The 71290-nt window shown below is 53.0% G+C and overlaps 2 protein-coding genes across 2 annotated transcripts; one reads left to right on the top strand and one right to left on the bottom strand.

Moving 5' to 3' along the window:
• Positions 1-18298: 18298 nt before the first annotated feature.
• On the top strand, positions 18299-25926 carry LOC308352963 (NUT family member 2G-like; the record flags this gene model as incomplete). Its single annotated transcript, XM_080819494.1, has 9 exons — positions 18299-18304; positions 19665-19800; positions 20241-20381; positions 21012-21711; positions 22582-22710; positions 23098-23237; positions 23660-23955; positions 24681-24797; positions 25162-25926. The coding sequence occupies 9 exons, from the start codon at positions 18299-18301 to the stop codon at positions 25924-25926; spliced, it is 2430 nt and encodes an 809-aa protein (XP_080675620.1).
• Positions 25927-58887: 32961 nt separating this feature from the next.
• Positions 58888-69561, bottom strand: LOC308352962 (NUT family member 2G-like; the record flags this gene model as incomplete). The annotated part of the gene is made up of 11 exons (XM_080819493.1): positions 58888-59652; positions 60016-60132; positions 60863-61158; positions 61581-61720; positions 62108-62236; positions 63108-63807; positions 64438-64578; positions 68277-68552; positions 68644-68763; positions 68872-69347; positions 69548-69561. The coding sequence occupies 11 exons, from the start codon at positions 69559-69561 to the stop codon at positions 58888-58890; spliced, it is 3174 nt and encodes a 1057-aa protein (XP_080675619.1).
• Positions 69562-71290: the final 1729 nt, after the last annotated feature.

Below are 71290 nucleotides of genomic sequence, written 5' to 3'. Positions count from 1 at the left end.
CTGCCTTCAGCTCAGGTCATGATCCCAGCGTCCTGGGATCGAGTCCCACATCGGGCTCCTTGCTCAGCAGGGAGCCTGCTTCTCCCTCTGCCTCTGCCTGCCTCTCTGTCTGCCTGTGCTCACTCTCTATGACAAATAAATAAATAAAATCTTAAAAAAAAAAAAGAAATTATTATGACCCAGCAATTACACTACTGGGTATTTACCCCAAAGATACAGATGTAGTGAAAAGAAAGGACATATGTACCCTAATGTTCATAGCAGCAGTGTCCACAATAGCCAAACTGTGGAAAGAGCCAAGATACCCCTCAACAGATGAATGGATAAAAAAGATGTGGTCCATATACAAGTGGAATACTACTCAGCCATCAGAAAGGATGAATACCAACTTTTGCATCAACATGGATGGGACTGGAGGAGATTATACTGAGTGAAATAAGTCAAGCAGAGAATGTCAATTATCATATGGTTTCACTTACTTGTGATACATAAGGAATAACATGGTGGATATTAGGAGAAGGAAGGGAAAAATGAAGGGGGGGACTTGGAGGGGAAGACAAACCATGAGAGACTATAGACTATAGACTCCAAGAAACAAACAGGGTTTTAGAGGGGAGGAGGGCGGGAAGATGGGTTAGCCTGGTGATGGGATTATTAAGGATTATTAAGTATTAAGGAGGGCATGTATTGCGTGGAGTACTGGGTGTTATATGCAAACAATGAATCTTGGAACACTACATCAAAAACTAATTGACATACTGTATGGTGACTAACATAATAAAAAAAAGAAAAAATCATTATCAACAACTATATGGCAGGCAATAAATTAAGCAACCTGGACGAAATGGATGCATTCCTGGAAACCTATAGACTACCAAGACTGAAACAGGATGAAATTGACAATCTGAATAGACCAATAACCAATAACAAAATAGAAGCAGTGATCAAAAACCTCCCAAAAAACAAGAGTCCAGGGCCCAATGGATTCCCATGGGAATTCTACCAAACATTTATAGAAGAAATAATACCTATGCTCCTGAAGCTGTTTCAAAAATTAGAAGTGGAAGTAAAACTTCCAGACTCATTCTATGAAGCCAGCATTACCTTGATCCCAAAACCAGACAAAGACCCTAACAAAAAGGAGAATTACAGACCAGTATCCCTGATGAACATGGATGTCAAAATACTCGTCAAGATACTATCCAATAGGATCCAACGGTACACTAAGAGGATAATTCAGGGTGACAAAGTGAATTTATCCCTGGATTGCAAGAGTGGTTCAACAACTGCAAATCAATGTGATACACTACATTAATAAAAGAAAGGACAAGAACCGTATGATCCTATCAATAGATGCAGAAAAAGCATTTGACAAAATACAGCATCCTTTCTTGATAAAAACTTTTCTGTGTAGAGATAGAGGGAACACACCTCAATATCATAAAAACCATCTATGAAAAACCCACAGTGAATCTACTCAATGGGGAAAAACAGAGCTTTTCTGCTAAAGTCAGGAATATGACAGGGATGCTCATTCTCACCACTGTTGTTCAACAGTTCTAGCCTCAGCAATCACACAACAAAAAGAAATAAAAGGCATTCAGATTGGCAAAGAAGAAGTCAAACTCCTGCCTTTCACAGATGACATGATACTTTATGTAGAAAACCCAAAAGACTCCACCCCCAAATTGCTAGAACTCGTACAGCAGTTCAACAACATGGCAGGATATAAAATCAATGTACAGAAATCAGTTGCATTTCTATACACTAACAATGAGACAGAAGAAAGAGAAATTAAGGAATCAATCCCATTTACAATTGCATCAAAAACCATAAGATACCTAAGAATAAACCTAACCAAAGAGGTAAAGGATGTGTACTCTAAAAACTACAGAACACTATGAAAGAAACTGAAGAAGACACAAAGAGATGGAAAATATTCCATGTTCATGGATTGGAAGAATAAACTTTGTTAAAATGTCTATGCATCCCAGAGCAGTCTACACATTCAATGCAACCTCTATCAAAATACCATAAAAAAAATACCATCGACATTTTTTACAGATCTGGAATAAATAATCCTAAAATTTGTATGGAATCAGAAAAAAAACAGCCAGAGGAATGTTGAAAAAGAAATACAAAGCTGGTGGCATCACAATGCCTGACTTCAAGCTCTATTACAAAGCTGTGATCATCAAGACTGTAGGTCCTGGTACAAGAACAGACATATAGATCAATGGAACAGAATAGAAAACCCAGAAATATACCCTCAACTCTATGGTCAACTAATCTTTGACAAAGCAGGAAAGAATATCTAATGGGAAAAGAATAGTCTCTTCAATAAATGGTGTTGGAAAAATTGGACAGCCGCATGCAGAAGAATGAAACTGGACCATTCTCTTACACCGCACACAAAGATGAACTCAGATGGATGAAAGACCTAAATGTGAGATAGGAAACCATCAAAATCCTAGAGGAGAACATAGGAAGGAACATCTTTGACCTCAGCCACAGCAACTTCTTGCCAGACATGTCACCAAAGGCAAGGGAAACAAAGGCAAAAATGAACTATTGGGACATTATCAAGATAAAAAGCTTCTGCACAGCAAAGGAAAGTCAACAAAAATAAAAGGCAACCTATGGAATGGGAGAAGATATTTACAGATGACATATCAGATAAATGGCTGGTATCTGAGATCTATAAAGAGCTTATTAAACTCAACAATCAAAAAACACAGAGCACCTGGATGGTTCACTGGGTTAAACCTCTGCCTTCAGTTCAGATAATGATCTCAGGATCCTGGGATTGAGCCCCACATAGGGCTCTCTGGTCGGTGGGGAGCCTGCTTCCCCCGCCCCCCGCCGCCTGCCTCTCTGCCTACTTGTGATCTCAGTCTGTCAAATAAAGTTAAAAAAAAAAAAAACAAAGAAGACATACAAATAAAAGACACATGAAAAAATGTTCAACATCACTACCCATCAAGGAAATACAAATCAAAACCACATTGAGATAACATGTTATACCAGTTAGAATAGCTAAAATCAACAAAACAGGAAAAAAAAATGTTGGTGAGGATGTAGAGAATGGAGAACCCTCTTGCACTGTTAGTGGAAATGCCAGCTGGTACAGCTACTCTAGAAAACAGTATGGAGGTTCCTCAAGAAGTTAACAATAGAGCTACCCTATGACCCAGCAACTGCACTACTGGGTATTTACCCCAAAGGTACAGATGGTAGTGAAAAGAAGGGGCACATGCACCCCAATGTTCATAGCACCAATGTCCACAATAGCCAAACTGTGGAAGGAGCTGAGATGCCCTTCAACAGATGAATGGATAAAGAAGATGTGGTTCATACATACAATGGAATATTACTCAGACATCAGAAAGGATGAATACCTACCATTTACATCAACGTGGATGGAAGTGGAGGATATTACACTTAAGTGAAATAAGTCAAGCAAAGAAAGATAGTTATCATATGGTTTCAGTGATATGTGGAATATAAGAAACAGTGCAGAGGATCATAAGGGAGGGAAAACTGAATGGAAAGAAATCAGGGAGGGATACAAACCAGGATACAAACCAGGGAAACAAACTGAGGGTTGCTGAAGGGGAGGTGAGGGGGGGATGGGGTAACTGGGGGGTGGGCATTAAAGAGGGTACCTGATGAGCCCTGGTGTTATTATATGCAACTGACGAATTATTGAACACATGTGAAGCTAATGATGTATCTTATCTTCATCTACAAAATTAAATGAATAAAAAAGGCTTAAGACCTGAAACTGATAAAAACAAAGGACTAAAACTTCTTGACATCAGTCCAGGTGGTAACTTTTGGATCTGATACCAACAGCAATGACAACCAAAAGGTAAAAACAGACAAGTTGATTTGCATCAAACTAACTGCTTCTGCACAGGAAAGGAAACCATCAAAAAATGAAAAGGCAACCTACAGAATGGGAGACAATTTGAAACTACATATCTGACAAGGGGTTAAGATCCAAAATATATGAGGAATTCCTTCAACTCAACAGCAAAATAGCAAATAATTCAAAAGAAAGTCAACAAAGTATTTGAATAGATCTTTTTCCAAAGACCTATAAATGGCCAACAGATGTAAGAAAAGTTGCTCAATATTACTAATTGTCAGGCATTTGCAGATTAAAACCACAATGACATATTACCTTACACCCGCTAGAATGGTTGGGGTATTTTACACTGCTCATTCTGCTACTGGGATGTATTTTGCATCTTCATGGCCTGGCGTCCAGATGCACTGATAAAGGTTATGTGTAGTTTGCTGGGATGGGTCAACCAGTTTGACTGATACTCGGCACATACAAGTGCTTGGTCATAACTGCTTACCTCTGAACATCAACTTTATCACCTGAAATGTGAAACAATAATGTACCCACTAGGGGGGTTTTTATGGATTTGGCAAGCATGAATATAAATGCATTCCTCATAGGGAACTCAGTGGTGCAGTGAGGATGCAAATTTACTTTTCAACAGAGCCTGATGAATGCAGCTGGGCACTCAGTTTGGGTCTGTTCTTCCTTTACCGGTCCAGGACACCAAGAGTTTTGGCTGTCGACATTTGGATCATGGGGAAAAAGCTGCAGTCTAATTTAGAATATTTAGAATTTTATACCCAGTTGATTTTAACTTATATGCTATACCTGATTCATTGCATTTGAACTATGAGCCATATGAGTTTAGGTTTCCTTGTGAGCAACATTTGTGTTTGTTGCTTTGCAGGGTGCCATGTGTCCTGTGTCAGCTGGCTTCATTTGTTCTACCTCCCACTGACATGAGCTGACAGCAATCAGGCCTAGGACATGCCCTGGATAGAGGTAATGAAGACTCAATGCTCCCATCCTTAAGGGACATGCGTGCCACTAGGCAGCCGGTTCACAGATCCTGTTGACAAAGTGGACCATGCAGTTCATTCACTCATGGATGGCCTGGTATTTCATGTGTCTATGGTTACCAGTTCCTGGGGTTATGATACTGGCTAAGACACTGACCAGCTTCCCACTTTAGCCGTGAGAGAGACACTGTAGGACAATGAAGCAGGATGAGGGCCAAGAGAGTAACAGGGCAGATCTCAGTCAGGAAGGCACTCCATAAAGAGAATAGAGAAGCACTCTAACAGGAGGAAACAAAAAATGAAGAAGCCCCAAGGTGCCTTTCAAGAACAGAAAGAAGGCGGCTGCACCTGGGGCTCATGACCAAGGCCAGCGGGGCGGCAGTGAGAGGTCAGACCAGAAGGTAGCCTGGGAAGGGACATTGTGAGAAGTCTCGAGTTTGTTTTGAGAACAGTGGGTGCCAAGGAGGAGGAAATGAGAGGAAGGAGGATGGTGTGAGAACATGGGGAAAAGGAATCCCTCCTACCTGGAGAAGATGACTCTCACCCACGGTGTCAGGGGAGAGAAAGCAGGATGGGAAGCAGGGGCAGACTGGGGAAGGACAGAGAGAACTGACATGCAGGGGCCTCATGCTGATGTCACCAGAGGACACAAAGTACAGTAGAACATATGCGCAGACAGGCCAGTCAGCGGGGCCAGGCCTGAGAAAGACCCATGGCGAACTTGGCCTTTACCCTGCTGTGGGAGCCATCCAAAGAAGAAAGCAGATTCCTCCCTCAGGAACTATCCTTGGATCTACTACTTCCTGGCAGAGTCCATCCAAAGGGTCAGTCCCGCCAGCACATTCTGGAGAGAACTGGTCAAGTCTGACCTCCTAGAGGAGAAATCCTGATCTCCCAGCCACTCCACTGAGGACAGGACTCCTGGGGAAGTCAGCCCCACTCTGCATCCAGCCACTAGCAGAAGTGATATTCCCAGACCCATCCAGGTAAGCATAAGAAGACCACTGACCATGCCAGGGGAATGGCTGCTCTAGAAAAGAGACAGGATGAGTCTGACAACAGATCACAACAAACAAGGGTCAGTCCACATGGGAGAGCCTCACAGTCGCCAATATGCCCCATGTCTCCCTCCTACACCAACACACACTCCAGCTAGTCACAATGAGCCACTATCACACAGTCCCACGCAGCTCTGCATATCCCCAAACACACAAACCCTACCTACCAGATGCCTGCTAGTGCACCCAGAACCCCCATTTCCCAAATAGACATACAACTTCAACCCCAATAAAATTATAGCCATGGTCTTGAATACAAAAATGTATTCCCAACCATCCCCTAATAATCAAACACTTAAATATACACATCCTCATATCCCAAAAACTCCACTCAACCCTGTATCACTCCCCAATGAAATCACACAAACCCTCCAATAACTGAATACATTAAAACCAAACTCACATACTTAATATTAAACACAACCCCATAATCCCAAATATACCACATATAATCCCCTAGAACCATTAACGTCCACATATGTACAATGCCCCCAAAACTCAACACATAAATACCATCCAATATATACACATGGGATTTCCTACTTTCTCCTAAATACTCCTCAAAAGAATGACCTCACCACCCCAATACAAACATATACCTGTCTCCCTCTTGAAAACCTATAAATGGCATCTGTCTATACCCCCCAGTTATAGACACACAACTCACAACACCCCACTACACTGACAATCTGAAGCTCCCAAATCCCTCTACTCCCTAAATTCTTACCCTGACTAGGTAAGTATACACATAGCCCTGATAGTGCAAATACACATAAAACCAACACACAAAGCACTAACACATAACATTATGTCTTCTCAAATGCACACACACATATTCACAATAGTTTCAAAATGCACAGACACACAGACACAGACACACACACACACACAAATGCCACACCAACTGTATAGTCACGGCTGTCATTGCCCCCTAAATCACATGTACATGGTTGCTACACATCTTTAAAATTATCTTGAACCATCCATCCCCCAAACATACACCCATAGGTTCTCCCCATACTGATTTGTCCTGATTCAGGTTTTCTCCCCAACCTTCTTCCAAACACAACACACATATACACATACAACAATCCCTCCAACCCCTGTCCCCACCCAAGGTCTCCAGAAAAAAATAAGTACTCCTCAGATCCTCTTAAACCTGAATATACAGAGCCAATCCCTCAAACCTCTTAAAATACACAAGAACCCTTCAAAATTCATCCAACACACTCCCAGACCTCCTACATACAGAAATACACACATCTGCAACCTTTCATGCCCCAAATACACATGCACCCAGACACGAACATAAGCAAACCCCGGCCCTCAAATGTATGTATTAGATTCCTCACTAAACACTCTGAATTTACACACACCACAGCTCAGCCTGTGCTATGGACACTCTATACACCCACACCAACTTCCTACCAGCACTGTGAACATTCAGAGGCACTCACACAATGCCAGTGTGTACACAGCGTGTACACTAGCACACACTTGTACACAGAGCTCCAACCTCATGATGAGAGAACAGCTCTTCTGAGGGGTTGCCTGCATATTCTACAGCACGACAACCTGCTCACACCCAGTCTGGACAGTTCTGTAAAGACCTGAGCTCAGAATTCCCACCCCAAGCTCCCACTCCACTTTTCCTAGGGCACCTTTACAAGTAACCACTGAAGAGGTGAGCCCACGAAAATTTAGGGACCTCCGCCCCAACCACCTGTAAGTCCTCAGTGCTTGCTACCCTGCTCTCTCTGGCCTGCTGGCTATGACCTGAGACAGAGAACTGCCCTTCCATTGCACACACCCCATTGCTGGGATCTCTAAGCAAATCTTGTGACTCCACATCCTTTGGAGGGGCTGTACTGAAACTGTGCCTTCACTTCCCCAAAGTGGGAGTGCAGGTGCTGAGGGAGCTCCCTCCTTCAGCAAGTCATACCCTGCAGGTTCTCAATGCAGTGTACCAGGCTCGGGACCCCCAACATACCTCTGAACCATACACAAGGGCCATCCGGACCCCACTCAGACACAAGCACACACCTCCATGCTCCCTGACTTGACACACACAAACACTCACAGCCCCAACACATACATACACAATTGCCTCCACCTTGAAGACACTCACACACTCAGAATCTATGTAAAGAAATTACTATAAGCTGTACAGGCAGGAGTCTGATGACAATGGCATGTGTCCTGAGTCAACAAGAGCACCTTTGGGAGACAGCGTCAACCCCGTGCTCCCTCAGGGATGGCGGCAACTACAGAGAGTAGCCTTGCCTGGGGGCATCCTGTTTCCAGGAAGGCATTTGTCTCATGGGTTGATGAAGGCCTGGCCAATTTCTTCCAATGGCGACAGCTCTGAGAGACAGTATAGCTCCTCAGCTCCAGAAGGAGAAGCAGAGGCTGTTCCGGAGTCTGCTGAGAGACCACTGTGCCAAGTTCTTCCTGTTTCTACCCTCACAGGTGCTGTTTAGTAAATACCTTGTTCCCTAAACTGTGTCTGGTTCTGCGTTCCAATGAATCCAAACTATGACACTCTATACACCCATGACAATTATTTATCAAGCATCAAGGAACACAGTAAAGACTCCTCTTCTGGCTCTTACATTCCAGGGGAGAAAAGAGAAAATAACATATGGTTATATTATGGACTTGGATGCATGCATGTGCACAGTCAAGACTGTGACAAAGGACTCTTGATCTCTTGGGAGGAAGTGGGGGAAGGTGCAAACAGATTTACAAATCAGGACAGGTTTGTCGCTCGAAGCATGAGAAAGCTGCAGGAAGGACATAGACCACTGACCCCCAGGCTAGAATTCTCTCAGCATCCCCAACTACTAGCAGCCACCGGAGCAGAGTCTGGCCGAGGGTGGAGGAATTTACCTCCCGACGTGCTCTCTCCCCCTCGCCCAGCAGAGTCAAAGCCTGCCTCCAGCCTCATCCTGAGTCTCCTCTTCTCCCTGCTCTGTTCCTAGTGTCCCACTGACCGTGTTCTGCTTTTCCTGGCCTCTGCAGGTTGTAAGCCTCCTCCCTTGGACCCTAGCAGACATCAGAACAGGGTCCTTTGTGTGGAGAAGGAGAACAGTTTTACACTGTTGGTGGGAATGCAAACTGGTACAACCACTCTGGAAAACAGTATGGAGGTTCCTCGAGATGTTAAAAATAGAGCTACTCTATGACCCACCAATTGCACTATAGGGGATTTACCCCAAAGATACAGAGGTAGTGAAAAGAGGGGCATATGCACCCCAATGTTCATGGCACCAATGTCCACAATAGCCAAACTGTGGAAGGAGCTGAGATGTCCTTCAACAGATGAATGGGAAAAGAAGATATGTTTCATATATACAATGGAATATTACTCAGCCATTAGAAAGGATGAACACTTAACATTTACACCAACGTGGATGGAACTGGAGGGTATTATGCTAAGTGAAATAGGTCAATCAGAGAAACACAATTATCATAAGGTTTCACTCACAGTGGAACATAAGAAATAGTGCAGAGGACAATAGGGGTGGGGGGAACTGAATGAGAAGAAATCACTGAGGGAGACAAACCTTATGAGACTCCTGACTCTGGGAAACAAACTGAGGGCTGTGGAAAGGGAGGTGGGTGGAGGGATGGGGTTACTGGGTGGTGGGAACTGAAGAGGGCACGTGACACGATGAGCACCAGGTATTGTTATATACAACTGATGAATCATTGAACATTCTATCAAAAACTAATGATGTATTGTGTGTTGAATTTAAATTAAAAAAATTAAAAAAGAAAGAACAGTGTCCTTTGTAGGAACAGTTCCCTAGTGGCCACAGAGCCACCTTTTGGGTCTCAGATCCACTCTTGTGTTGCTGCAGGGCTCCTGGGCCCCCATGCCCCAGGGCGGTTGAGAGGGTTCAGGTCCTCTCTCCCCAACAACTTCTGGGAAGTAGAGCAAGTTGGAGCTTCTAATGGCCTGGCCAAAGGGGCCACTCAGTACGAAACAGAAGATTCCTTCTGTCCATGGAGATACGGAGGAACATAGGCTATGTCCCATGATACACACTCCAAAAAAAAGTTTGAGGCCCCAGGACAACCAGCTCTGACCAGCCTCAGCCATTCCAGCAATTCCCATTCATTCCATCTGAGCGGGGGGTTTTCAGCGGTGGTTCAATACCACGATATTCCTATTTCTCTCCCTTAAATCTCAGGGTCTACATCTTCCCATCTCAAAGACAAGGCATATTAAACCCAAGAATGTATACCTTGTACACATATTGCATTCTCTCTAGAATACACTTTAAAATACAAAAGCAGGCAGAGATCCATTCCACCAACAAAACACAATACAATTACCATACCATACCGGTATTTTATTGGAGACAGGTTATGAAGGAGGCAGTGAGAGCTACTAGGAATCCACCTGTACTAAGAAAGTCAGTTCAAGAAGCTGGCGATAGCACCTTCTGTTGGAGGGAGATTCAGGAGACTCACCGTAAGGAAGGCCCAGAAGTGCTGGGTGGGTCCAAGGGAGGTGGGAGGCAGGAGGCAGCTATGTGGCCAGCTGGTGGCCATGCTGATCACGTGGCTAGTGGCTTTGCAGCTCCACCTGGACAGAGGAAAGAGCATCAGGTTTTCCTTTCAGAGAAACATGAAGCTATGTGCTTCCCAGTCCCAGGAGCATCCTAAACATTTAGAAAAGAAAGGAGAGCATTTCTAAAGGGTTTAGGAACATTAGAGCCATATCCATTCAGAGCAGAACATCCCAGTCTTTCTGGGTCACAGCCCCTAGCTCTTCTTAATGGACAAAGCCTCCCCACCCCCAGCCTTGTCAGTCCGCTGACCCCTAGGGGTCCTGCCTAGCCCTGAGGACTCAGGTTTCCACTGAGATAGGCTGATTGAGAACTAGTGATTCCCAACACTCCCCATGACTCTGGGCAAGTGGTTCTGCAGGCTTTCACCTCCTGGACCCATGTGGAGGGTGTTCTTGCCTACCAGCCATGCTCCAGAAGAGAGAATGACGCCTGCAGCTACCTAGGTGATTTATAAGGGGTTGTCTGGGAAATCTGGCCTCCTCTCCAGGAATCTCCACAATGTTCTGGATGCTGCCTGTCACAGCAACAACACATTTATGAAGGTTCTGCTCTGCACAGCCATGTCTACCAGGGCCATCCATCTTGGGATGCCCTGATGCAAGGAACACAAATCCTGAAGGAGTGTCCACCTGCCTAACATATAAACACGACTGAACCTACCTGCACGAAAAACTGGAAATCACCAAATATATAGGGATCCTTTGGCCCTAAAGAATGGGCCAACCTGATTAGGAGTAACGCAGTGGTTCAGAATGACAAGGGTCAAGGCACACATACAAGGGCCCAAAGCTCTGGATGCCTCCACTCACAACTCACATGGAGTCACCCATACACACACCCAATGATGCCTGCTTCAAACATAGACACCAGTGGTGTGCTGGTAAATACTTAATAAAATGCTCTCAGAGGAAGGTGGGAAAGACTTCTGTTTGTGGTTTTTACCTGGCATAAATATTCCCAGCATGACTAATTTCAAGCTACCTACCTAAAGTCATTAAACACAGAACTAGGAAAAGAGATGCACCACTGACCATCCCAAGTTAGTATGAGCCAGTTCCAGTGCACCACATCCCCTCTCATATAAGTATGTGCACACAATCCACTGTACGCCAAGTAGGGAATCAACTCCCACCCCAGATACATACACAAAACACTATATATATCTGTACATATCTGCATATATATACAAATATACATACGTGAATACATATAGATCTCCTAACACACACACACACACACACACACACAATTTCTATCCTCATCCTGAATATAGAGACCACCTTCTACTATCTACTACCAAACACATACAGAAACAGAGTAGCACTACCCAAAGAAACACTGAATACTCCTAACTTCAAACCTTATGAACAAACTTGGTAATTCATGCAGTTGGTGCTGGATATTCACACAAACCAGTAGATATACACAAACCTACATATATATATATACACACACACACACACACACACGACACAAAGAAACATCCCTCACAATCCACACATGAAACAACTTCCAAATCCCAAACTATCTGTAGTGAGTAGCAGCCTGCTTTCACACCTGCAAATACTAATAATCATATAACATACCTCTAACACAGAGAAATACAATTCTCCAACTCTCCTGTATAAACACTGAGCCTCGTCTCCCCATCAGACACATACATACTCACTTTCCAAAATACACAAGCTTGGGGGAGACAAGATGGCGGGGAAGTAGGAGGAGGCGCCTTTTCAACCTGCACCCTAAAGTGAGCTGATTACCTACCAAAGAACTCCGATCACCCATGAAATCAGCCTGAGATCAGAATTATACACGTCTGGATCTCTACGGGGGCCAGAAGACGCCAGTGGGCAGGTAAAGTGGAGTGGGAACGTTGGACTGATATCGGAAGATAAACAAAAGGGGGAGGGAGCCACCAGAGGCGACCGACTGGAAAATAATACCCCAATACGAGAGTGCCCGGCATCTGGGGACCAGCATTAACTTGGAGTCTTGTTGAAAGCACTCAAAAGAGCAAAGACTCGAGCGGGGAAATTGTGGGAATCGGGGCGGATAGGGATAGGGGCTTAAGTCCCCAGACCCAGGGCAGCCTCCCCTGGCGCTGAGCCGGAGAGTGCGGCGGAGAAACCTGGTCTTTGTCCCGGAGCCGCCAGTGCGCCCGAGAACGGGTGGAGTCCGGCTCCCGTGAGGGGCTGGGAGCCACACCAGACGGCAGAACGCGCACCTTACTGGAGATGCGCGCGTGCCTCAACCTCCCCTGAGAGAGGTGCACGAACGCCCAGCCTGGTGTTCTGGGACCCACGCGGCGATACACCCACGCGGCGATAGAGCCGATAGAGCTGGAGGCGCCGCGCCCCAAACCATCCCCTGGGAGAGGTGCGCGCAAGCCCTGAGCTCTCAGCCCCAGCCAGCGGGAAAATCTCAGTGTGCGATCGCTGCTTGGAACCTCTCTGGCGGTCTGGAGCTGCCCAGACAGCCACAGCTGCCTTGGTTTTGCGTACAAGCAGGAGATCCTGCGTCCCCAGGGACCGTGACTCAGAACCTGCTCTGCCAGCGGCCCAGCGGCTGCAGCACCTGCAGGGGAGCAGACTGAGGCTTCTCTCTGAGAGGGAGGTTGGGGTGCAGTTTTCTTTCCTCTAAACCTCCAAAAACCATCAAAAGCTGTCAAGGCGAGAGAAAAGAAGTGAACAAACATAAAAACCTCCAGAGAACAAAAACCTGAAAAAAAACGTTTTTCTCAGAGCCCACCCCCTTGAGGGGGTCGGGAGGACTTAACTCAGGGAACATCATTGACTGAAAACCCACGTGGCAGCCCCCTCCCCCAGAAAACAAATCAGGAAAAAAAAAAAAAAAGACTACAAGAGAACAACCACCACTACTTCATAGATACAACTTTTATTTTTAATTCTTTCCCACTATTCTGGTTCATTTTTTTTTCTTTTTTTATATAGATAATTTTTTAACCTATTTACCATCACAGTGAGATGTCCAGTACATCAAATTCCATGATAAACTTCTAACCTGAATTTTTTGATACATACACATGTGTTTTTCTTTTGCTTTTCTATTTTCTTAATTTTTAAAAAAATTTTTAATTTAGTTTAGTCCAGTTTATTCCTTTTTTATTTTTATTTTCTAATATTCATATAGAGTTAAACTTCAAGGTAATCCCCTTTCTCCAAGCAATGCTACCCCTATAGGTGAACCAATTTTTAATCCCCCTTTTTCTTAGGAAAGTTGAGTCCTTTAACAAAGATATCAAGATACATCCAGGAAGAATCAAAATAACCTTCCTCGCCCACACCGAGAATCTATAACCATGCTCCCATCTTTTTCTTCTGCCAGTGTCTCTGTGTATTTATGTTTGTCCGGATAGTATATAAATCTTATACTTGGGGTTCTTCTTGACGAGGCTCCTCCTTTTTTTTGCTTATATATATATATATTTTCTCTCATCATATACTTTTATCAGTCTTTTTGTTTGTCTGTTTTTGTTTGTATACGTCATAAACCTTACCCTGGGGCCCATCTGGGCTGAACCTTCACTTTTATCTTCCCTTTTTTTCCTGTCTCTCTCTCTCCCTCTTTTTTCTTTTTCTTTTCTTTTTTCTCTCATTTGGGTGGGGAATCCTGAGTGCTCAGAAGCGTTCCAGGGTGCACCTTGACTGCACCACGGTCAATACATCCAGCTACATCTGTCCAGTCATCTCTCACCAAAATGACTAGGAGGAGGAATCCCCAACAGAAGAAAAATACAGAGGATGGGCCTTCTGCAACAGAGCTAACGGCTATCAACATAGACAATATGTCAGAAAGAGAATTCAGGCTAACAATTATCCAGGCAATAGCTAGGTTGGAGAAAGCCATGGATGACCAAACAGAATTGATTAGGGCAGAATTGAAAGCGACCAGAGAGGAGGTTCATAATGTTAGGGCAGAGCTGAAGGCCACCAGGGATGAGGTTCACAACGCTCTCAATGAGTTCCAATCTAATCTAAATTCTCTAAAAGCTAGGGTAACTGAGACAGAAGATAGAATTAGTGATCTGGAGGACAAACAAATAGAGAGAAAGGATCAGGAGGAAGCCTGGAACAAACAGCTTAGAAGCCACGAAAACAGAATCAGGGAAATAAATGATGCCATGAAACGTTCCAACGTCAGAATTATTGGAATCCCAAAATACACAAGCTTAATGGCCCCCTACTGAAAAATACAAACACACAGCCCCAGCAAATATTCCTCCAAATAACCATGGTCCCTGAATACACACACAAACTCAATACACACACATCTCTCCGCAAACCCGAAATATACCTAAAATAATCCAGTATGCTACAACTATGCAAATTTATCACCCACACCATTTCACATACACATAAAATGCCACACCACCTCTACATACATAACCTCACAGTCTCAAATTCTCATACAGAATCAACTCTTCCATCTTGCACAATAGTCATACAAAACCCACATCACACATATAAAACACCCACCAGTGCCATAAAACAATTCACAGACTTACCCTCAACACACCAATACAAACAGGACTACTGCCAATCAGAAAAAGATACAAAGAACCATTCAACATGCTCTGATACACCAATGATCCTCCTGCAATGCCCGTACATACAAGCCAAGCGCCGTCTACCTAAACGAATACACACTTTTCCAAGCATGCCCCTACCCACATGCACATAAATAATGCTTTCAAATCTGCTCTTACTCACACGGTTCCCCAAGTCATGGGGGGGGGGAGCCTCACATATCATATTCCCCTCAACACCGAATTACAAACCCCTAACCACCAACTCCTTGACTTCGTATAGACCCTGACCTCTTAACACCCTCCTAACCACACTCAGCCCACTCTCACACACACAAGCTTCTCCGCCCCTTTTTCACAAATAGCCACACATCAGAATATACCTACCAACTCGGACCTAACAAGCCCCTCCAAGCGCCACCTGTGCTCCACTCCCCTCGTGGCCCCGCACCATCACACCTGGAGCCACTACCGCTCTTTGCCCCCGACCCGCCCCCAGGCCCTCCCTCCCACCGCACCAGGCCCCAAGAACCACTACAGCCAGCAGCTGAAGGGGAACCCGCAGGCCGCCCAGGACACCAGACCCTCAGGCCCCTGGTACCTGAGACCCACAAGCGCAGACCCCAAACCCCAGACCCCGGGGACCCAAGCACAGACCCCAGACCCGCGGGCCTCTCGGGACCCAAGACTCCGGAGCGCGGACCCCAATCCATTAGACCCTCTGAATTCCAGACCCTCAAGCGCGGACTCCAAACCCTCAGACCCTCCATAACCTAGACCCCAGACCCCAGGGACCCGAGCACTGACCCCAAACCCGCGCCCGCCCCGGGACGCCAGTCACCCAAGCGCGGAGCCCAGACCCGCGGCCTCAAAGTACCGGCCGTCAATTCCCAGGAACCGACCCCACCCCTACAAGGTCAGGGTGCGAACAACCCGCCCGAGGGACCGCGCGACGCACCTGAGCACACAGCCAAAGCCACAGAAACCGACGGCCACGCCTCCAGTCCCCGCGGGCGAAACCTCAGGGGCGCACCCAAGGCGAAGCGAGAACGCCACAGACCGCGGGCCGCCGCCCCTGCACGCCAGGGAGCGCGCGCCCTTACCCTCAAGCCTACCTCACGCAAGCACGAGGCCGCCACGCACGGCCCCGCCCCCAGCCAGAGGACCGTTAGGGACCCCGCCCCCGAGCCCGCGCAGGCGCGCCTCCTCCCGCAGGCAGCCTCAACGGACGCTGGGAGCCGTTGCGCGGGAGGGTCCCGGAGACGTTCAGCCCCGCCCCTGGGGAGGTGTGCGCGTGCGCGTGCGTGGGCCTGCGCGTGCGCGTGCGTGGGCCTGCGCGTGCGTGGGCGCGCGCCGGGCAAGCCCAAACGGGCCCTGAGAGCCGTGCAGGAGAGGCCCGAAGCGATGGGTCCAGGAGCCGGGGGCTGCACGGGGACGACCGCCCTCCCGCACTCTTTGTGGCCCTCCTGCCTTCAAGCCAGCGCGTGGGAAGTGAGCGCTCACGGCCTTGACCTCGCAGACGTGCACTCCCCGGCCTCAGACGCGACCTTGCGAACGACCTGGGACAGGGGCCTCCGAAGCCCGAGGGCCCCGCGGGCGGCCACCTCCGTCCGGACTGCGCGTCTGCTGCGCTTTCGCGCCCTTCTGCGCCCTCTGCGCCCGCCTGAGCCCCTGAGCCCCCCAAGATTCCATGGAAGCACAGTTCCGGCGGAGAATTCAGACCGGGGGAACACTCGACGCGATCCTCCCTGACTCCATTCCCAGACTTTCCCGGGGCGCAGCCTGTACCCAGCAGGTTTCTTGGCGGAGCTGCTCAGTGACTGTGCGTCCACACAGCTCTCCTCGCAAGGCTCGTGTTCCGCCTTGGATCCGCACGCGCCTGTTTCAGGTGACCTAGCAGGCGGCATGGCCGCGGTTTTGCTCTGCCCTCCCTCCTCTTCTGGAATATCGAAGAACTTCAGTGCGCGTGAAAAAAGGATGCAACGGATTGCCCTGACTTTGTGACATTTTTGGAAGAAGCTTCAGTCATCCCATCTCTTTCCAGTCCGTTGCCGGAGGGGGGCTCTTTCTGGGCACCGCGGACCTCGGGAGCCTCCCACGGCCCACCTCCAAGTGCAGGGAAGAAGGCTCCACAGCACACGAGCCTGCTGTCTCCCCTTCTGCCAGTGTCCTCTGACTGGGCGAAGGTCATGGCTCTTCGCGGACCTGTGAGCCCTGTCCAGAGACGGCTCTCTCTCAGCGGCCGCTGCAGGCATGCTCAGAGACCGGCAGGCGAAGGGTCTCTGGTACTGCCTTCCATGACCGGGCTTCCCCAATTGCATTCGGGCCAATTTGATTCCATCTGCTTCTGGGCTGTAGGATTTTGAAGCAGTACAGAAATGGTTGCAGAATTGAGACGAGATCCTTTTCCCACAGTGCCACTTTTGTATCAGTGGCCCCGAGAAGGTTCCTCCAGATCCTACATCTGAGCCATGAGTGAGAATCTTGTGACCACTTGATGGAATGACAGGACGAGGGCAGGAAGCAGGAAGGAACTTCTTTCTCCAGGTGCAACAGTTTGCCTCGGCATCTCTCTAATGGGAAGTCGGTTGAAAATCATTTCAGCCTTCCCGAGATAAAAGCTCAGGGCCTGAGACATGTCTCCAAGTTGTTTCTTTTTCCAGTCCCCAACACGGATCTTTGAAATTAAGTTCACTGAGATTTGCTTGAATTTCTCTCAGCTCATGTCCCCAGCTAAGATCAAGGAAGCGAGCGTGGAGCAGCTGCCGGAGAGAACAGGCAGGGGTGCGTGTGGAGGGCCACGGGAGGGCTGCATAGGGTGAAAGGCCTGGGAAGTGTCCCATAGGGCCACACCATGCATCTCCCTTCCTTCAGGTGGCTGGCGGGATGCTCCTGAAGTATTCCATATGAATATTGCCTAGACCTAGTCACGGGGTGTGTTGGGAGAACCCTTAAAATCATGAGGAAATGGGGCAGGAATTGAGAAGTGACCTTTTTGACAACTGTAGCACGGGCTGAGGGGGAGAAGAAGCCCTTCCCCTTCAAGATGGCTCCAGTTTCCTTTTCACACAACAGTGGTCTTTGGAGTCAATTTTCCCTTGCGGGGGTTGGGGGCAGGCAAGGAACTGTTTCAGCGCCTTAACCAGAAGGAGTTCTTGTTCAGTGCCGGTTCAGAGTGGAGCCATCCTTCTAAAGCTCCCTTTCCTTCCCCAACACCCTGCTGTCGTAGGAACTCTGCCGTCATGGCGGTGGGAATGAGGCTTGTCTCCCGAGACATCTGGCTTCAGCCTCTGAAGTTCTCAGCCCTCATCACCCTTGGCCCATTTCCTAACAGTCCTCTCTTCTCACAAAGAAAACACCAATGCCCCTTCGCATCATTGTGTTCCCAATAAACTGACATTGACATGAAACATGAAGATAAGAGTCAATGAGATTTGTAAAGGGGTGCTACCATGATTCCCACGTACATGGGACCACATTCAGTGTGAGCCTGGATTCCAAGGAACGAGGGTCTACCATTTGCAAGCCCAAGAGCAGGGCTTCCAGGTTCAGAGTGGCCGGCCAGCCCTTAGAGGAAGCTGGTTGTGTGAGTGGGAAATGGATAGGAGTGGATACCCCAGGAGGCTTTGTCTCAAGGGGCACATCCATTTCATGAGCAGTGATTGTAACGGCTCAAAAAACCAGGGCTATCGGGTCTTTCTATGCCCCTTTGAAGTCAGGAAGGGGAAGATCTCCTATACCTTCTTTCTGTCCTCACCCCCACTAAGCCTAGACACTCAGCGATATATGAGTGTCCAAATTCCAAATCCAAATCATTCGAAGAGCCTGCAGACACTGTATGTGTGTGTACACAAATGAGCTTTGCAGTGAAGCCAAGATAGCACTCTGGAGTGTTCATATCCAAGTTCTTTTTCTCACAGGCAAGTGACTAATAATAACCGGATACGTTACACGTTTTTGGTAGAGATGCCAGATAAAATACAGAATCCCACCTAAATGCAAAATTACATAAAGGGGGAAAGATCTGCATGAAAAGTATATCTCAAATATTGCATGGAACACAATTCTTGTAAATGCTGATTCCACGTTTACCTGCAATTCTAATTTAATTGAGTGTCTGTTATTGTTATTTGCTGAAATTGACCATCTTATTCGGCGGGGCCCCTCGAATTTTAGAGGACTGTAGCACTTCTTTTTCTGGGAATTTAGCCTCCAGAAAGGAGGAGAGGAGCCACATTACCAGGACACTGTGCATATCCACACAAATTGGGACCACGAGCAGCCTTCAACCAGAGAGAAATATGCTTTTATTCTTCAAGAAACAAAGAGCGTACATTTACTTTTTGAGGCACAATGCATCTCTCTAAAGATCTAAAAGACACGGGTAACACTGGGCTCCTGTGAGAAAGGGGCCGGGTTGCCAGGAGTAAGAGGTGGGAGGAAGAGGCGTCACCGCGCAGTCCTCTATGCACAGTGTGACTTTGAACCAAAGGTATTGCTTGTTAGAAAGTTTCCACTAAGGTAATGAAAGAGGGTAGAAATCCATATCAACCAGCAGCATAATACGCCAGGGAACAAAACGTCGTGATTTGTGGTCGCGCATGGTAGGCTGCACGAACGAACTCTCCGAGACACCGGGGCTTTCCAGGAAAAGGGACCCTAGTAAGGCCGGTGCTGCTGGACCTGCTCGGCTCCGAGCTCCGCAGGGCGCTGGGCACAGGAGCACCCGTGGCTGGAGAACGAGGTGCAAGCAAACCCCGGGGATCTGCTGACACCGCGCTAGTTTGAAACCCTCAGTTCCACGTGGCCTTAAGGACGCGTGTGCTCGTCAGCATATCTGTTCTGAGCTTTGTTCAGGAAGTCCAGCCCCTGTTGAATAAGTCAAGAGCCGGTAGGAAGCAGAGCGGGTCGAGGGACACAAACCGAGGTCGCCGGATACAAAATCGAACCAAAGGAGCGCCGGGTCACACCTCGGTGCGCTGAGTCTGGAAAACAGCGTCTGAACTGCCTGGAAAGGCGCGCCCCAACTGTGCTGCCCCGGATCGTTCGAAAGGAACTTGGGGTTCTGGCCTACCTGCCAGAGCCTGACTCATGGAATGTCTCCCCACCCCCAGCCAGGGCAGGGGCCCTCCGCCCCTCCCCCGCCACAGAATGTCATGAGTCCTGCATTCTCGCCCTGTTTAGATTCAAACTTTTCCATCCTTGGCTTGGATCCTGAGCGTCTCCTGGAGCAGCTTACCGTGTGGGGCCTGGACGTGACTTTCCTCACTGTGGAGGCTGCCAGGCGGCGGCGTCCTCTGCCTGTGGGGATGGCTTCACAAGGAGGTGAGCCTTTGGCTTGGGCTGGACGTGTCCGGGCCCGGGCCACCCCTGAAGTCCTTGGGATTCAAATGTGACGCCAGCCAGGGGCACTTCGGTGGGGTTAGGTAGAGGATGGGAGCGCACTGGACCCCCAAGGACAGCTTGGCTGGGGGGCTGAGAGGCTGGGAGTCTGCAGAAACCTGCAAGGACGTTGGGGAGGAGGGCTCCTTGGTGATGGGTCAGGCCCTGGCCGGGGAAACGCTCCGTGGAGGTCCCCAGCTGCCAGGGAGCCTGCTGAGGCCATTTCCCAGAGGTCAGGGGTCCAGCCAGGCCCATGTCTTGGGAGGCAGCCCGTGAGGCTGGAGGGTCGCGTCTGGGGGTCCGTGGGTGGTTCTCAGAGGCAGTGCTGGCCCAACGGCCTCTGCTGGGCAGACAGGATGTCGTGGTGGGAAGGGCGGGGACGGGAGTTCCCTGTGGGAGGCCAGAGCATGGAAATCACTCGCAGACACTGGCAAACTGCAACTTTTCCTGTGATGTCCGTCACGAGATGCGACGGGACTCACTGCTCTGCTCCCAGGGACTAAGGGGGCCCCGGGGCCTCCCTCCCGGCTGCGGATTCTCTGACCCCATCCGCCCCTTTCCTTCTGTCCACAGCATCTCCCATGCTGGGACCCCACGTGGCCACGGACCCGGGAGCCTCCCTGTCTGCTTTCGTGGCACGGCCCTTCCCCCCACCCACTGCCAGCGCCCCCCACCGGCCACGCTGGGGGCAGCGCCCGCCGCCCCTCGTGACCCCACCATTCCCTCCTGGTGGCCCCCTGGTGCTGCCAGCTTTCCCCAGGACACCGCTGGTGGCAGGAGAGGCTGGCCTTGGCCCCAGTGGGACCGGGACCTGCAATGTCATTGTGCAGGTCAGGTCAGAACGGGGGTGCTCAGAGACCCCCCAGACTCAGACCATCGTCCTCACTCAGGCCCCCCTCAGCTGGAGTGCTCCAGGGGCCCTCTGTGGGGGTGCTGTGTGTCCCGCACCCCTCTTCGTGACAGCCTCTGCGGTGGAGACCAGCACGCCCGCCTCGGCCCTTGGGGCCTCCCAGGCTGGCAAGGGAGGCTTGGCCCCAAGCCTCGCACCTCCGGCTCAGCCCCCGGTCGTCCAGCTGACCGCCGTCGTGCCCCCAGTCGACGCCAGGCCGCAGCCTCACGGAGCTTCCAGGAGCCCGACCACGGCCTCGCCCGAGGACTCCTGTAACCCCAAGAGTGTTTACGAGAACTTCCGGCGCTGGCAGCGCTTCAAGTCGCTGGCCCGGAGGCACCTGCCGCAGAGCCCCGACGCAGAAGCTCTCTCCTGCTTTCTCATGTGAGTGGCCTCTGCTCGCCTGCAGCCCTCACGCAGGCCCACCTTGGAGCGCGCACACAGGGCGGTGATCCAGGGCCGCTGGGAGGAAGGGCTGAGGCCGGGTCCTGCTCTGGGAAGGCACATACTGGTCCAGGACACCTCTCAGTCACGCATCTCACCTGACATTGGGGCAGAGGGGGGCGGTGTCCAGTCAACCTGTATCTTCCAGAGACATCACGGTGACATTCGCTGGGGCCTCGCAGGCAGAGAGGGTCCAGGTGTCAGAGGAGGGGCTGTGGTTTGGGGGCCGCGCTGTCCGTCACCATGTCTCCTGGGAACAGGCTTCTCATGGCCAGGGGTCAGCCCCGCAGAGGAGGCTCGGGACCTGCAGGGCCCAGCAGAGGTTCTGTGCGGGCCCCACACTCGCTGTCCCAGAGGATCCCTCAGAAGGGGAGGGGAGGGAGCAGAGCTGGTGTAGGGGTGAGGGTTGGGATCCTTCCTGCGGAGCTCTGACCGGGCAGGCCCGGTCATGGCACCTGGGGTCCCTCCTGAACACGGGGTGGTGGCACTTCCCGCAGAGGCCCGGACTCATTATCAGGCACCTTAATGTCCGCGAGTATTATTACGAGAGGCGGAGTCCAGAAGGACTGACTTCCCATGCCGCCGCGTCCCTGCTCCTGTCAGTGGACAGTCACCCTGAGCCCAGGGCCCGGGGCTGGTGCGGTGGGAGGCGGTGACCGTGGTGGTTGAGAAGGTTGATTTGCACACCCAACACTCCCTGTCAGCTGCCAGCACTCGGTCACGCTGGGTGGGGGACGCGGGCTCCAGGGGACCTGGGGAAGGCTGGGGGTGACCGGACTGCCGCCGGCCCCTGACCCCAACGGCTTACAGCCCGGTGCTGCGGTCCCTGGCGCGCCTGAAGCCCACGATGACGTTGGAAGAGGGAGTGTGGCGGGCCGTGCAGGAGTGGCAGAGCAGAAGCAACTTTGACCGCATGATCTACTACGAGATGGCGGGAAAGTGAGTCAGGGTCTCTGGCCCGGGGCTGCCGGGCGTGTGGGCCGGGGGCAGGGTCTGGCTGTGCGGATGCTCGCTTGTCCCAGAGGGCCGCCCTCCCCACCTCCCTGACAGTTCCACCCTCCCTTGCTCTGGACCCACCCCTGCCTCCACCAGAAGGTCTCAGGACAGGGATGGGGATCCTGAGGCCACCTCCCCTGGGGTCGGACTCCCTCCCAGGGGGCTGTGGAGGCGATGCGCTGGACAGCCCTCCTGCTGCCTCCTTGGTGGCCGGGACTGCGGCCGTCCCTCCAAGGCCCCGCCTCTCCCGGTCCCTCAACCTGCTCCTGGCCTTGCTGGCTCCAGGCCTGGGCCCCCTCCTCAGTGCGGCCTGGGCCTCCTCACCCCCAGGTTCATGGAGTTCGAGATGGAGGAGGAGATGCAGATGCGGAAGTTACAGTGGGTGAAGGTGGCCCAGGGCCTGCCTCCCCCAGCGCCCCGGAAGCCTGAACGGCGGGGGCACCCAGCCCCGGAAGCGGGCCCGCAGCCGGGTAAGGCCCCCACATTCCCGCGACAGCTGGTGGACCACGGCAGTGGGGACCGAGGGAAGGCCACTGTCCCTGTGTCGTGTCTGCTCCCACAAGGGGACATTGGTCTTTTGACCAGAGCAGCCGGGGTCTCAGCTGCCCTTTGTCAGGACGGGTATTGCCCTGGTGAATTTCTTGACTCCTCTCCCCACGCCTGTCAGAGGACCCAGCACAAAGTCTGCGTGGGAAGTGGGCTGCGGGGAGACCCTTGCTCACATGGCTGGCTGCGAGACGCACCTCCTCCCCGCTCTGCCAGTCCCACAGTGCCCATAGCTTCTGGTGGCCCTGATCCGGCCCCCATGGGTATCAGTGTCCCCCAAACACTGCCCTCCCGATGTACCGCCAGAGCCCCTCACGCCTCCTCCCTCCTTCCTGCTCTGCCTCAGCGTGCGTTCCCAGGAAGGCGGGTTCCAGGGCCCAGCCCTCCCGCCTGCAGCCACGCAGACCCCCGCGGCCCCCGGAGACCAAGGCGCCCAAGGAGATCCCTCCAGAGGCTGTGAGAGAGTATGTGGACATCATGGAGAGGCTGCTGGGGCCTGGCCACTCGGCCCCGGGGCCGCCGGCAGGTGAATGGGGAGAGGATGGAAAGGAGCCGCAGCAGGAAGAGGCCGCGACCTACCCGGACCCGGGTCTCCTGAGCTACATTGACGAGCTGTGTTCCCAGGAAGACTTCATCACCAAGGTGGGCTGGCCCGCAGCCCGGTGTCTGGAAGATTCCAGGGTTTGGCACTGCAACACCCAGATCGAGGCTGAGCCCAGGCCTTTGGCATTAAGCTCTGTTCCTTGTTCCTGGGCTGTGTGTGCATGTGTGTATGCATCCTTGTGTGTTTCCTGTGTGCATGCAGGCATATGTGTATAATTCCATGCGTGCAGGTATGCGTATGCACATACACATGTGTGCATATATGTACGAGCATCGTGTTTGTGTTTGTGTGTATGTTTGTGAGTGTGCATACCCCAAGTGTGTGCATACAGGCGCGTGTGTGTGCATTTGTGCCTTCTGGGGATGTCTTTGTGGATGTCTGCATGTGGTCCCGTGTGTCTGTTCACGTGTGTTTCTGCCTAGGGGTATGTCCTTTGTGTCTGAGAGTGCACATATGTTTATGGGGTGTTTGTGTTTGTGTGTGTGTGTGTGCGTGTGTGTGCATGTCCAGGTTTTGTCTCTCTGTGTACACATATGTGTGAATGTCCGTGTGTCTGCACACGTGCATGCGCGTGTGTGTGTGTGTGAGAGAGAGAGAGAGAGAGAGAGAGAGAGAGTGGGGCCAGCGACTCTGACGTTAAAACTTCTCCCACCGTCTGGAGAAGGATGGGTGGGTCTTCACTCGTCCCCATTTCCTGCAGGCCCTCCTGGCTCACAGGGGGCTCCCTGCCAAGTCTGCCCACGGCCTCTTTCTTCTGTCCCAGGTGGAGGCAGTCATCCACCCCTGCTTCCTGGCGGAATTGCTTTCCTCGGAACCGCAGCTGGACCTCCCGGCCCTGGGTGAGAAACTGGAGCAGGAGGAAGGCCTCAGCCTTGCAGAGGTGAGGCAGGGGAAGGACGGGTTCCCGGTGAGCCAGGGGAGGGAGGGGACCCAGGCGATGCAGGGGAGGGAGGGGGTCCCAGGTGAGCCAGAGGAGGGGACTCCTAAACAAAGTCCCACATGACTCTGTCCCCCTTTGCTTCTTGCGAATCACAGCCCTGGGGAGGCCAGCGTCGGGTGGGCACAGAGCCGAGAACGGGAAGTGGAAGATGGGGAGCCTTGGCAGGGAGGGAGGGAGGGACTCAGGGGGATGTCAGCAGAGCCACAGCCTCGTGGGTCACCCTCCCTTCCTCTCCCAGTGCCACCGTCCCATCCCCCCGACTCACTGGTCTATGCGGGCCAGTCACTGTCCCCTCCTTCCTCAGCTGGTGGAGAAAAGACTGGCGGCCTTGAATACGGAGGAGGGTGTGCAGGCACCCCCACGTCTCTGCGCAGCCCGGTCGGGCCCCAGTCCCGAGCAGGAGACCGGTCCCGGGAAGGGGCTGGGGGTCAGCGACAAAGCCCGCCCAGCAGACGCTGACGGCCAGGACCTTCAGAGGCACGGCCGAGCACGGACACACCTGTCGGGGCCCAGAGCCTTTGCTCTCTCTCCCGGACGACGGGAGTCCCCTGCCCCCAGGGCCGGACGGGTCCCCTCGCCTCCCCAGGGTCAGAGGTGCGCCTCCCCTCGACCGGGCCCCAGGGATGCCCTGGTTCTCAGAGAGGCCCCTCCTGCTAGGGACACCCGGGGGCCGGTGGATGGGTCCAGTGAGGACGAGGAGGAGCTCCCCAGCCTGGTCTTCCTCCTGGCCTCTCAGCACAGCCTGCTGCCCTGGGGGCTCTCCCAGAGTCCCGCTCCTGCCTCGGTCATCCCCAGCCCTGGTGGTCGCGGGCCGTGGGGGGCTCCACGGGCCCCCTCTCCTCAGAGAATAGGCCTCGGCCCGGCCACCCCCCCAGCTACAAAGTCCAGGAAGCGGGCTCTGTGTGAGGGTCCTGCCTCCGTGGCGAAGACGCCCCTGCCGGGGGCCAACCTCAGGGTGTCTGGGAGGCCGGCCTTGCCTGTGGGGCTGGTTCACCCCTCACAGCCTGCAAAGAGAAGGTGTGACTCCTTGGTCACAGGGAGTAGAAGGAAGCGTCACTGCAGCCAGTAGGGAGAAGTGGGCCCGCCCTCCAGGGCCGGCACACCCTGGGGCCCCCCAAGGAGCCTAGGGGCTCCTCCTCAATCTGGTGCTGATCCCGGCTGTGGGAGGGGGAGGGGAGGGAGGGAGGCCATGACCGTGGGGGCGGAGTGGCAGCAGCCCACTGGGGCACCGGGTGTAAATGGGGAATAAAGTTAGTTTTGTGGGAAGCGCTCTGGGCCACTGTCTTCCTACTGGCATGTGGGCTGCCGCCGGGAGAGGGTTCCCCACGGGATGGAAGGGCCCGAGAGGGGCTTCCTGGGGCCCCCGTCACCATCCGGACCCCTGACCGTCCAGGGATGGGGAGCCCTCTGCACCATGGCCGTTTCTGAGAATGAAGGCTGCAGACGGCCCCACCTTCCGGAGCTCCCTCTGCCTCCCCGAAGCTTGCGCCACGGGGCGGGCCGGGCGGGTGGTCCTCAGCTCCTGCAGGGCTCCCTGTGCGGGGTCCTGAGGAGACGGGCTCCGGGCCTCAGGCCTCGTGGTAGCAGGAGTGTCTTCATCACCGAAATAGGAGGGCCAGTGGGGGATCCTCCCAATCCCAGTGAGGACAGACATGGGGCATGGATGAGGGCAGAAGGGGGCACTGGCCACGGTGTGCACACAGGAACCACAGCCGTGGCGCAGGCAGCAAGTCCCGTGGCAGGATTTCTGGACTGGGCTGTCTTCGCCAACCATACGAGGCCCCTGCTTGCTGTGGTCGCAGAGCGAGGAGGACTGGCCAGGGTCCCTGGGTTTTCAAGAACACCCCACACTTACTGCCCTCTCTTCTCGCCCTCGAGGGACCCCTGTGGGAGCAGATGTGGACATAGACTCTCATTCTCATGTGATACGGTTCCTACAAACAGACCCCAACTACGATGCAGGAGGGCAGCCCACCACGTGGACCATGGGCCCAGGCGTCTGCAGTCCCAGTGCTGGGTGGGAGCTGGGATCCAGGCTGAGGGGGGCCTTCTTGGGGAATTGGTGCAGACCCCACGTCAGACAAGGCATCTGCCTGGCTCGTGACACTGAGATGAGCTGACCCTGAGAGAGGTCCACAGGGAGGTGACCCTGCTGCCCCCACAACTGCCCTGCACCCCCCAGTCCGCTCATCTCCCCTCACTGGGAGTGCTGGTCCCTTCCAGCCCCTACCCCTGTCCCACCCAGATGCTCTGATCCCAGGAGCGAGCACTCAGGCCCTCACCTGCCTCCTCCCAGCCAAGGCCTCCTCTCCAGGTTCTAGATTCTGGTGTCTTTTCCGGGTTTGGGTGAGGCCCCTACAGCACTCAGCACTCCAAGATGTGCTGTCCCTGCTGCAGGATGGGGCCAAGGCCATCCAGGTCCAAGGGACACCTGGCCCTCTTCTTGCCTCCCCCCGACCCCAGCAAAGAGTTTAGTGAAGAAAGGCACTCGTGTCGGCGTCCTCGTCCCGCTGCACGGAATCCGCAGGCCACCCCACGGGGGCTCCTCCCTCTCCAGGCAGGCGGTCCGGAGTGCTCCCCACCCTCCTGCCCCTTCCTGAAGCAGAGGTTTCCTCTTGGTCGCACTCCCCAGCGGCTGCCCCTCCCTGTCCAGCTGGGCCTCACAGAGAGGAAGGGGCTCCGGGGCCCAACCAGACACAAACAGAGGCCGCCCCTGTGCCTGTCACCCCCCCCCCACCGTGTCCCTGTCCATGGCATGGGCCTAGCGGGCGCTGGATGCTAACGGCGTCCGCGAAGATTTGCCTCTTTTCCTTGGAAAATACAAGGTCTGTGCAACGGGAAGGAAATTAAGTGGAGATAGTTTCAGGTTTTTACGGTAGCCAACCTTCCTCGCCACAGAAACACTTAGGAGAGGTGACAGCTTGCGGGGACGGTGTGGCAGGGCCAAATCAGGAGGGAGCTCCCAGTAAGTGAGGAGGAATCTGTGGTGAGGACCAGGTCATCCGGGGCCCCTGGGGACGTCCCGGTGCTCACCCAGAGCAGGCCCAGCTGTGCTCTGCACAGTCCAGTGGGGCAGGTCTCAGTCGCCTCGCTGGGTCTCCACAGAGAGCCTGCAGGAAGCCAGGCTCACGCTTTCCCGAGAGCACCGTGGTCTCTGGCAGCCTGGGAACTGGGGTGGCCCTGTCAGTCAGCCCCGCGGGTTTGGCTGCAGAGCCTCCTCCTGCTCCCCTAGGACGAGATCCAGCAATGGGGTCCTGGAGTTCTAGGGAATCCCTTGGATAGAGGAGCATTCCTGTCACCACTGATGACAATGCTGTGCCTTCTGAGGGCTCCGGGAAGCTCGGGCTCCCGTGGCCACACTTCCGTGGCGGCGTGTTTGTTCTTCATTCAGAGATGCGTATGTCCCACAGGCCACGGTGCACTGGGCGGGAAGAGGAGAGCAGCCAGCTCGTGGAATCCTGGCCAGGGCGCCCCAGTGCCCCCACACATGGCGCTGGCCCAGCGGCTGATAACGGGCGAGCCCTGCCCCTGTCCATGCCTCTATCCATCATCTGCTGCCCCTGGATGCAGGTGTCACAGGAGGCTCTGGCAGAGAACCACGGTTTCTGGGGCCGGGTGTTCGGACAGACAGTGGGGCGAGCTGGAGCCATTCCTGCTCAAGTGTCTGCTCTGGAGACTCTGGGCTTGGATAGTCCCCACTTGTCGGCGCCCTGGTGTATTTGTTGGTGCGACCCTCCCCCAGACAAGCTGGCAGGACCTGCCACCACCCGGCATGGCCACTGGGAAGGCCCCAGACATGACTCCCTGAGTTCTGAGGGTTGTTTCCTCTGGTATGTCTGTGCACACCTGGGCCCTTGATGCTCATTTTCGTAAAATATCTTGGGGTTACGCTGTGCTGTCTGAGGGTTCCTTCTGCCATCCTCCCCGGGTCTCTGAAAGTCAGATCCCACTCTCATTCTATCATCTGTGTTTGGAATGTACTTTGTGTTGGTTCATTCTGAGGATCCTGTTTCGGGGATGTGTGTTGTGTGAAAGTGTACAACGTGTCTGTACATTGAGAGATGTTTTCCACCCACAAACACAAATTGCAGAGGGATCCCTAAGGTTTTTGTAACTTACAAGACTCCTAAAAATATATAAATGGATATATAGTTCATGGAAAATTTTTCCTGTGCCTTTCAATCCAATGTGGATTCTAGGCATTGTGCTGAGATAGTCTCAAAAGCATGTACAAACAGACCAGTGACAGTGAGAGCATGGTGGTGTCTTCAGAACCAGCAGGAGGATTAAGATCAGACCCTATTCTTCCCTCCCTATTGTTACCTGGACACTGGCTTTTCAGGATCCCTTGTGCTGTCCCAGAAAGCAAAGGACATTGTACTGTTCCAGTCTCTGGGGACTCTGATAAATATGTGTCCTGTATCTGGGGTTCATATTTTATGGGCATTCTCCTGTTGGTTACTCTGAAAGTACAAAATATTGAGAATTTCTAGGTAAAATTGATGTTAAAAGTGTTTTCTCCGATGATATTTGAATAAGTCATATAATGTTAACTGAAAAAACATAATTGCATCGTAGTCTAATATGTCCAAAGTTTAAACTCTAAGTTATATATAGATAAAAGTGAGGATCACAAGCGCACTCCTTGACAGGGGCAAAGATGGCGGAGGAGTAGGGGACCCTATTTCAACCGGTCCTTGAATTGAGCTGGATATCTACCAGACCATTCTGAACACCCACAAAATCAGCCTGTGATGTAAGAAGATATATCTGGATCTCTACAAACAGAATATCTCGGGCGGTTTGTCTTGAGGTATGAAGCGGGGAGCCATCATTCTATGGGCAGATATCAGAAGATAAACAGAAGCGGGAGGGAGCCTCCAGGATTCTGTACTGTTGGAGTGCAAAAGTCTTCTGCTTTTGAAAAAGAAAAGTTGAAAAAGAAAAACAAAGCTGGGGGCATCACATTGACTGATTTCAAGCTATGTCACAAAACTGTGATCACCAAGACAGCATGGTACCGGCACAAAAACAGACACAGACCAATGGAACAGAATAGAGAGCCCAGATATGGACCCACAATTCTATGGTCAAATAATCTTCAACAAAGCAGGAAAAAATATCCAATGGAAAAAGGATAGTCTCTTCAATAAATGGTGGGAATAAATAATGGGAAAATTGGACAGCTATATACAGAAGAATGAAACTCGACCATTCTCTTACACCATACACAATGATAAACTCTAAATGGATGAAAGACCTCAATATGAGACAGGAATCCATCAAAATCCTAGAGGAGAACATAGGCAGTAACCTCTTCAACATTGGCCACTGCAACTTCTTTCAAAACATGTTTCCAAAGACAGGGGAAACAAAAGGGAAAATGAGTTTTGGGGACTTCATCAAGGTAAAAAGCTTCTGCACAACAAAAGAAACAATCAACAAAACAAAGAGGTAACCCACAGAATGGGAAAAGATATTTGCAAATGACACTATAGACAAAGAGCTGATAGCCAAGATCTATAAAGAACTCTTCAAACTCAACATCCAAAAAACAATCACGTCAAAAAAATGGGCAGAAGACACGAACAGACACTTCTCCAAAGACATACAAATGGCCAACAGACACATGAAAAAATATTCAATATCATTAGCCATCAGGGAAATTTCAAATCCAAACCACAGTGAGATACCACCTTATACCAGTTAGGATGGCAAAAATTAACACAACAAAAAACAACAAATGTTGGAGAGGTTGTGGAGAAAGGGGAACCCTCCTACCCTGTTGGTGGGAATACAAAGTGGTACAGCCATTTTGGAAAACAGTGTAAAGGTGTCTCAAAAGTTAAAAAATAGCGCTATCGTATGATGCAGCAATTGCACCACTGGGTATTTACCCCAAAGATACAGATGTAATGAAAAGAAGTGCCACATGCCCAATGTTCATAGCAGCAGTGTCCACGACAGCCAGACTGGAAAGAGCTGAGATGCCCTTCAACAGTTGAATGGATAAAAAAGATGTGGTCCATATATACAATGGAATATTACTCAGCTATTAAAAAGGATGAGTACCCAATTTTTGCATCAACATGGATGGAACTGGAGGTGATTATGCTGAGTGAAATAAGTGAAGTGGAGAAAGTCAATTATCATATAGTTCCACTTATTTGTGGAACATAAGGAATAACATGGAGGACATTAGGAGAAGGAAGGGAAAAATGAAGGGGGGATATCAGAGGCAGAGACGAACCATGAGAGACAATAGATTCTGAGGAACACACTGAGGGTTTTAGAGGGGAAGGGGGTGGGGGGATGGGTTGGCCCAGTGGTGGGTATTAAGGAAAGCATGTATTGCATGGAGCACTGGGAGTTATGTGGAAACAATGAATCATGGAACACTACATCAAAAACTAATGATGATGTTGGGGCACGTGGGTGGCTCAGTGGGTTAAAGCTCTGCCTTTGGCTCAGGTCGTGATCCGAGGGTCCTGGGATTGAGCCCCGCATTGGGGGGGGGTCTCTGCTCAGCGGGGAGCCTGCTTCCCCCCTCCCTGCCTGCTCTCTGCCTACTTGTGATCTCTCTCTGTCAAATAAATAAATAAATAAAAATCTTAAAAAAAAAACTAATGATGTACTGTATGGTGACTAACACATCATACTACTACTACTAATAATAATAATAATCAGAAGAAGAGGAAGAGGAGGAGAAGGAGGAGGAGGAGAACGAGGATAAAGCTTTTCCTGTGAGTTCAAAAACAAGGCAAGAATATCTTCTCTCATCCCATTTTCAACTTATTATTGTAGGTTCTAGTTAGTGTGGTATAAGAAGATATGGAAATACAGACATGTGGTCTGGAAAAGATGAAATATTCCTGTTATTATTTGCAGATGATATAACCGTTTACATAGAAGATTCTGAGGACTCTCTATGAGAAAACTCACAATGAATTATAATAGATACTTTATGTAGATATAAATATAAATAGATACTTTATATAGATAAAAAATATAATAGATTACTTCAGTAAAGTCTCAGAATAAAAGATCAGTGTAATATTCAGCTGATCATATTACCATAGATTAGTAACAAACAATTGGAAACCAAAATTAAAAACCTATACCAGGGATGCCTGGGTGGCTCAGTTGGTTAAGCAGCTGCCTTCAGCTCAGGTCATGATCCCGGCGTCCTGGGATCAAGTCCCACATCGGGCTCCTTGCTCGGCAGGGAGCCTGCTTCTCCCTCTGCCTGCCACTCTGTCTGCTTGTGCTCACTCTCACTCCTCTCTCTCTCTCTCTCTGACAAATAAATAAATAAATAAATCTTTAAAAAAAAAAAAAAACCTATACCATAGTTCCCTCCAAAATGAGATGTTTGGTATAAATCTTTTAAGAAATGTAGAGGACCCAGACAATGAAACTTGTAGAACTAATGAAAACAAGCAAGACTAAGTAAGTGCAGAGAGGTATTGCTTTCATGGATTTGAAGAGTCGATGTAGGAAAATGTTAGTTCCTCTGAAATTGATTTACAGGCTTGAAATGCAATTCCTATCAGTTCCCAGTAGGACTTTCCTTTGGTTAAAATCAACAAACTTAACAAAGAAAGCCTATACCCAGTAGGAGAAGAGAAATAATAAAGATCAGAGCAGAAATCAATGAAATAGAAACCAAAAAAACAATAGAACAAATCAACGGATCTAGGAGCTAGTTCTTTGAAAGAATTAATAAGATTGATAAACCCCTGGACAGACTTATCAAAAAGAAGAGAGAAAGGACCCAAATAAATAAAATCATGAATGAAAGAGGAGAGATCACAACCAACACCAAAGAAATACAAACAATTATAAGAACATACTATGAGCAACTCTACGCCAACAAATTCGACAATCTGGAAGAAGTGGATGCATTCCTAGAAACATATAAACTACCACAACTGAACCAGAAAGAAATAGAAAACCTGAACAGACCCATAACCAGTAAGGAGATTGAAACAGTCATCAAAAATCTCCAAACAAACAAAAGCCCAGGGCCAGACGGCTTCAGGGGAATTCTACCAAACATTTAAAAAAGAATTAATTCCTATTCCCCTGAAACTGTTCCAAAAAATAGAAACAGAAGGAAAACTTCCAAACTCATTTTATGAGGCCAGCATCACCTTGATCCCAAAACCAGACAAGGATCCCATCAAAAAAGAGAATTACAGACCAATATCCTTAATGAACACAGATGCGAAAATTCTCACCAAAATACTAGCCAATAGGATCCAACAGTACCTTAAAAGGATTATTCACCACGACCAAGCAGAATTTATTCCAGAGCTGCAAGGTTGGTTCAACATCCGCAAATCCATCAATGTGATATAATACATTAATAAAAGAAAGAAGAAGAACCATATGATACTCTCAATAGATGCTGAAAAAGCATTTGACAAAGTGCAGCATCCCTTCCTGATCAAAACTCTTCAAAGTGTAGGGATAGAGGGCACATACCTCAATATTATCAAAGCCATCTATGGAAAACCCACCGCAAATATCATTCTCAATGGAGAAAAACTGAAAGCTTTTCCGCTAAGGTCAGGAACACGGCAGGGATGTCCGTTATCACCACTGCTATTCAACATAGTACTAGAAGTCCTAACCTCAGCAATCAGATGACAAAAAGAAGTTAAAGGCATCCAAATCGGCAAAGAAGAAGTCAAACTGTCACTGTTTGCAGATGATATGATACTATATGTGGAAAACCCAAAAGACTCCACTCCAAATCTGCTAGAACTTGTACAGGAACTCAGTAAAGTGTCAGGATATAAAATCAATGCACAGAAATCAGTGGCATTTCTTTACACCGACAACAAGACAGAAGAAAGAGAAATTAAGGAGTCAATCCCATTTACAATTGCACCCAAAACCATAAGATACCTAGGAATAAACCTAACCAAAGAGGCAAAGAATCTATACTCAGAAAACTATAAAGTACTCATGAAAGAAACTGAGGAAGACACAAAGAAATGGAAAAATGTTCCATGCTCCTGGATTGGAAGAACAACTATTGTGAAAATGTCTATGCTACCTAAAGAAATCTACACATTTAATGCAATCCCTACCAAAATCCCATCCATTTTTTTCAAAGAAATGGAACAAATAATCCTCAAATTCATATGGAACCAGAAAAGACCTCAAATAGCCAAAGGAATATTGAAAAAGAAAGCCAAAGTTGGTGGCGTCACAATTCCGGACTTCAAGCTCTATTACAAAGCTGTCATCATCAAGACAGTATGGTACTGGCACAAAAACAGACACATAGATCAATGGAACAGAACAGAGAGCCCAGAAATAGACCCTCAACTCTATGGTCAACTAATCTTCGACAAAGCAGGAAAGAATGTCCAGTGGAAAAAAGACAGCCTCTTCAACAAATGGTGTTGGGAAAATCGGACAGCCACATGCAGAAAAATGAAATTGGACCACTTCCTTACACCACACATGAAAACAGACTCAAAATGGATGAAGGACCTCAATGTGAGACAGGAATCCATCAAAATCCTTGAGGAGAACACAGGCAGCAACCTCTTCGACCTCAGCCGCAGCAACTTCTTCCTAGGAACATCACCAAAGGCAAGGGAAGCAAGGGCAAAAATGAACTACTGGGACTTCATCAAGATCACAGCAAAGGAAACAGTTAACAAAACCCAAAGACAACTGACAGAATGGGAGAAGATATTTGCAAACGACATATCAGATAAAGGGCTAGTATCCAAAATCTACAAAGAGCTTAGCAAACTCAACACCCAAAGAACAAATAATCCAATCAAGAAATGGTCAGAGGACATGAACAGACATTTCTGCAAAGAAGCATCCAGATGGCCAACAGACACATGAACAAGTGCTCCACATCACTCGGCAGCAGGGAAATACCAATCAAAACCACAATGAGATACCACCTCACACCAGTCAGAATGGCTAAAATTAACAAGTTAGGAAATGACAGATGCTGGCGAGGATGCAGAGAAAGGGGAACCCTCCTACACCGTTGGTGGGAATGCAAGCTGGTGCAACCACTCTGGAAAACAGCATGGAGGTTCCTCAAAAAGTTGAAAATAGAGCTACCTTATGACCCAGCAATTGCACTACTGGGTATTTACCCTAAGGATACAAACATAGTGATCTGAAGGGGGCACATGCACCTGAATGTTTATAGCAGCAATGTCCATAATAACCAAACTATGGAAAGAACCTAGATGTCCATCACCAGATGAATGGATAAAGAAGGTGTGGTATATATACACAATGGAATACTATGCAGCCATCAGAAAAAATGAAATCTTGCCATTTGCAATGACGTGGATGGAACTAGAGGGTATTATGCTTAGCGAAATAAGTCAATCGGAGAAAGACAACTATCATATGATCTCCCTGATATGAGGAAGTGGAGATGCAATGTGGGGGTTTTGGGGGGTAGGAAAAGAATAAATGAAACAAGATGGGATCGGGAGGGAGACAAACCGTAAGAGACTCTTACTCTCACAAAACAAACTGAGGGTGCCCGGGGGGAGGGGGGTAGGGAGAGGGTGGGGTTATGGACATTGGGGAGGGTATGTGCTATGGTGAGTGCTGTGAAGTGTATAAACCTGGCGATTCACAAACCTGTACCCGGGGGCTAATAATACATTATATGTTTATAAAAAAATTTTAAATTTTTTTAAAAAGAAGTTTTTTTTAATAAACTATTAAAATCTCAAAAAAATCAACAAACTTATTCTTTATTATTATTATTATTATTATTTATTTGAGACACACAGAGAGAGCACAAGCTGGAGGAGGATCAGAGAGAGAGGGAGAAGCAGACCTCCCCTGAGCAGGGAGTCTGACACAGGGCTCGATCCCAGGACCCCAAGTTCATGAACGGAGCCAAAGGCAGCCGCTTCACTGAGTGAGCCATCCAGGCACCTCCAAACTTATACCAAAGTGCAAGGAAGGATGAGCAGTGAAACTGTGGACTAGGACCGTCCAAGTTCTTGTTTCCCCACAGAAATGTCAAAAGAAACAAAACAACACCCCCCCCCCCCCCGCAGAAATTTCTGAACCAACTTCAAAGGAGCGGAAAATAATCAAAAGTTTCTAGTGACCAGCCCATGCCTGATCAAAGAAATAAGAAAATTTTGTGGTGTTGTTGCTGGCCCTTATCCACTCCTCTCCCCCCCACCCCCCAGCATGGCCATGGTCTCAGTCTCTGGCCAGCAGCAGCTTGGTTCCTGGTTCCCCTCCTCCAGTGTGAGGGAGCAGAGCAGACCTCACTTACAAATAATCGTGTGCCATCATTCTAATCTGTCTGAGGGTTCCCAAAAGCCTGAGTCCAGAAACTCCTGTCTGTTTGTACAGCTCAGACACATGGGAAAATGACCAGGCACTGCCTATAAACTACAAGACCACTCTGAACCAACAGACACCCGACTTAGGAGATTCTGTATGGACATAAAACAGACCATTCCAAGCCCAGGAGATAAGCTGAGGGTGAGACTTGGGGAAATTAGGACTTTCAAAAGTAGCTTGTCTACAGGGGAACTTGGGAAGCCATGTGCAAGACAGGCAAGACTCACTCAGACAAGACCCCAGGCTTCCACCCTAAGCTGACCCCAGGCCGAGAAAGCCTAGCTCATTGGGGCACAAGGACCCCAATACCAGAGCCAGCAGTACCTGGGCAGGTGGCTCTTCCCTCTTATTAAGTGGAGATGGTGGCAGTGTCTCTGGTTGCAGGAGATATGGACCGTTGGGTCACAGGAGACTGAAAGGGAGTCACAAGGGTATCTAGGAGCACAGAGAGAACTTGGAAGTGATCACAGGGGTATGGGGGGCACCAGCAGCTTGTAAAGAGTCACAGTAGTTTCTGGGGGCACAGAGGGCATGGGAAGATCCCCAGGGATTTGTGGTCAATAGCAACCTACAAGCAAACAGTTGTGTCGAGGAACAGGGTCCTTGGAGAAGTTGCAGGACCCATGGAGCCCCAGATGTGCTGGGGTGGATGGGGGCTTGGAGGAGGCCCAGCAGCAATGGGGTGGTCAGGGATGGGCTCAGAGGAGCCCCAACAGCGTCAGGGTGGATGGGGGTGCTCAGAGGAACCCCAATGGCATCAGGGGGATGGAGGTGCTCAAAGGAACTCCAGCAGTGTCTGGAAGTGTCGTGATATGTATGGGCACACATGGGACATGGGAGGAATAGAGGCATGTGTGGGGCAGCAGAGAACAGGGAAAAATCACAGGAGATTCACCACCCAGGGTCCCCTGAGGCTGAAGTGCAGCTTTCCACAGGATTACATTCTCATTGGGAGGCTCTGGGTAGAAAACCCACGCCCAAGCTTTTTCTTGCTTGCAGCACAATTCAGTTCCATGCAGGTCCTGGTTTCCTCCTGGCATCATGGAGGGCCACTCTCAGCTGCACAAGACCACCACATCCCTTGCCACATTGCCCCACCATATTCATGCCAACAACAAGAAACCCGTCTCCTTCTCTGAACTCAGACGGGGATCACATCACTCACTTTCCTGGGTCCACTGTGCAGGTGGCAGATTGTGGGGCTTCTCAGCCTCCATAATCATGTGAGTCAATCCCTCATAACTGATCAATCTCTGTCTCTCTCTTTCTCTCCCCTGATTCCTATTAACTCCATTTCTCTGGAGAACCCCAACAAATTCAATGGTCACTATGAACATCACTAAAAATATAGTTAGAGAATTAACAGGAATTAGATGGTACAATAAAAAATGTGGAGAAGAAAGAAGTAGACAAGCTAAGTGGGGAAAAGGTAAGAGACACGCAGAAAACAAGTAGCAAACTGGAAAATGCAGTTCCAGCCATATCAATAATCACCTAACTGGCAATAGTCAAACACTCCAATATAAACGTAGAAATTTACGGACCATAGTCAAAAAGCGAAGTCCTTATAAATATGGTCTCTAAAAGGAAGAAGGAAAGAAAGAAGAAATTAGAGTGACCCAACTTTGAATGGGATAAGTAGAACATTTATTTGCAGAGGACACGACCCTCTATGTAGAAAATTCCAATGAACCCACCAAAATAAAAGAGACTAGAATTAATAAAGGTTGAAGATCCAAAGAAGCAACATTTCTTACAAAAGTCAATGGCACTTCTGTACATGAGCTAAGGAAATATGAAAAGAAATTAACAAAATAATTTCATTCATAGTAGTATGGAAAATACTTAGATATAAATTTGACAAAGATGTACAAGATCTGTACACTGAAAACTATAAAATATTGCTGAGAAAAGTTAAAGATCTAAATAAAGAAAGATTTCTTTTCATGGATTGGGAGATTTCATATTATCAAGAAAGCAATTGTCAACTTCCCCTGTAAAATTTAATGTGGTCCTTGTGAAAATCCCAGCAAAATTTTTGGAGGTATAAATTGACCAGCTAATCCTATAACATATATGGGAATGTTGAAGGCCTGAAATAGCCTGAATAGTTTGGAAAAATAACAAATCTGGAAACCTTGATCTACCTCATTCAAAATTTGCAACAACACATATAGTCTAGACAATGGAAGTCTGGCATGTAGGACAATGGCACATTGAAATAATGTGCACAAGAAAGAAAATCTTATCTTTTATTATAAATTGATTTTCAAAAAATCCCCCAAGGCAATTCAGTGCAGAAAAGACTAATCTTTTTTTTTAACTGAGAAATGATGCTGGGACAAATGGATGAGTCATAAGAAAATCCATAAAACCAATCAACAGGAAAAGCTTACATCACACTAACAACAACGAACTAAAAATCAACCTGAATGTAATTTCTCAAGGAAAACAGCAGAAGGCCTTCATGATCTCTTAGCTATGACACCAAAAGCATGATCCGTAGAAAAACCAAACTTATTAAACATCAGCAAAATTAAGAACTTTTGCTCTTCAAAAGCCACTGTGGAAAGTATGAGAAGACAAGCCAGAGACTTGGAGAAAATACTCGCATATTGCATACCTGGTAAAGATCATAGATAACGCCTCAGTAAAAAGACAAAACATTTTCTGAAATAAGCAAAAGATTTGAATGGGCATTTTTACTAAAGAAAATATGTGAGCGGCAATGAAACACATGCAAACACATTCGAACCCATTGGACGTTAGGGGAAAGCTGATTAAAACTATAGGAAGAGAGGGGCGCCTGGGTGGCTCAGTGGGTTAAAGCCTCTGCCTTCAGCTCAGGTCACGATCCCCGGGTCCTGGGATTGAGCCCTGCATCAGGCTCTCTGCTCAGTGGGGAGCCTGCTTCCTCCTCTCTTTCTGCCTGCTTCTCTGCCTACTTGTAATCTCTGTCAAATAAATAAATAAAATCTTTAAGTAAAAAAAAAGGAATGTTAAAATTATAGGAAGAGAGCACCTCACACCCTTAGGAGGACTATAGTAAAAAGACAAGTGTTGGCAAGCCCATGGAATATACTAGAAGCTTTCTACGTGGGAGCAGGAATGTGAAATGATGCAGACTTTTTGGAAAGCCGTTTGTCAGCTTATACAACCTTGAAGATAAACTTACATACGACCAAGTACTTTTATTCCTTTCCCAGGAATCTACCCAGGTAAAATGAAAACATATGTCCACATGAAGACCAACACATGAATATTCACAGCAGCATTGTTTGTAATATCCCCAAACTGCAAACAGGGGCGCCTGGGTGGCTCAGTCAGTTAAGCGTTGGACTCTTGATTTTGGTCGGCTCAGGTCATGATCTCAAGGTCGTGAGATCGAGCTGGGTGCGGGGCCCTGTGCTGGGTGGGAAATGTGCTTGAGATTCTCTCTCCCTGTGCTTGCATGCATCTGCAGGTGGGCACTATCTCTCTCTTAAAAAAAAAAAATTGCAAACAGTCCAAATGTCCATCAACTTGTAAATGGATCCTCAAAACATGGTACCCCTGTACCAGAGCAGAATACCAGTATGCGCCCCAGCATGCACGAACTTCCAAAACAATGTGCTAGTGTTGCTGGGCAGAACCGGGTCCAACCTCAGGTTTGGGGGCTCGCCTCTCGTAGGGCAGCGAGAAGGAGCTGGTAGGCGTGAGGCCAGCTCACCGCTGAGGCCCCGGGAATGCTGTCACACTAAGTGAACAAATCAGACCTGAGAGACTACATAGTATGGGATTGGATTTATGTGAAGTGTACGGAGAACACAACTGCAGAGGGACATAAAGTAGATCAGTAGCTGTCTAGAGCCTTCGGTGGGAGCAGAGATAGCCGCAAATCTGGTGATTCTTCCACCATTCTCTAAGTTGACTGAAAATTGTTTAATTGTCCCTTGTATGAATTTTATGGTCTATGGATTATATCTCCATAAAGCTGTTTGAAAGTGGACAGGAAATCTTGTAGCCATGTGACTTAGTGTTTCCATGGCTTCCATTCACCCCATGCAATCCTCAGTCTCTTACTGGCTCCTTCTTATTTATCTCTTTTCTGGGTTTTGGTCTGTAATTTTGTTCTACATGTTTCTTTCAATGATTTTATGCACTCCTATGGCCTCAGCTGCCACCTTGAACCTTAAAGTGCTCTCTATCTCCAACCCCAAGGTGCTTCCCCAAATTCTAAATCGGTACTTCCAAAGGCCTGTTGGACAAATCCAACTGCATACTCCACAGAAATGTCAACCTCGATTCATTTAATATGGTCTTCAGGGCCCACCTCACCTTCACCCTCGACCTTAGACTCCCTTTGACAAGGTTCATGAATTATTCTTCCATACTCCATATGAAATATAAATGTTTCCCTTGGGGCGCCTGGGTGGCTCAGTGGGTTAAGCCTCTGCCTTCGGCTCGGGTCGTGATCTCAGGGTCCTGGGATCGAGTCCCGCATCGGTCTCTCTGCTCAACGGGGAGCCTGCTTCCTCCTCTCTCTCTCTGCCTGCCTCTCTGCCTACTTGTGATCTCTGTCTGTCAAATAAATAAATAATATCTTTAAAAAAAAAAGAAATATAAATGTTTCCCAACACTAGTATAGTTTCACCAAAACCTAAGAGTGGATTTTTTAAATTTATTGAAGTATAAGTTCTTAACTAATAAGTAAAGCCGTGTGCTTCTGTTTTCATTAAATAACAATAGTGGCTATTAAACTGGTATTTCAGGGCACCTTGGTGGCTCGGTCATTGGGCATCTGCCTTCAGATCAGATCAGGATCCCAAAGCCTGGGATCGGGTCCCCCATTGGGCTCCCTGTTCAGTGGGAAGCCTCCTTCTCCCTCTCCCACTCCCTCTGCTTGTGCTCCCTCTATAGCTGTGTTTCTGTCAATTAAATAAATAAAATCATTTTAAAAATTTTTTAATTAAAAAAAATTAACTGGTATTTCAGGGGCACTTAGGTGGCTCAGTCGGTTAAGGGGCTGACTCTTGGTTTCAGCTCTGGTCATGACCCCAGGATGGTGAGATTGAGCCTCACATCCGGCTCCTCACTGGGTGGGCAGCCTGTTTAATATTCTCTCTCCCTCTGCCCCGTCCCCTCCCCTAATCACATAGTCTCTCTCTCTTTCTCTCTCCAAAACACAACAAAACATTGGTATTTCAGTGTATACTGTGTGCAGCTCTAATTCCCTTATTCTCTCGTCCCTATTGGTGGTGAATAAAATAAGTTCCCTGTACACCCAAGGAAGTAAGTGTGAAATGAGGGGCTCTCACTCCAAATAGGAACAAACTCAGGGTATTATATCGGAGCACAGGATAGGGAGCACTTCCAACATTTGGATGTTCCCCTTCAGCCACAGAGAAATCAGTGATGCACAAAGGGTTAGGGGTCTTTATCCATGTCAGGAAATGTTTGCAATTAGATGGTTCAGAGTGACAGACTGTAATGTTTCCCTCACATTTTGGAGATTACCAGTTAGACTGAGCATGTTTTCCTGCCTGTGGACCCTTGGCATCCCCACTCCCACGAATCACCTTCTCACACAGATCCCATCCGACTATGCGGAGTCTACTGTCTTTTCTCTTGAATTCATAGGAGCACTTGACTGCCCTGACTTTGGGTGATGCTGGGACCAGCTGGGCCAGAGGTCAGGCCCTGGGGGTCAGGACCAGGTGTGGGGAGGAGTCCAGGCCTGGGTCAGAGCTGGGCAAGGCTGGGCAGGGCTGGGCTGGGGTCTGGGCAGGCTCAGGGCCCAGGGTTAGGAGGAGGTGGTGCTGGGACGTGTGAGGGGGCGTCAGGGTGGGGACAGGGGCAGGGCCCGGGATCCACACGGGGTCAGGGCGTGGGGTCAGGTCAGGTCGGGTCAGACGAGGGTCAGCAGCCCTGGGTATGGGTACAGAGGCACCGACACCCCGCGGCCGAGGCTGGCTGGCGGCCCTGCTCTGGCTCCTGCTCCCGTCCGCAGGCATGCGAGGGTCCTGGTCGGTGGCCTCCCGTGCCCTGGCCCCCGCTCCAGAAGAGGCCGACTCGGAGGAGCCCGGGCGGCCGGAGGGCGGAGCACAGCCGTTGGCGCCCGAAGCGGGTGCGTTGGGCTGAGGCGTGTGGGCGGAGGGGCCTCCGGGAGGGGCTGGGGCGGGGCGGCCGCCCCCTCTTCTCTCGGCCCGGTCTGACAGGCTGCCCTAGGCCATCCCCAAACCCCAACACGGGCGGGTAATGGGCCCCACGGCAGACCCCCCGGAACTGGGCAGGTGCCGGGCTTGGCCCCGGCACGGCGGCTGGGTAGGGGAGGACTGCGGCTGAATGCGGGGCCCGAGAGACCGCTCCGAGCCGGCCCGGGGTGAACCCCAGCACCAGGGCTGTCTTCATTCGCCCACTTCCTCTTGGAGAACCCGAGCGTCCTGAGTCGGGGCAGCGGCGTTCCCTGGGTCCTGCAGCGCCCGACTCCCGCCTGTGACCCTCCCTCCCTGAGACGCTGGGCCGCGGTGGAGGGGCCACAGGAGCCCTCTGGCCGCATGACCCGGAGCAAGGCCCGCAGCGGGTGAGCCCTGCGGCTCTCGGGTCTGCGGAGTAGGCGAGGGGGTAGACTGCGCTAGTCGGAGGAAACGTCTGGGACGGGCCCTGTCGCCCGCAGGTGGGTTCAGGGACGCCTGTCTTCCCTGCAGATGCAGCCGTGGCCCCCTGGTGCCCCTCGCCCGCTCCAGCCGAACCCTGGGCCCTCCCTCCTTCCTCCCGGGTTCGGCCTGTGCTCTGTTCTGTGGTCCTCTGCAGCAGTCAGGAAGGCGGGGTCCGGCAGCCCCTGGATTTTGGACGGGCCCCTTGAGCCTTGGCTGTGGTTCTTACGTCTGTGAAGAGGAGGAGGGCCTCTGTGATCGCATCATTTGGGGTCACCGGTGTCTCTATCATGGACAGGCTGGGGGGTGTCTCCACAGTGTGTGGGAGGCCCAAAGTGACGGGGAGGATCTACGGTGGCCGGGATGTGGTGGCTGGCCGGTGGCCGTGGCAGGCCAGCCTGCTGCACAAGGGCATGCACGTCTGCGGAGCTGTCCTCATCGACCCCCTCTGGCTGCTTTCCACTGCCCACTGCTTTCTCAAGTGAGTGCCCTTCCTGGTGCCTGCAGACGGGCTGCAGGGCGGGGGATGCAAGGGAGAGGAGGGAAAGAGGGATGGGTGTCCAGTGACAGCTCCTCTGGGCTTTACCCTTGAGCGGTGTGTGGCCTCCAAACACACGACATTCCTGCCTTTGACCCGTGTCCCCTCCACCTGAATGTGCCCCCTGCTCACCCCATTCTCTGTCCTCGGCCGCAGTGCCTGTCCCCTGACACAAACGTGTCCCCGGAGACTGGCAAGATCTGTCCTGGCGCCATGCAGTGTGGACAGGCTCTTTGCCTCCTTGGCCAGGGCTTCTGCGCAGTGTCCCCAGACTCTGGGGCGTCAGACTTACTGCTTCTGCAGAACTGCATGCCTGGGAGGAGTCGAGGTTGCCGGCACCCGCCTGCCAGGCTGCCTGGGTGGGAGGTGGGCTCCCTGACCTTGACGTGGCTGCTCGAGAGGCTGGCTCCTCGGGCTTCCTGGGCCTGGCTCCGTGCCCGGCTTCGGGACAGACGAGGAGGGTCTCAAGGGAGTGGAGGGGATCACAGACCAGGGCAGGGAGCTAGGCTCAGGCACTGAGTAGCTTTAAGGGCGCAGGGCCCCATCAGAACCAGCCCTGTGCCACACATGAGCCCCTCTGGGGCAAGGGGCTATCTCCATGCTGGCAGGAGAGAAAGCCAACGTGCTGAGAGGGGAGGGCCCCGTGGACAGGGAGGGAGGTCAGGAGAGGTGCAGTGGTCCAGCTCGCACGATGCTGGAGGGAAGGGTTTGGGCTGGGGGGGAGGAGGTCGGGAGGGGTCGGGGAGGGCGGTTTCCCGGTGGCGGGCCTTCCAGTCAGGAGGGTAGGACGTTTTGTCACTTCTGTTCAGGGGACAGGGCAAGGTCCCATTTCCTGCACTCATTTGCTCATTTAACAGATCTTTTGTGAATGCTTATGACAAGCGGACAAGCAGCTGTGGGGCAGGAAGGTGTTCATGGGAGGAAGGGGCAGGAAAGGTGTGGGGCTGCAGCTGGGCCGTGGGGAGCTTCGGGAAGGGTCAGGCTAGAGAGAGGCTGGAGCCGGAGCTTCTCTGTATAAAATGGAAGAGCTCGGTGTGAGGCCCCAGCAAGAAGCCTTGAGCTCGAGGAGTCCCTGCTCCTCCAGCTGTAGTGGGGAACAGGAGATCAGCTGGCCTCGGGAGAGCTGGGAAGAGGAGACCGAAGAGGCCTGGCCTCGCGCAGGCGCAGGCTCCGGAGGGAGGGGTGGTTAGACGAAGGGCAGGGAGAGCGACCTGGCCCATGCTCAGAGCGGAGGGTGACCTCGAGCTCTCCTCCGCCAGCAAATCCCACGCCCCCGCAGACTACCAGGTGCTGTTGGGAAGCACGCAGCTCTACCAGCACACCCAGCACACGCGGGAGATGCCCCTGAGCCGGATTATCATGCACCCAGACTTTGAGAAGCGTCACCCCTTTGGGAGCGACATAGCCATGCTGCAGCTGCACCTGCCCGTGAACCTCACCTCCTCCATCGCCCCTGCCTGCCTCCCGAGCCCTGGCATGCAGCTGTCTGGCAACTTGTCCTGCTGGATCACCGGCTGGGGGATGCTCAGCGAGGACAGTGAGGGGTGTGGGGGTGGGTGAGGGCCGCAGGGGAGGAGGGAGGTGTGCTGGGTCTGAGGGGGCCCAGGCAAGTGGCCATGGGACCTTGGGCCTCTGGGCCTCATTTCTAGAGGACGGGACTATTTTAGTTCTAGTTCTGAAAAATGTGTGATTCTAAGTCCAAGGGACTGTCCAGCCTCCAGCATTCTCTCTCTCTCTCCCTCTGCGCACACACATGCATGCATGTACACATGTGCACATGCACACACAAAGGCACACATGCATGCACACACGCGAAGGCGCACACACACATGCACACACATGTACACACGAAGGCACACAGGCTGGTTCTTCCTCCTTGAGGGCAGGGACTGTGTCTCACTTGTTCTAATATCCCAAGCTGGCCACAGGGCCTGGCACTTGGTAGGCATTTCACCATCGCTCCAGACTGGTCTCCCAGTTCCCATCCCATGTGCCCGGCTTTAGTGGCAACACGGCCGTCTGCTCTCTTTAAAACATGCGTCTCGCCACTTCCTGCTCAGCTCGCTGCGTTGTCTTCCCATCTGTGCTTAGAACAAGCCCAAACTCCCTGCTTTGGGGTCGGGCCTGCGTGTCACTGGCCCCTGATCTCCCTGCACGCCTCTCCCCTGCTACATCCCCGGTCCCAGCCACCAGCCTCCTTCCTGCTTGAGTGCGCCAGGCTATCCTCACCCAGGGCCTTGGCCTCGCCTGGCTTCTCCACCTGGCCTCTCTGCCCACCGGCCCTGGCTGGCGGGAGTCACTTTGTCTTTTTGCTACCACTCGGCCCCTCCTCTGCAGAGTCGTGTTGCTCACAGGAGCAGAAAGAGGTACCTCCTCCTGTTCCGTTTCCTTCACACCATCTATTAGATCTAATTAGATCTAATAGATCTATTAGATCTATAACAGTCCCGTCCACTTACCTCACTCACCCGGTGTCCCCAGCAACAATGCCCCTTGTGTTGGGGTGTCCACAGATGCCCAGCATGAGGACAGATGAATGGACGGGTGAGTGCTCGTGGCTGGGAGATGAGTGGCTGGTGGCCGGTGGGCAGATGCTGGAGGGACGGAGCCACGCGTGAACGGGTGGGTGTGTGGACAGGCGGGTGGAAGGAGGGAGCACGGTAGGGCATGAGGTAGGAGGATGGAGGGATGGGAGGAAGGCCAGTGACAGGCAAGTGGTCCGTGTTTGCTAAGGGCCCACGAATGGCGCGTGTTGGTGGGATTTGCCTTCTGTCTTTGTGGACCAGGATGGGTATGAGGTGCAGGAAATGGAGGGGCCTGTGGGAAGTCTGGGAGAAGGGAGAGGAGCCTGTGAGGGATGAACGGAAGGCTGCCGCCCTGTTCGAGGCTCATCTGTGCCGAGCAGGCCCCGTGTTTTGGGAGCAGTAGGGGTGCAGCGTGGCTGGGCTTCCCCACAGTGCACGCCCCTGGTCCCCTTCTCGTCCACACAGAGCACCTGCACTCGCCCTTCCGTCTGCAGGAGGGTAAGGTGAACCTCGTGGAGAACGAGTTCTGTAACGTCTTATACAGACAAAGACTCAGCAACAGCAGGGGCCACTCCGTGCAGGAGGAGATGCTGTGCGCTGGCGACTTCTCCACGGGAAGGGCCATCTGCCGGGTAAGCGGGGCCCTTTCTCTTCTTCCCTGCCTGCTCCCCTCCGTGTCCCCAGGGGCCTGTGTTGCTTCTCGTCTGCGTGTGGACCCCCCCCCCCCCCCCGGGCCTGTGTGTCTTTCCCTTCTAGTTTTTCCCGCTCACTTTGACGTCGCGCTGCCCGTCCTTTCCTTTCAGGAGCTCCTTGTACTTCTGTGTGTTCTGGATGTGCTTCCGCTGCTGGGCCCGGGGCCCGGGAGGGTCTCTTTCCCCTCTGTGTGAGGCCCCTCCTGCAGGGGGGCCAGCAGGCCCAGCGAGGGAATGTGGCCAGCCTCATGTAAGGCAGCTCGGCCGGACCACCCTGGCGCTCTGACTTCAAGCCCACCCTGCCTCCCAGCACGTTCCCCGGGCTCAGCCTCGAGAGCCAGCCAGCCTTTGGATGCCTGGCTCCTGCAAGGAAGGCTCCAGAAGGGGAGGAGAGGAAGGGAAGGAGGGAGGGCCCCGGAGCCAGACACACGACTCGGCCACTTGTCCCTGCCGGCCCGGAGGCCTTGGGTGGCACCTTCCGAGCCTGAGCGGGATTCTGAGGCCTCCTTCATGAGGTTGTCGAGAGGCTGGTGTAGTGGGCTGAATACTGGTCCCCAAATTCATGTTTACTGGGAGCTTTAGAATGTGACCTTACAGGGAACTACGTAGGGTCTTTGCAGCTGTGATTAGGTGAGACCGTTCTACATTCAGAGGGGCCCTAAATGCAATGACTGGAGGGAAAGGCGCCGAGACCCTTGACGTCAGAGTCTGCCTCTAGAACTGGCAGAGGCAAGTTTCTGTTGTTCTCTAAGACCCCTGGTTTGTGGTCATATGTGATGGTGGCTCCGGGAAACCCAGGAGGTGTGAGATGGGCCTGCCGGGGGGAGGCCTGACTTACAGCCACTCTCACTACCGCCTGGCCAGCTGCTGGGCCAGGGAGGGGCCTCAGCCGCCTGCCCTCCTGGGAGGAGGTAGACCCGTTCACCTGGTTCTCAGGCCACAGCCGATGGTGGGGACCCTCTGGCCCAGCCTCCTCCCAGGGCCAGCTGCACCCAGAGGGGACACACACTCAGACGTCCCTTCTGACTCTTCACGGCACCTGCCTTCTCCCGCGGAGGCCAGGCCTGTGGAGCTTAGAGCCAGTGCCCTTTGTGGGCGTGGGAGCTGGACATTGTAGTGCCCCCCACCCCAGGCTGAGGACTCCGCTGAGCTGGACACCTGGGAGCCCTCCCCCCGCCCCCCGTAGCCTTCCCATCACCGCAGCCCGTCCATGAGATTCCACTGGCCATGTCTGCCCGGCCACCTGCTCGGGCCCCCACCCCGGGGCTCTCTTCTCTCCCCTGAAGTGCTCCTCCCCATGCAGGACGCTGGAAGCAGCTCTGGGCGCTGGGTGCTGCAGGGTGACTCAGTGCTCAGATTGTGTCATTTCTCGGTGCTGGGAGCCCAGCCGAGATTCCTCACCCACGAAGTAGGGGTGCCGACACCCTCCCCTTCACAAGGTTCCGGTAGAGAGTTTAGCGCCGCGCCTGGTCTGTAGGAACAAGGAACACAGGTTGGCCTTCACTCTCCTGCCCGGTCGGCCGCCCCAGTCTGAGTGCTGCGTGTCCTTCTGGGCCTGTCTTAGCCTCACCCTCTCGGACGTGGGCGTAGCTGCCTGGGCCCCGCCGGACACACGCGCGCGCGCCGCTTGTTCTGTCTCTGCGCGGTGCAAACCAAGGTGCGCTTGGCGGGGACTTTGTCAGTGTCAGGGTTTCCTCTGCCTTCCGAGACCTCTGCAGGGGCCAGGGGGCCGCTGGAGTCCATCCTGCCTCCTCCAGTCTGGCCCCGGGCCCGGCATAGTATCTGCCGCTCACCTGCGCGGATCGCTGAGGCCTGGAGGGGACACAGGCTGTGGTGTGAGAGGGAGCCCAGCTGTTGGGAGCACACCGCGGGGAGAACCAGAGGCACTCCAGGTGGGGGTCCCCAGGAGGGCGAGGGGTCACCACTCTCCAAGGAGCCCCTGCCTGGGAGTCTGGGCCCACACTGGTGAGCCACGTCAAACTGGATGGCTGAAAAGACAGATAGTCATCATCTGGCATTTCTGGGGGTCCAAAGTCTAAAATGGTGGTGTGGGCGCTGCCAACTCCGTTGGGAGGCTTGAGGGAAGAATTTCCTCTCCTTCCTCAGGTCCTGGGGCCACCTGCACTTGTTGGCCCGTGGCCGCCTCTAACCGCAGAGCTCATGGGTCTAGCCTCGGCTTTGGGGGCCCAGCTCCTCCTGTGACTCTGACCTCCTGCCGCCCTCTGTCTCATGGGGACCCACCCAGACAACCCAGGGCAATCTTCCTACCCCAAGATCCTCCTCAACTCCACCACCACTGCAGAGCCCCATGTAAGGTCACAGGTTCCAGGGATGAGGCTGTCATTGGCCAGCCACACCTGTGCCCTTCTGTCTCCTCCAAAAGACCTCGTCCCCAGCCCTGGGTCTCAGCCCGAGATCTGACAACACCCAGGCCTTCGGTCGGCCTAGGAGCCCAGCAGTCTTCTGTCCCCACACCCACCATGCACTGCCAGCCCCTCCTGGGGTCCCGGAGTCTCTCCAGCGGAGACGTGCGACAGGAGTGCCCTCCTCCCCGGAAGACCCCCCGACAGTACTGAACCTCCCAACCCACGCCACCCAGGTGTGTCCCCATGGTGCCACCAACGTACCCTGCCAGTGTTTCAGGACTCCGGTAACTCCCAGCACCCTGCTAGGTGACTTCTGCCTGCTCCCCCAGCTCCCAGCAGTGCGGGCTGCCTCCAGCAGGCCTGGGCTTGGGCGTTTTCTGGTCATGCTCGACCAAAAAGCGGGGAAAAACCAAAGTCCTAAATGGATGAAAAGGAGGGGGCCCCAGGGCATGGGGATGGGTGGTAGCTGCAGAGGCTTGGGCTGACCTGCCTCCACTCACAGCCAGCCCTCCTGGGTCCTGTCCCTTGTCCCAGCCGCCAGCCCCTCCCTCGGTGGACGGGCAGAGGGCAGAGTCCTGAGGGGCGGTCGAGTCCCATGAAGCGCAGTGCCCAGGCCCACCGGTGTGAACCACGGCGCGACGCTGGCCCAGACTTTCCCAGACTCACAAGTCCCACCTGCCCCTGCTAGTCTCGGACTCTGCTCCGTCACCCACACTGACTCCCCTCTCTCTCCTAGGGTGATTCCGGGGGCCCCCTTGTCTGTGACCTCCCCACGGCCTGGGTTCTGGTGGGGCTGGCCAGCTGGGGCTTGGACTGCTGGCACCCTGTCTACCCCAGCGTCTTCACCAGGGTCAACTACTTTACCGACTGGATCAACAAGATCCGGAGGCTCACCCCTCCCCCCGATCCCACATCTGCTCCTCAGATCCGGGTTCCGCATCAGCCTCTGCAGGCCACCGGCTCATCCGCCAGTGGCACAGCCCTTGGACCTCCCCAGGCTTGGCTCCTGCTGCTGTTTGCACTCAGGGACTCACGGCAGGCCCTGCGGTGACCCGCCGAACCCCTCTGTCCAGCTCTCTGCCTCCGGCCCCAGTCTGCTTGCTGGAACCTTCCACGCCTCCCCTCCCCCAACCCCACTGGCTCTCAGGGGTCCCTCTAGGACTTTCCTGTCCATCAGCTTCCACCCCCAAGCCAAGCCTGGAAAACCAAAACAGAAACAAATAAAAGACTCGTCCTGCTCCTGTCTTGGGACCCCACTGCCCCTCCTGCCTCTCGGCATTCGCCCATCCCTTGACATCAGGCATCTGGCTCCTGGGACAACTGTCCCAGGCTGGAAGGGGGTGGTGGTGGTGCAGGGAGTGGGCAGGGCTGCCAGTTGGGAAGAGGGCAGACTTCACTCCTGCCTCGGGGAGCACTGGGGAGCATGTGCGCCTTCAGAAGAAGTGTGTGAGGCAGCTCAGGCTGCATAACAAACACTAGAGCTGGGGGGTGGGGGCTCAAACAGCAGGAATTTATCACCTCCCAGACCTGGAGGCAGCAAGTCCAGCGGAGGTCCAAGCGTGGGCAGGGCTGGTTTCTCCTGAAGCCTCTCTCCTGGTAGACACCATCTTCCCTGTGTCCTCACATGGTCGTCCCTCCGTGCATCTATGTCCTGATTGCCTTTTAAGGACACCAGTCCTATGGGATTAGGGCCAGCCACCCCAGTGATCTCGTTTACATTTAGTTACCTCTGTAAAGAATTTAGCTCCAAATACAGCCACATTCTGAGGCGCTGGGAGTTAGGGCACCAATATAAGAATTTTAGAAAACACAATTCAGCCCACAAGCAGAAGACATTCCACCGGATATCTACAGTGTGGGGGAGCAAGAATCTCCCCCAAAGTAGAGAAACGGCAACCCAGGGGTTTGGAGGAGGGAGGACCGACTCCCAGTGCAGGTGGAGGGAAACTCTAGCCTGCTGGGTGGTTGAGTTGGACTGGGGTGCATGACCAGGCCATGAGGAAGGGGGTTCCGGCCTGCAGTAGGAAGGGTGCTCGGGCACAGAGGGTCTGGGAGAGTGAGTCAGGTGCAGAGGAGGCCAGATGCCAGGCTGAGAGCCAAGGTTCAGGCCAGTGGTCCTCAGACCTCTGTTCCTACAGTGGACTCCCAACACCTTCCTCACCTGCCCCTGTGGCTCCACTGTCCCCAGCTGGAAGGGACCCAACTCCGTGTCAAACTCTTCCCTGTTTCCCAAGGCCACAAACTAACCTGCTTGAGGTGTCCACACACCTTCAGCAGGTGGATCCTGGTGTCACCTTTCCTGCTTAGCTGACCCAGGACCTAGTGGCCAGGTGATAAGCCTTGAAACAATGTTCTAGGGTGTCCTTCCTGACCGTCTGCTCGACAGAGGCCCTCGTACAGCGAGCACAGCCCCCTCCTCCCAATGCATCCACCCCAGCCCTCACATCCATAATGAGGCGGGAAAGCTCCCATTCAGTGCCAGATCAAGTGCCAGTCAGAGGGTTCCATGCAAATTCTTCCCAATTTTGGCATTGTTTAAATATCTTGGATCCTTGGTGACAGATGGGCAAAAATGAACTCACATGCCTGTTAACACTGGGATCTCACTGGTGCAGGTTCTGCCTCCCAAGATGGTCTTGGGAGGCCCCGGGAACGTGTCTTCCCAGGGCCCATGCTTGCGTGGGCATTGCTGGCAGATCCTGCCCTGGCCGTCCCTCTGGCCAGAGCCCCACCAGTGAGGTACCCGACGCGTGGCTGTGTACCTGCCACTGGCTCAGCTGTCTCTGGAGGGGAGAGGTGAGCATTCTCTCCCTCGGCGGAAATTCAGTTCTGGGGCCACAGGCAGGGGACCTCAGGCCCCCCGATGTCCGTGAGTGCTGAGATGGCATGCCGTTCTCACACGCTCACACGCTCGGGGCAGCGTGGGCAGCTCAGCTGGAGCCTTAGTGTCTCCGCCGGTTCTAACCCTCTCTTCGGCCACCCGTGGTAGCCGCGGCAGGCTGTGCTCTGGAGTTAGGGGCTTCCCCGCCCCTCCTGGATCTTCTCAGACCTCTACCAGAGGCATCCCACACACGCCTCACTCCCACGACGGAGCAACCAACTTTCCCCAACACCTGCAGCCAACTTCATGCTCAGGATTATTATCCCGCTTCAGTTTCCTATTAAAGATGAAATCAAGTCTTGCAGGGGTCTGTAGGGTTTCAGAGATGGCGCAGGTAGTAAGGAGAACATTTCTCTCGGGGAGCTGGAGCTCCCCGCTGTTCCAGACTCCAGCAGGCGGTACTCAGCGGCTGTCACCCTCCCCGGCATCCCCTCAGACACCTGGGACAGGCTTCCTCAGATCTGGGCCCCAGATCTCCGCTCCTGAGTAGGCAGTCTAGAGTAGGGGTGGAGGGAAGGGGCTAAGTGGAGGAGACAGTGAGCCTGGGAACAGGGCCTGGAGGGGCACTGGCGGCATCCGTGGGGAAAGAGACATGGAGGGTCTGTCACTGGGGATTCCCTGCCCTCCTAGATGGGGCACTGGCACCGGCTGCCAGCTGTCATTGCCAAGTCAACCCCAGACAATTACAGAAGTGAGAACAAACTAACGATCCATTACAGGCTTCCTGTTTCCAGTCTGGAGGATAAGGAGCTTGAAAGTCATTACTCCCATCCTCAAAACATGATAAACATTGAAAAAAACTAAAAATCAACAGCTCTTCTTAGACCCAGCAGAAAACTGAGATCATAGAGCAAACTATGGCCCAGAAAATCAGAGAGACCAGGGGATTGGGAATCCCCGCTTGCCCAAGTGTGGCCAGCTGCCAGAGCCAGCCCTGCTGTGGGAGGGTTCACGTGGTAGCTGGTAGCTGGTAGCTGGTGGCTAAAGGCCTGTGTGGACCAGCTGAGAGTCCACGGCTCTGGAGTCCAGCCCCCGGCGAGGTGGGTGGCACACTTGCACAAGTGTTTCTTCCAGTGGCCTTGTTACGTTCTCAAGCGTAGGTCAGAGAAAACTCCTTCCCGCTTCTGGTAGGGCAGATAGTTTCTCCAAACCTGTAACTTCTTTTCATCCCTGACTGGGCCTTTCATCCAGGGAAAGTTTTAATTTTGATGAAGTCCAATTTTTTCTTTTTTCTTTTATGGCTGTTGCTTTTGCTGTCGGGTCCAAGAGCTCCTCGACAAGCCCTACCACCCAAAGATGTTCTCCTAGTTTCATTTATACAAGGTTCAATGTTTTATATCTTACATTTCAATCTATTAATCACTTTGAGTTATTTTTAAGATTTACTAAAAACACTATCCTCTTTCCATCATACTGCTTTTCTGCTTCCCCAAAACACAAGTTTTCTGTGTCTCTGTGTGACCATTTCTGAATTCTCTGTCCTGTCCGTGGAGCCACACAGCTATCCCTCACCAACACCACACTGCCTTATACAACAGCTTTACATCAAGTCATAACGTCCTCCAACTGTACTCTGCTTTCTCAAAAACAGTGCTAGCTATTCTGGTTTCTTTACCTTTACCTTTCCTCTATACATTTTGGGATAAGCTTGTCTAGGTTGACAAAGGAAGTCTGTGGGCAGTTGACCTTTCACTATATACTATCTTCCAATTCATGAATGTGATGTATCTCTTCATTTATTTAGGTTTTGCTTGGTTCCTTTCATGAGGGTTTTACTGATTTTATCATACCAATCCTCTTTAAAAAATGTTATAACCAAATATTTAACTTTTTGGAATTGTTGTACATGCATTGTGTTTTTAATTTTTGGTTTCCAATTGTTCATTGTTGGTATTAGGAAATACAACTCATGTTTCTGTGTTGATTTTGTATCCTGAGACACAAGATAGAGTGATCATCATTTGTTAAGCATTTTCTTATAGATTTCTTGGGATTTCCTACGTGACCAGTCATGTCATCCATGAATATGGACAGTAATACTTCCTTCCTTCTAATCTGTTTGTTTTTATTTCTTTTTCTTGCCATACTGTATGGGCCAGCATCTACCGTACTAAGTTGAAAATGAGAGATGAAAGAACATCCTGATCTTGTTTTTGAATTTGAAAGAAAAATATCCATTCTTTCACCATTATGTATGATGTCATCAGTAGGGTTTTTTGTAGATATCCCTTGCTAGTTTGAGGTAGTGCCCTTCTATTCCCAGTTTTATGAGCGTCTAACATGAATGTGTGTTGAGTTTTGTCAAATTCTTTTTCTGTATTAACTGCTATGCCCATGTGGATCTTTTTCTTTAGACTATTAATATGGTGGTTTACACTTATGATTTTTGAATATTAAACAAGGCTTGCACTCTTAGAATAAACTCCATTTAATCATGATGTATTGTCCAAGAAACTCAAAATGGATGAAAGACCTCAATGTGAGACAGGAATCCATCAAACTCCTACAAAAGAACATAGGCAGTAACCTCTTTGACATGGGCCATGCAACTTCTTTCAAAACACGTCTCCAAAGGCAAGGGAAACAAAAGCAAAAATGAACTATCGGGACTTCATCAAGATAAAAACCTTCTGTACAGCAAAGGAAACAGTCAACAAAACAAAGAGGCAACTCATGGAACGGGAGAAGATATTTGCAAATGACACTACAGACAAAGGGCTGATAGCCAAGATCTATAAAGAGCTTCTCAAACTCAAGACCCAAAAACAAATAATCAAGTCAAAAAATAGAAGACATGAACATACAAATGGCTAACAGACACATGAAAGAATGTTCATCATTAGTCATCAGGGAAATTAAAATCAAAACCACATTGAGGGGCACCAGGGTGGTTCAGTGGGTTAAAGTCTCTGCTTTCAGCTGAGGTCATGATCCTGGGTTCCTGGGATTGAGCCCTGCATCAGGCTCTCTGCTTGGTGGGGAGCCTGCTTCCCCCCCCCCCTGCCTGCCTCTCTGCCTACTTGTGATTTCTGTCTGTCAAATAAACAAATAAATTCTTTAAAAAAACCACATTGAAAAAAAATTGAAAAGAAAAACCACATTGAGATACCACCTTACAGCAGTTAGAATGGCAAAAATTAACAAGGCAGGAAACAACAAATGTTGGAGAGGATGTGGAGAAAGGGGAACCCTCTTACACTGTTGGTGGGAATGCAAGTTGGTGCAGCCACTTTGGAAAACAGTGTGGAGATTCCTCAAAAAATTAAAACCATTGCTACCCTATGATGCAGCAATTGCACTACTGGGTATTTACCCCAAAGATACAGATGTAGTGATAAGCAGGGCCATATGCACCCCAATGTTCATAGAAGCAGTGTCCACAATAGCCAAACTGTGGAAGGAGCTGAGATGCCCTTCAACAGACGAATGGATAAAGAAACTGTGGTCCATATATACAATGGAATATTACTCAGCCATCAAAACCATACACTTAAAATGAGTGAATTGTATCCTATGTGATATCTTGATAGAGTTTTTATTTTATAATCGAGCTGGAGAAAACATGTCACAATGCTAACACTGTGTCTACATATTCTCTACACTGTTTTCTATTGCATTTTCCCATTTTTTATTAATGTAGTTGAAACGTTCCTAATGACTTTACCCATTTTCACTGAAAAGGAAAAAAAAAAAACAGTGTGAATGAATGCTGGCCAACTGTGATCTATGAATACCAGTTAGATCACTTCGACTTACGGGGAGGAGACATAAAAGCATCATGGGGGGAGTGGTCAGTGTCCAGGAGCTGGATCCAGAGACGCCATGGGGCAGCAGAGGCAAAATTTTGTGTGACTAGTGACTCAGAGGCTTTCCATCCCTGTGTTAGGAAGGAATGTGAGAGAACCAGAACCTGGTCAGTTTCCTGCTAACAGACTGCACACTGGGAGGGACTAATGTAAATAAATTAAGAGCGCTACCAAGTCCGGATCCTTCTGCGATTTGTGTTTGTGGGTGGAAAACATCTCTATGTACAATGTCCAGACATGTCGTACACTTTCACACGACACGCATCCCTAAAACAGGATCCTCAGAATGAACCAACACAAAGTACATTCCAAACACAGATGATAGAATGAGAGTGGGATCTGACTTTCAGAGACCCGGGGAGGATGGCAGAAGGAACCCTCAGACAGCACAGCGTAACCCCAAGATATTTTACGAAAATGAGCATCAAGGGCCCAGGTGTGCACAGACATACCAGAGGAAACAACCCTCAGAACTCAGGGAGTCATGTCTGGGGCCTTCCCAGTGGCCATGCCGGGTGGTGGCAGGTCCTGCCAGCTTGTCTGGGGGAGGGTCGCACCAACAAATACACCAGGGCGCCGACAAGTGGGGACTATCCAAGCCCAGAGTCTCCAGAGCAGACACTTGAGCAGGAATGGCTCCAGCTCGCCCCACTGTCTGTCCGAACACCCGGCCCCAGAAACCGTGGTTCTCTGCCAGAGCCTCCTGTGACACCTGCATCCAGGGGCAGCAGATGATGGATAGAGGCATGGACAGGGGCAGGGCTCGCCCGTTATCAGCCGCTGGGCCAGCGCCATGTGTGGGGGCACTGGGGCGCCCTGGCCAGGATTCCACGAGCTGGCTGCTCTCCTCTTCCCGCCCAGCGCACCGTGGCCTGTGGGACATACGCATCTCTGAATGAAGAACAAACACGCCGCCACGGAAGTGTGGCCACGGGAGCCCGAGCTTCCCGGAGCCCTCAGAAGGCACAGCATTGTCATCAGTGGTGACAGGAATGCTCCTCTATCCAAGGGATTCCCTAGAACTCCAGGACCCCATTGCTGGATCTCGTCCTAGGGGAGCAGGAGGAGGCTCTGCAGCCAAACCCGCGGGGCTGACTGACAGGGCCACCCCAGTTCCCAGGCTGCCAGAGACCACGGTGCTCTCGGGAAAGCGTGAGCCTGGCTTCCTGCAGGCTCTCTGTGGAGACCCAGCGAGGCGACTGAGACCTGCCCCACTGGACTGTGCAGAGCACAGCTGGGCCTGCTCTGGGTGAGCACCGGGACGTCCCCAGGGGCCCCGGATGACCTGGTCCTCACCACAGATTCCTCCTCACTTACTGGGAGCTCCCTCCTGATTTGGCCCTGCCACACCGTCCCCGCAAGCTGTCACCTCTCCTAAGTGTTTCTGTGGCGAGGAAGGTTGGCTACCGTAAAAACCTGAAACTATCTCCACTTAATTTCCTTCCCGTTGCACAGACCTTGTATTTTCCAAGGAAAAGAGGCAAATCTTCGCGGACGCCGTTAGCATCCAGCGCCCGCTAGGCCCATGCCATGGACAGGGACACGGTGGTGGGGGGTGGGTTGACAGGCACAGTGGTGGCCTCTGTTTGTGTCTGGTTGGGCCCCGGAGCCCCTTCCTCTCTGTGAGGCCCAGCTGGACAGGGAGGGGCAGCCGCTGGGGAGTGTGACCAAGAGGAAACCTCTGCTTCAGGAAGGGGCAGGAGGGTGGGGAGCACTCCGGACCGCCTGCCTGGGGAGGGAGGAGCCCCTGTGGGGTGGCCTGTGGATTCCGTGCAGCGGGACGAGGACGCCGACACGAGTGCCTTTCTTCACTAAACTCTTTGCTGGGGTCGGGGGGAGGCAAGAAGAGGGCCAGGTGTCCCTTGGACCTGGATGGCCTTGGCCCCATCCTGCAGCAGGGACAGCACATCTTGGAGTGCTGAGTGCTGTAGGGGCCTCACCCAAACCCGGAAAAGACACCAGAATCTAGAACCTGGAGAGGAGGCCTTGGCTGGGAGGAGGCAGGTGAGGGCCTGAGTGCTCGCTCCTGGGATCAGAGCATCTGGGTGGGACAGGGGTAGGGGCTGGAGGGGACCAGCACTCCCAGTGAGGGGAGATGAGCGGACTGGGGGGTGCAGGGCAGTTGTGGGGGGCAGCAGGGTCACCTCCCTGTGGACCTCTCTCAGGGTCAGCTCATCTCAGTGTCACGAGCCAGGCAGATGCCTTGTCTGACATGAGGTCTATGCTAATGCCCCAAGAAGGCCCCCTTCAGCCTGGATCCCAGCTCCCACCCAGCACTGGGACTGCAGACGCCTGGGCCCATGGTCTGCATGGTGGGCTGCCCTCCTGCATCGTAGCTGGGGTCTGTTTGTAGGAACCGTTTCACATGAGAATGAGAGTCTATGTCCACATCTGCTCCCACAGGGGTCCCTCGAGGGCGAGAAGAGAGGGCAGTAAGTGTGGGGTGTTCTTGAAGACCCAGGGACCCTGGCCAGTCCTCCTCGCTCTGCGACCACAGCAAGCAGGGGCCTCGTATGGTTGGAGAAGACAGCCCAGTCCAGAAATCCTGCCACGGGAACTGCTGCCTGCGCCACGGCTGTGGTTCCTGTGTGCACACCGTGGCCAGTGCCCCCTTCTGCCCTCATCCATGCCCCATGTCTGTCCTCACTGGGATTGGGAGGATCCCCCACTGGCCCTCCTATTTCGGTGGTGAAGACACTCCTGCTACCACGAGGCCTGAGGCCCGGAGCCCGTCTCCTCAGGACCCCGCACAGGGAGCTCTGCAGGAGCTGAGGACCACCCGCCCGGCCCGCCCCGCCCCGTGGCGCAAGCTTCGGGGAGGCAGAGGGAGCTCCGGAAGGTGGGGCCGTCTGCAGCCTTCATTCTCAGAAACGGCCATGGTGCAGAGGGCTCCCCATCTCTGGACGGTCAGGGGTCCGGATGGTGACGGGGGCCCCAGGAAGCCCCTCTCGGGCCCTTCCATCCCGTGGGGAACCCTCTCCCGGCGGCAGCCCACACGCCAGTAGGAAGACAGTGGCCCAGAGCGCTTCCCACAAAACTAACTTTATTCCCCATTTACACCCGGTGCCCCAGTGGGCTGCTGCCACTCCGCCCCCACGGTCATGGCCTCCCTCCCTCCCCTCCCCATCCCACAGCCGGGATCAGCACCAGATTGAGGAGGAGCCCCTAGGCTCCTTGGGGGGCCCCAGGGTGTGCCGGCCCTGGAGGGCGGGCCCACTTCTCCCTACTGGCTGCAGTGACGCTTCCTTCTACTCCCTGTGACCAAGGAGTCACACCTTCTCTTTGCAGGCTGTGAGGGGTGAACCAGCCCCACAGGCAAGGCCGGCCTCCCAGACACCCTGAGGTTGGCCCCCGGCAGGGGCGTCTTCGCCACGGAGGCAGGACCCTCACACAGAGCCCGCTTCCTGGACTTTGTAGCTGGGGGGGTGGCCAGGCCGAGGCCTATTCTCTGAGGAGAGGGGGCCCGTGGAGCCCTCCACGGCCCGCGACCACCAGGGCTGGGGATGACCGAGGCAGGAGCGGGACTCTGGGAGAGCCCCCAGGGCAGCAGGCTGTGCTGAGAGGCCAGGAGGAAGGCCAGGCTGGGGAGCTCCTCCTCGTCCTCACTGGACCCATCCACCGGCCCCCGGGTGTCCCTAGCAGGAGGGGCCTCTCTGAGAACCGGGGCATCCCTGGGGCCCGGTCGAGGGGAGGCGCACCTCTGACCCTGGGGAGGCGAGGGGACCCGTCCGGCCCTGGGGGCAGGGGACTCCCGTCGTCCGGGAGAGAGAGCAAAGGCTCTGGGCCCCGACAGGTGTGTCCGTGCTCGGCCGTGCCTCTGAAGGTCCTGGCCGTCAGCGTCTGCTGGGCGGGCTTTGTCGCTGACCCCCAGCCCCTTCCCGGGACCGGTCTCCTGCTCGGGACTGGGGCCCGACCGGGCTGCGCAGAGACGTGGGGGTGCCTGCACACCCTCCTCCGTATTCAAGGCCGCCAGTCTTTTCTCCACCAGCTGAGGAAGGAGGGGACAGTGACTGGCCCGCATAGACCAGTGAGTCGGGGGGATGGGACGGTGGCACTGGGAGAGGAAGGGAGGGTGACCCACGAGGCTGTGGCTCTGCTGACATCCCCCTGAGTCCCTCCCTCCCTCCCTGCCAAGGCTCCCCATCTTCCACTTCCCGTTCTCGGCTCTGTGCCCACCCGACGCTGGCCTCCCCAGGGCTGTGATTCGCAAGAAGCAAAGGGGGACAGAGTCATGTGGGTCTTTGTTTAGGAGTCCCCTCCTCTGGCTCACCTGGGACCCCTCCCTCCCTTGCATCGCCTGGGTCCCCTCCCTCCCCTGGCTTGCCGGGAACCCGTCCTTCCCCTGCCTCACCTCTGCAAGGCTGAGGCCTTCCTCCTGCTCCAGTTTCTCACCCAGAGCCGGGAGGTCCAGCTGCGGTTCCGAGGAAAGCAATTCCGCCAGGAAGCAGGGGTGGATGACTGCCTCCACCTGGGACAGAAGAAAGAGGCCGTGGGCAGACTTGGCAGGGAGCCTCCTGTGAGCCAGGAGGGCCTGCAGAAAATGGGGATGAGTGAAGACCCACCCATCCTTCTCCAGACGGTGGGAGAAGTTTTAACGTCAGAGTCGCTGGCCCCTCTCTCTCTCTCTCTCTCTCTCTCTCTCTCTCACACACACACACACACACACGCATGCACGTGTGCAGACACACGGACATTCACACATATGTGTACACAGAGAGACAAAACCTGGACATGCACACACACGCACACACACACACACAAACACAAACACCCCATAAACATATGTGCACTCTCAGACACAAAGGACATACCCCTAGGCAGACACACACGTGAACAGACACACAGGACCACATGCAGACATCCACAAAGACATCCCCAGAAGGCACAAATGCACACACACGCGCCTGTATGCACACACTTGGGGTATGCACACTCACAAACATACACACAAACACAAACACGATGCTCGTACATATATGCACACATGTGTATGTGCATACGCATACCTGCACGCATGGAATTATACACATATGCCTGCATGCACACAGGCAAACACACAAGGATGCATACACACATGCACACACAGCCCAGGAACAAGGAACAGAGCTTAATGCCAAAGGCCTGGGCTCAGCCTCGATCTGGGCGTTGCAGTGCCAATCCCTGGAATCTTCCAGACACCAGGCTGCGGGCCAGCCCACCTTGGTGATGAAGTCTTCCTGGGAACACAGCTCGTCAATGTAGCTCAGGAGACCCGGGTCCGGGTAGGTCGCGGCCTCATCCTGCTGCGGCTCCTTTCCATCCTCTCCCCATTCACCTGCCGGCGGCCCCGGGGCCAAGTGGCCAGGCCCTAGCAGCCTCTCCATGATGTCCACGTACTCTCTCACAGCCTCTGGAGGGATCTCCTTGGGCGCCTTGGTCTCCGGGGGCCGCGGGGGTCTGCGTGGCTGCAGGCGGGAGGGCTGGGCCCTGGAACCCGCCTTCCTGGGAACGCACGCTGAGGCAGAGCAGGAAGGAGGGAGGAGGCGTGAGGGGCTCCGGCGGTGCATCGGGAGGGCAGTGTTTGGGGGACACTGATACCCGTGGGGGCCGGATCAGGGCCACCAGAGGCTATGGGCACTGTGGGACTGGCAGAGCGGGGAGGAGGTGCGTCTCGCAGCCAGCCATGTGAGCAAGGGTCTCCCCGCAGCCCACTTCCCACGCAGACTTTGTGCTGGGTCCTCTGACAGGCGTGGGGAGAGGAGTCAAGAAATTCACCAGGGCAATACCCGTCCTGACAAAGGGCAGCTGAGACCCCGGCTGCTCTGGTCAAAAGACCAATGTCCCCTTGTGGGAGCAGACACGACACAGGGACAGTGGCCTTCCCTCAGTCCCCACTGCCGTGGTCCACCAGCTGTCGCGGGAATGTGGGGGCCTTACCCGGCTGCGGGCCCGCTTCCGGGGCTGGGGGCCCCCGCCGTTCAGGCTTCCGGGGCGCTAGGGGAGGCAGGCCCTGGGCCACCTTCACCCACTGTAACTTCCGCATCTGCATCTCCTCCTCCATCTCGAACTCCATGAACCTGGGGGTGAGGAGGCCCAGGCCGCACTGAGGAGGGGGCCCGGGCCTGGAGCCAGCAAGGCCAGGAGCAGGTTGAGGGACCGGGAGAGGCGGGGCCTTGGAGGGACGGCCGCGGCCCCGGCCACCAAGGAGGCAGCAGGAGGGCTGTCCAGCGCATCGCCTCCACAACCCCCTGGGAGGGAGTCCGACCCCAGGGGAGGTGGCCTCAGGATCCCCATCCCTGTCCTGAGACCTTCTGGTGGAGGCAGGGGTGGGTCCAGAGCAAGGGAGGGTGGAACTGTCAGGGAGGTGGGGAGGGCGGCCCTCTGGGACAAGCGAGCATCCGCACAGCCAGACCCTGCCCCCGGCCCACACGCCCGGCAGCCCCGGGCCAGAGACCCTGACTCACTTTCCCGCCATCTCGTAGTAGATCATGCGGTCAAAGTTGCTTCTGCTCTGCCACTCCTGCACGGCCCGCCACACTCCCTCTTCCAACGTCATCGTGGGCTTCAGGCGCGCCAGGGACCGCAGCACCGGGCTGTAAGCCGTTGGGGTCAGGGGCCGGCGGCAGTCCGGTCACCCCCAGCCTTCCCCAGGTCCCCTGGAGCCCGCGTCCCCCACCCAGCGTGACCGAGTGCTGGCAGCTGACAGGGAGTGTTGGGTGTGCAAATCAACCTTCTCAACCACCACGGTCACCGCCTCCCACCGCACCAGCCCCGGGCCCTGGGCTCAGGGTGACTGTCCACTGACAGGAGCAGGGACGCGGCGGCATGGGAAGTCAGTCCTTCTGGACTCCGCCTCTCGTAATAATACTCGCGGACATTAAGGTGCCTGATAATGAGTCCGGGCCTCTGCGGGAAGTGCCACCACCCCGTGTTCAGGAGGGACCCCAGGTGCCATGACCGGGCCTGCCCGGTCAGAGCTCCGCAGGAAGGATCCCACGCCCTCACCCCTACACCAGCTCTGCTCCCTCCCCTCCCCTTCTGAGGGATCCTCTGGGACAGCGAGTGTGGGGCCCGCACAGAACCTCTGCTGGGCCCTGCAGGTCCCGAGCCTCCTCTGCGGGGCTGACCCCTGGCCATGAGAAGCCTGTTCCCAGGAGACATGGTGACCGACAGCGCGGCCCCCAAACCACAGCCCCTCCTCTGACACCCGGACCCTCTCTGCCTGCGAGGCCCCAGCGAATGTCACCGTGATGTCTCTGGAAGATACAGGTTGACTGGACACCGCCCCCCTCTGCCCCAATGTCAGGTGAGATGCGTGACTGAGAGGTGTCCTGGACCAGTATGTGCCTTCCCAGAGCAGGACCCGGCCTCAGCCCTTCCTCCCAGCGGCCCTGGATCACCGCCCTGTGTGCGCGCCCCAAGGTGGGCCTGCGTGAGGGCTGCAGGCGAGCAGAGGCCACTCACATGAGAAAGCAGGAGAGAGCTTCTGCGTCGGGGCTCTGCGGCAGGTGCCTCCGGGCCAGCGACTTGAAGCGCTGCCAGCGCCGGAAGTTCTCGTAAACACTCTTGGGGTTACAGGAGTCCTCGGGCGAGGCCGTGGTCGGGCTCCTGGAAGCTCCGTGAGGCTGCGGCCTGGCGTCGACTGGGGGCACGACGGCGGTCAGCTGGACGACCGGGGGCTGAGCCGGAGGTGCGAGGCTTGGGGCCAAGCCTCCCTTGCCAGCCTGGGAGGCCCCAAGGGCCGAGGCGGGCGTGCTGGTCTCCACCGCAGAGGCTGTCACGAAGAGGGGTGCGGGACACGCAGCACCCCCACAGAGGGCCCCTGGAGCACTCCAGCTGAGGGGGGCCTGAGTGAGGACGATGGTCTGAGTCTGGGGGGTCTCTGAGCACCCCCGTTCTGACCTGACCTGCACAATGACATTGCAGGTCCCGGTCCCACTGGGGCCAAGGCCAGCCTCTCCTGCCACCAGCGGTGTCCTGGGGAAAGCTGGCAGCACCAGGGGGCCACCAGGAGGGAATGGTGGGGTCACGAGGGGCGGCGGGCGCTGCCCCCAGCGTGGCCGGTGGGGGGCGCCGGCAGTGGGTGGGGGGAAGGGCCGTGCCACGAAAGCAGACAGGGAGGCTCCCGGGTCCGTGGCCACGTGGGGTCCCAGCATGGGAGATGCTGTGGACAGAAGGAAAGGGGCGGATGGGGTCAGAGAATCCGCAGCCGGGAGGGAGGCCCCGGGGCCCCCTTAGTCCCTGGGAGCAGAGCAGTGAATCCCGTCGCATCTCGTGACGGACATCACAGGAAAAGTTGCAGTTTGCCAGCGTCTGCGAGTGATTTCCATGCTCTGGCCTCCCGCAGGGAACTCCCGTCCCCGCCCCTCCCACCACGACATCCTGTCCGCCCAGCAGAGGCCGTTGGGCCAGCACTGCCTCTGAGAACCACCCACGGACCCCCAGACGCGACCCTCCAGCCTCACGGGCTGCCTCCCAAGACACGGGCCTGGCGGGACCCCTGACCTCTGGGAAATGGCCTCAGCAGGCTCCCTGGCAGATGGGGACCTCCACGGAGCGTTTCCCCGGCCAGGGCCTGACCCATCACCAAGGAGCCCTCCTCCCCAACGTCCTTGCAGGTTTCTGCAGACTCCCAGCCTCTCAGCCCCCCAGCCAAGCTGTCCTTGGGAGTCCAGTGCGCTCCCTTCCTCTACCTAACCCCACTGAAGCGCCCCTGGCTGGCGTCACATTTGAATCCCAAGGACTTCAGGGGTGGCCCGGGCCCGGACACGTCCAGCCCAAGCCAAAGGCTCACCTCCTTGTGAAGCCATCCCCACAGGCAGAGGACGCCGCCGCCTGGCAGCCTCCACAGTGAGGAAAGTCACGTCCAGGCCCCACACGGTAAGCTGCTCCAGGAGACGCTCAGGATCCAAGCCAAGGATGGAAAAGTTTGAATCTAAACAGGGCGAGAATGCAGGACTCATGACATTCTGTGGCGGGGGAGGGGCGGAGGGCCCCTGCCCTGGCTGGGGGTGGGGAGACATTCCATGAGTCAGGCTCTGGCAGGTAGGCCAGAACCCCAAGTTCCTTTCGAACGATCCGGGGGCAGCACAGTTGGGGCGCGCCTTTCCAGGCAGTTCAGACGCTGTTTTCCAGACTCAGCGCACTGAGGTGTGACCCGGCGCTCCTTTGGTTCGATTTTGTATCCGGCGACCTCGGTTTGTGTCCCTCGACCTGCTCTGCTTCCTACCGGCTCTTGACTTATTCAACAGGGGCTGGACTTCCTGAACAAAGCTCAGAACAGATACGCTGATGAGCACACGCGTCCTTAAGGCCGCGTGGAACTGAGAGTTTCAAACTAGCGCGGTGTCAGCAGATCCCCGGGGTTTGCTCGCACCTCGTTCTCCAGCCACGGGTGCTCCTGTGCCCAGCGCCCTGCGGAGCTCGGAGCCGAGCAGGTCCAGCAGCACCGGCCTTACTAGGGTCCCTTCTTCTGGAAAGCCCCGGTGTCTCGCAGAGTTCGTTCGTGCAGCCTACCACGCGTGACCACAAATCACGACGTTTTGTTCCCTGGCGTATTATGCTGCTGGTTGATATGGATTTCTAACCTCTTTCATTACCTTAGTGGAAACTTTCTAACAAGCAATACCTTTGGTTCAAAGTCACACTGTGCATAGAGGACTGCGCGGTGACGCCTCTTCCTCCCACCTCTTACTCCTGGCAACCCGGCCCCTTTCTCACAGGAGCCCAGTGTTACCCGTCTTTTAGATCTTTAGAGAGATGCATTGTGCCTCAAAAAGTAAATGCACGCTCTTCGTTTCTTGAAGAATAAAAGCATATTTCTCTCTGGTTGAAGGCTGGTCGTGGTCCCAAATTGTGTGGATATGCACAGTGATTGTTCTTGTCCTGGTAATGTGGCTCCTCTCCTCCTTTCTGGAGGCTAGATACCCAGAAGAAGAAGTGCTACAGTCCTCTAAAATTCGAGGGGCCCCGCCGAATAAGATGGTCAATTTCAGCAAATAACAATAACGGACACTCAATTAAATTAGAATTGCAGGTAAACGTGGAATCAGCATTTACAAGAATTGTGTCCCATGCAATATTTGAGATATACTTTTCATGCAGATCTTTCCCCCCTTTATGTAATTTTGCATTTAGGTGGGATTCTGTATTTTATCTGGCATCTCTACCAAAAACGTGTAACGTATCCGGTTATTATTAGTCACTTGCCTGTGAGAAAAAGAACTTGGATATGAACACTCCAGAGTGCTATCTTGGCTTCACTGCAAAGCTCATTTGTGTACACACACATACAGTGTCTGCAGGCTCTTCGAATGATTTGGAATTTGGAAGAGCCATCATATATCGCTGAGTGTCTAGGCTTAGTGGGGGTGAGGACAGAAAGAAGGTATAGGAGATCTTCCCCTTCCTGACTTCAAAGGGGCATAGAAAGACCCGATAGCCCTGGTTTTTTGAACCGTTACAATCACCGCTCATGAAATGGATGTGCCCCTTGAGACAAAGCCTCCTGGGGTATCCACTCCTATCCATTTCCCACTCACACAACCAGCTTCCTCTAAGGGCTGGCCGGCCACTCTGAACCTGGAAGCCCTGCTCTTGGGCTTGCAAATGGTAGACCCTCGTTCCTTGGAATCCAGGCTCACACTGAATGTGGTCCCATGTACGTGGGAATCATGGTAGCACCTTTACAAATCTTATTGACTCTTATCTTCATGTTTCACGTCAATGTCAGTTTATTGGGAACACAACGATGCAAAGGGGCATTGGTGTTTTCTTTGTGAGAAGAGAGGACTGTTAGGAAATGGGCCAAGGGTGATGAGGGCTGAGAACTTCAGAGGCTGAAGCCAGATGTCTCGGGAGACAAGCCTCATTCCCACCACCATGACGGCAGAGTTCCTACGACAGCAGGGTGTTGGGGAAGGAAAGGGAGCTTTAGAAGGATGGCTCCACTCTGAACCGGCACTGAACAAGAACTCCTTCTGGTTAAGGCGCTGAAACAGTTCCTTGCCTGCCCCCAACCCCCGCAAGGGAAAATTGACTCCAAAGACCACTGTTGTGTGAAAAGGAAACTGGGGCCATCTTGAAGGGGAAGGGCTTCTTCTCCCCCTCAGCCCGTGCTACAGTTGTCAAAAAGGTCACTTCTCAATTCCTGCCCCATTTCCTCATGATTTTAAGGGTTCTCCCAACACACCCCGTGACTAGGTCTAGGCAATATTCATATGGAATACTTCAGGAGCATCCCGCCAGCCACCTGAAGGAAGGGAGATGCATGGTGTGGCCCTATGGGACACTTCCCAGGCCTTTCACCCTATGCAGCCCTCCCGTGGCCCTCCACACGCACCCCTGCCTGTTCTCTCCGGCAGCTGCTCCACGCTCGCTTCCTTGATCTTAGCTGGGGACATGAGCTGAGAGCAATTCAAGCAAATCTCAGTGAACTTAATTTCAAAGATCCGTGTTGGGGACTGGAAAAAGAAACAACTTGGAGACATGTCTCAGGCCCTGAGCTTTTATCTCGGGAAGGCTGAAATGATTTTCAACCGACTTCCCATTAGAGAGATGCCGAGGCAAACTGTTGCACCTGGAGAAAGAAGTTCCTTCCTGCTTCCTGCCCTCGTCCTGTCATTCCATCAAGTGGTCACAAGATTCTCACTCATGGCTCAGATGTAGGATCTGGAGGAACCTTCTCGGGGCCACTGATACAAAAGTGGCACTGTGGGAAAAGGATCTCGTCTCAATTCTGCAACCATTCTGTACTGCTTCAAAATCCTACAGCCCAGAAGCAGATGGAATCAAATTGGCCCGAATGCAATTGGGGAAGCCCGGTCATGGAAGGCAGTACCAGAGACCCTTCGCCTGCCGGTCTCTGAGCATGCCTGCAGCGGCCGCTGAGAGAGAGCCGTCTCTGGACAGGGCTCACAGGTCCGCGAAGAGCCATGACCTTCGCCCAGTCAGAGGACACTGGCAGAAGGGGAGACAGCAGGCTCGTGTGCTGTGGAGCCTTCTTCCCTGCACTTGGAGGTGGGCCGTGGGAGGCTCCCGAGGTCCGCGGTGCCCAGAAAGAGCCCCCCTCCGGCAACGGACTGGAAAGAGATGGGATGACTGAAGCTTCTTCCAAAAATGTCACAAAGTCAGGGCAGTCCGTTGCATCCTTTTTTCACGCGCACTGAAGTTCTTCGATATTCCAGAAGAGGAGGGAGGGCAGAGCAAAACCGCGGCCATGCCGCCTGCTAGGTCACCTGAAACAGGCGCGTGCGGATCCAAGGCGGAACACGAGCCTTGCGAGGAGAGCTGTGTGGACGCACAGTCACTGAGCAGCTCCGCCAAGAAACCTGCTGGGTACAGGCTGCGCCCCGGGAAAGTCTGGGAATGGAGTCAGGGAGGATCGCGTCGAGTGTTCCCCCGGTCTGAATTCTCCGCCGGAACTGTGCTTCCATGGAACCTTGGGGGGCTCAGGGGCTCAGGCGGGCGCAGAGGGCGCAGAAGGGCGCGAAAGCGCAGCAGACGCGCAGTCCGGACGGAGGTGGCCGCCCGCGGGGCCCTCGGGCTTCGGAGGCCCCTGTCCCAGGTCGTTCGCAAGGTCGCGTCTGAGGCCGGGGAGTGCACGTCTGCGAGGTCAGGGCCGTGAGCGCTCACTTCCCACGCGCTGGCTTGAAGGCAGGAGGGCCACAAAGAGTGCGGGAGGGCGGTCGTCCCCGTGCAGCCCCCGGCTCCTGGACCCATCGCTTCGGGCCTCTCCTGCACGGCTCTCAGGGCCCGTTTGGGCTTGCCCGGCGCGCGCCCACGCACGCGCAGGCCCACGCACGCGCACGCGCAGGCCCACGCACGCGCACGCGCACACCTCCCCAGGGGCGGGGCTGAACGTCTCCGGGACCCTCCCGCGCAACGGCTCCCAGCGTCCGTTGAGGCTGCCTGCGGGAGGAGGCGCGCCTGCGCGGGCTCGGGGGCGGGGTCCCTAACGGTCCTCTGGCTGGGGGCGGGGCCGTGCGTGGCGGCCTCGTGCTTGCGTGAGGTAGGCTTGAGGGTAAGGGCGCGCGCTCCCTGGCGTGCAGGGGCGGCGGCCCGCGGTCTGTGGCGTTCTTGCTTCGCCTTGGGTGCGCCCCTGAGGTTTCGCCCGCGGGGACTGGAGGCGTGACCGGTCAATGTCTGAGGCTTCGGTGCATGCTGAGGTGCGTCGCGCAGACCCTCAGGCGGTTCGGTGTTCCAGCCTGGATCCTGCTGTGGTGAGTACGGTTCCTGCGAGTTTCCTGCGGGGTCCTGGTGAGGCGGCGGGTTTGGGGTGCGGACGTTCCGCGGGCCTGGTGTCCGCACTTGGGGACCTGGGGTCCGGGCCGCCTGTCGGTCTGGGGTCCGTGCTTGGGGGTTTGGAGTACCGGGGACGTGAGGGTCTGGCTTCCATGTTCGGGGATTTGGGGTCTGTGCTCTGGTGTTAGGGGAACCAGGGCCCCCGGGTCTGGGGTCCGCACTCGGTCTGGGGTACCGGGGGGCGAGGGCATGGGGTCTGTGCGAGGGGATTTGCGGTCTGCGTTCAGGCATCTGGGGTACTGGGGACACGAGGGTCTGGCTTCTGTGCTCGGGGATATTGGGGTCTGAGTTCGGGTGTCTAGGGTACTAGGGGCCCGCGGGGTCTGGGGTACTGGGGGCCCACGGTCTCGTTCGGGGATCTGGGGTCCAGGCTTCACACTGGTCACCTCCGTGTCCCGGGGCCTGGTGTGTGGAGTGGGTCGGCGGCAATTAGGGGTGGTGGTTCCCGGTGTGAGTATAGGCGCTGTGGCGAGGTGAGTGGAGCACAGGTGGGGCTGATGGAGGAGTGAAGCAAAAACAAAGGATGGCAGTAGGTACCCATTAGGTATATGGAATGTACAAAGAAGAGTGTTGTAGCTGTGTAATTATTGGTAAATACGTGCTGCGCATCCGTCATGTCGTTCAAATTAAGAGAGAGAGAGAGAGAGAGTGTGTGTGTGTGTGTGTGTGTGTGTGTGTGTGTGTTTGAATTTGAATCTGTTAAACATTTTTGGGGAGAGCTGGTTCTGATTGTGAAGCCTTGGCCAGCGCACTACTGCGTGTTCATTTGGGACTTAAGGTGGTGTATGCTTGTATTCTGCGGGACTGAAGGGATTGTGTGGGTATGTTTCTAGTGCAAGATGTATGTCTCTGTGTTCATGTGTTGTTGAGATTTTGCACTTGTTTTGGGAGGTTTGTGGTGTGTATCAGGAAATGTGGTTTATGTGTCTTTGTGGTCTCCGGTGGATTGTAGAACTTTGTGGCAGTAGGTGGTTTTGTGCATGTCATATTCGAGTCTCCTGGGAATATGTTTACATGAATTCCTAGTTTGAGGTTTATTTGTGTTTTTATACAGTAGGAATCTGACTGGGATATCCTCATGTGTGGGTTGGTGAGGTCTATGTGGATATTTGGGGCTAACAGAAAGTCCTGAGTGTGTTTTTCTGACGATAGGGGGAGTTCAGTTTATTTAGAGGGTTTGAGTTGTAATTCAGGCATACTCAAGGTGTTTGAGTAATGTGTTTGTGATTTAGGACTTTGGGAATGTCTGTGTATGGATGTTAGCCCTGTGAATGTTGGCAATTTGTGTGTAATGTCAGGTTTGGAAGGGTTATTATTTTTGGCATAGCGTCTGTTTAAATATTTTTTGTGGAAATGAATAAAGGAAACCCTATTTAATAGGGACTTGGAAGCTCTCAGGCACTACCACTCACTCCCATTTGTAGACCCGGTAGGAAAAAGCATTCTTGACTACTCCAGCAGTGGAAAATTTTTCTCCTTGCCCAGCAGCAGCCTAGTGAATGAAAAGCTGCCACCACCCTGAACTCTTGATCTTCTCCAGTGAACTTTGATTCAAACCCCCTCCTCCCAGCTTACCCCTTTCCTCTATAAAAACAAGCTCCTCCCTTTTGTTCTCTGCACTTGCCTACAATTTATCATAGTTATCATGTTCCAAATTGTACTTCCTCTGCTGGTCCTGAATAAAGTCATTCTGCTGGTAAAATGACTGGCTATTTTATTTTTAAGGTTGATATTTTGATGTCATCATCCATTACAGATGGATCCTCTGTGCATTCAGGGCACACTGTCTGGTTACATGCATTTCTTGGTGATTTTCAGGAGCTGTGAGCACATATCTGGGGGTGTAAGGGCAAGTGTGTGACTTACAGAATTGGTGGTATGTCCCATATGTGCAGATGAATGGATTGGTGTATGAATGGTGAATGGGTATGGTGTAGGCTTAATCCGTATTCTGGAAGATGGAGTTATTGAGTATTTGAGAGTGATTATGTGTATGTGGGTAGTGTGAAGCTTCATGTGTATTTGGGGGTATAAGGTGGTATGTTTTCATATTTGAAGCATGCTGGGTAATTTGGGGTATATTGGGGGTATGAGAAATGTATGTTTATGTTTATGTTCATGGAGCATGGCAGATTGGGTAAATATTTTTATGGAATGTATTTGCATTTTTCATTAGGGGATTATTAGTACATATCTGGGAGTACTTTTGTACTGATAGAGTAATGAGATAATGTTTATAAAGGGGAGTTGGAGAATTGTATTTGCATGTAGTGGGGGTATGTAATATGGTTTTGTGAGTATTAAGGAATGTGGAAGTTTGAAATCCTTTTTAAATTGGGGCCTGA

This window comes from Martes martes (assembly GCF_963455335.1).
Source record: "Martes martes genome assembly, chromosome: 12".
Taxonomy (NCBI): Eukaryota; Metazoa; Chordata; class Mammalia; order Carnivora; family Mustelidae; genus Martes; species Martes martes.
This window is presented reverse-complemented; position numbering and strand designations above follow the sequence as displayed.